Source organism: Tachypleus tridentatus, chromosome 13 (genome assembly GCF_004210375.1).
Source record: "Tachypleus tridentatus isolate NWPU-2018 chromosome 13, ASM421037v1, whole genome shotgun sequence".
NCBI lineage: Eukaryota > Metazoa > Arthropoda > Merostomata > Xiphosura > Limulidae > Tachypleus > Tachypleus tridentatus.
In genome coordinates, this window is record NC_134837.1 from 60,772,196 (window position 1) to 60,838,208 (window position 66,013).

At 34.9% G+C, this 66,013-nt stretch overlaps 1 protein-coding gene across 2 annotated transcripts; it reads left to right on the forward strand.

The window, feature by feature from the left end:
- Positions 1–14,552: 14,552 nt before the first annotated feature.
- On the forward strand, positions 14,553–58,160 carry LOC143238124 (uncharacterized). Of its 2 annotated transcripts, none has more exons than XM_076478083.1 (7): positions 14,553–14,834; positions 35,664–35,932; positions 37,351–37,476; positions 44,291–44,448; positions 50,252–50,431; positions 53,696–54,361; positions 56,389–58,160. In XM_076478083.1, exons 2-7 carry the CDS (start codon positions 35,677–35,679, stop codon positions 57,559–57,561), a joined length of 2,559 nt encoding a protein of 852 aa, XP_076334198.1. In that variant the 5' UTR covers positions 14,553–14,834; positions 35,664–35,676; the 3' UTR covers positions 57,562–58,160. The 2 variants fall into 2 exon arrangements, with proteins under 2 accessions (XP_076334198.1, XP_076334199.1); XM_076478084.1 differs by lacking the exon at positions 14,553–14,834 and adding an exon at positions 21,019–21,167.
- Positions 58,161–66,013: the final 7,853 nt, after the last annotated feature.

Sequence of the window (66,013 nt, forward strand, 5' to 3'; positions counted from 1 at the left end):
TTAAATCATATATTAATGTGGAATATTTGCAATGGAAAACTAAATGCTCGGAATGAAAGAGAGAGCTGGTAAACAATTCTGAAATACAGTTACTTAAGGTTCTTAGTGCACATTAAATAAAATAGGTAATTGTGGATGTGTAATTGTTTGTTTGTTTTGAATTTCGCACAAAACTACACGAGAACTATTTGCGCTAGCCGTCCCTAATTTACTAGAGGGAAGGCAGCTAGTCATCACCGACAACCGCTACCTCTTGGGCTACTCTTTTACTGTGATTTACCTTTTCTTATATACTCATAGGATTAGAGACATACACTGGATTGGTGAGAATTTACTAAGGTGTCATTTCGTTTCTCTCTTACACCAGTCTAACACTCTCAATACAGACATACTTGTCCTTTTGTTGTTAGTGTATTGTGTTTCTTATTAAGGATTGTAGTTTGCATTTTGAATCTTTCCGAAGCTCATAGAGTAACGGATCCATACTGTGTTATTTGATGTCTGTCAGAACTCCAGTTAGCTAATCTTTTCCGATAAATTCGTAACTCTTTCCCCAATCACAAAAGTATAACATTTTCCTTTCTATTTCCGCATCTTTGATTCATCACTGTAATCAAATCACAGAACATCAAATATATATCATATTTAAACAATAATGCTCCCCATAGGCACTGCAGTATGTCTGCGGATTCACACTGCTTCAAAACCGGTTTTGATACTTATGGTATGCAAAGCACAAATAGCCCATTGTGTAGCGTTGTGCATAATTCAAAAAATCAGTCAGTTAAACAATAATTTATACATGAAGTTTTAAATTATTTCAATAAAATTATGGTGTTACTCATAGTTGTAGAAAACAATACATTGTTAATAGGATTACAATCAAAAGTGTTTATAACGTACAGTGTTGAGACGGATGGGTTGTTAATGGTATTAGTAAACGCAAATACAAGTAGACATAAAAAAACAGATTTTAATTGGGCTAAATAAGTAAATTTCTACCCTTATGTACATACCAGTACTTAAAATAATGTTTGCTTCCTCTGAGTAATGCTAGGAGTAATTAAGATTGGGAGGTTAGGGTAAAATACTACAGTTAATTTATAGCATTGTGTAAACAATCCTTATCTTAAGTTGACCTTTTGACCACGTGAGGTGAATAAATTAATGATGCAACTAAATTACTCAATCTCTTTCGTATCCTTACGCTCAACGTTGAGCAAAGTTTCAACTCCTCACCCCAAAATCGGTTTGCGTCCACAACTCTACATTATTTTTTAAAAAAGTTTATTGTAAACACTTCTCGTCTGTTGCAACTGTCCCGGCATGGCCAGGTGATTAAGTCATTCGACCCGCAACCCCCGTCACACTAAACATGCTCACCCTTATTACATCGTAGGAACGTTATAATGTTATAGTCAATCCCACTATTTGTTGGTGAAAGAGTAGTCCAAGAGTTGGCGGTGGGCGGTGATGACTAGCTGCCTACAAGATCTTTTAGCCTGAAAAGAACTTCAAAGGAGGAAATAAAAGCTTCTTCTGTAAATACTGATGTACAACCAGATAAGTTGTCATTATTTTTTAATATTGCCCTATCTCAACAACCAGGTAAGTTGTCATTATTTTAAATGTTGCCTGATCGCAACAACCAGATAAGTTGTCATTGTTTTTCAATGTTGCCTGATCACAACAACCAGATAAGTTGTCATTGTTTTTCAGTTTCGCCTGATATAATTTCATCATTTTCTTTAGTCACATGATTCTTTCTATATAAAACATGTACAATTTTTAAACACCTCTTTGGATTCATGTACGTTTCACAGCGATATGTATCCGGACTCATACCGCTATGAACCGGGTTTCGATACCCGTATTGGACTGAGCACATGTAGCCAATTATGTAGCTTTGTGATTAATCCCAAATAAAGAAACCCTTACATTTAGACTTTCGAACACTAGCTCCACCTGTCCCTGCGTCTCGCTGGTAGTATCACGCTTATTACCGAATACAATGCACAATATTTTAATGCATTCTTTTTTTATTGCTAGCCCATTAATAGAAAGATAAACAAGACGTGTGGGATGATTGTAGGTGTCTTGTGGTTTATAAAAGCACCTAGTGACTATAATATAATTTGGTAAGTTATACTACAGAAAATATATTATTTTACGTCTTTACCGATAACTTAATTAATAAGATAAACTGTTGAAAATATTGCTTTGCATAATAACATACGAAGCATCTTAATACAATGTATAATTTATATATAATAACCGCCACATTCGATTTTTATGGTGTGTGGTTAAAGTGCGTCCGCTCATATCAGCTATGGGAAGGAGATTAGCCCCACCCTGAATCATAACAAAAATAATAATTAAATCATACGTTTACAAATATGTAAAAGTGAGGGAATATTTGTCATGGCGCTTAGTTCAAGAGTTACTGTGAGAATACACTGTATGTTTGCACTATGATCTTCTCCACCAACAATTTTTTAAAATTTAGAAAAGAAAACTGAGTAGTCTAGAAACAAACGTGTTCAGTTTAATTCTCCTCATATTCAGTGTGAACTCCTTGTCAGGCACATTATATGACAAGAGGCGAGAAATTTAAATGGGAAATACTTTATTTCCGGTATCTGAAAAGTTTGTTTCCGTAATCACCTAAAATGAATCGAAATAAGCAATCCAGGAAATTTTCTAATATTGTTTTAAGAATAAGAGAGAAACTTCAGTTTTTTTTTAAATTTTCTGTACAGTATTTTTTGCAAATAAACCGAGGAACTCTTAATAGCACTACGGAATTATCTCTCTTCTCTTCACATCACTTGAATTGAAACCAAATGCGAGACAAAAAACACTATTCTACAAGGCTGCTTTCCAAGAACATGAAAAGGCATTGTTGTTCCGACTCAGAGATTTCTACAGCGCCGCCTACAAGTAGCAAGGGTTGATAAAACTGTGGTTGGTATCCTTGAGCTTAGTTACACACTTAAACTTAGCTGTATTTCAAGTTTTATTTATTCTAAAAGAGATGCCAAAATTTCAAGTGAAGCCTGTCTGATATATCAAGCGTGGTACAATATTTTGCTCAAGTTTATTATATTAACACCGCCGTTTCGAAATATCACTCAGACGAAGATCGTCATAAAAATTCGTCATGCATTGTTTGTTTGTTTTTTAATTTCGCGTAAAGCTACGCGAGAGCTCTCTGTGCTAGTCTTCTCTAATTTAGCAGCGTAAAACTATAGGGAAGTAATCACCACTCACTGTCAACTCCTGGGCTACTATTTTACCAACGAATAGTGGGATTGATCGTACTTTATAACGTTCCCACGGCTCAGGAGGAGGTTTGGCGTGACGGGAATTCGATCCCGCGACCCTCAGACTGCGAGTCGAGGACCCTAACTACCTGGCCATGCCACGCCGATACTCATCGGCAGCGCAAAAATAGTTTATTGAGAGTTTGTCATAAATAATATCATTAGGAATCCATTCTACAAATGGTACTCATAATAAAATTCATCAATACAGAAATATAATTTCATTCTACTATTTAAGAAAATGAACATAAATGAAATTGTAAATGCTGGAAGTTCCGTTCATTGTGTTAACTTTAAAAAATACTACAGTAGACAAAAGAAAACAAAGTTAACAAAATATCCTAGACTACTACAAGAAGTACTCATCTTCCAAGTAAACAATGTTCGTGTGCATTTCAACTCCAATATATAAAAATTCAATTTGTAATTTAGATGACATGTGATTGTGCATGGGTTTAGATGTCTGTTTGTTGTCAGATTTCATAACTTCTTCTAGAAGGTTAAAACGGCAAACAAAACATCAGCTTTCATTATTTTTAATATATTAAAATCCTCGTTTTTTCTCACACTTAGTAGATCACCAATGTTTGCATATATATCATATATGTTGTAACTTTTGTTGTTTGTTTGTTTGTTTGGAAATTTCGCACAAAGCTACTCGAGGGCTATCTGTGCTAGCCGTCCCTAATTTAGCAGTGTAAGACTAGAGGGAAGGCAGCTAGTCATCACCACCCACCGCCAACTCTTGGGCTACTCTTTTACCAACGAATAGTGGGATTGACCGTAACATTATACACCCCCACGGCTGGGAGGGCGAGCATGTTTAGCGCGACGCGGGCGCGAACCCGCGACCCTCGGATTACGAGTCGCAAGCCTTACGCGCCAGGCCATATGTTGTAACAAAGGAAAAAAAAATATATTTGGGTTGTTTGTTTTTAAATGTGCTGATTAAATACTCCAAACATCTGGTAACTATAATCTAGTCTCTTTGTTTTGTTTTGAATTTCGCGCAAACTACACGAGGGCTATCTGCGCTAGCCGTCCCTAATTTAGCAGTGTAAGACAGCTAGTCATCACCACCCACCGCCAGCTCTTGGGCTACATTATAACGCCCCCACGGTTGAAAGGACGAGCATGTTTGGTGCGACCATGTGGAGCATGTTCGAACCAGCGACCCTCAGATTACGAGCCGGACGCCTTAACCCACCTGGCCATGCCGAGCCCTATAATCTAGTAATGTACGATATATAAGCATATATATATATATATATGCTAACTCCCAGTTTAATTTCTCAGCCAATCACAGCAAAGCACTTAAGATTTCAGCAAGGCTCACTCTGGGAGATTCAGGGTAGTCTGACAAGACGAAATTTCTATAATTATTTGACTGTTCTCAACATAAGAATGAAATCGTCTTGATTTTAGAGGAACAAACCACAACGTTGAACATAACAATTATTTTTCTACCATTACTGAAGGTGTTCAACTCGTTGAATCCCTAGAGCATGTTATAAAGCAATTTGCATGCATGCCGAGTTATTCATGGTTGAGAAGATATTACTTCTATGTGGGTAAGTGGTTCATGAACATGCTTTTGTATCTTCTCTCGACGTGATTTTACAGTGTCACAGTATCAAGACTGGAATATTTGACACACATCTTTCAGCCTTTCAGAGAACTTCATGTCACATTTTTTTAACTAAGCACACTCGAACAAACATTATTAGTATCTGAATAGCCATGAAATTTCTTTATAATTTTGAAAACAAAGTCCTACTAACACTTTTTCTTCTTACAAAATTAATTTATATTCCTACCCACACCCATTGCGAGTGGGTAAATCATGCATTTTTTTTATCTGTTAATTTCACTTCTTAATTAATATAAATAGTCACTTATCGTTTGGTTACGAGTCGAGTGCCTTAACCACCTGGCCATGCCGGGCCTGTCACTTGTCGTAAGAAATCTTGCGGCTCACAACCCTAAAGAAAGAATTATTATAACTAATCATATCAGTTATATGTCAGGAGCACTTTAAAGAATACTTTTACATTTTTAACAGTTCACTTTCAAAACTACACTGCAAATACAAGTGGGTTAATAATTATTTTTGATATCCATGAATATTAAAGATTTTCATTATTTTCTATCACAAAAAGAAATAAATTTCTAAAACAGACTACATGTGTTACGGCTACTAATGCTAACAGTTGCAAAAGATATAGGAGAGGAAGTCAATCCATCAAGGTTTTGGAAGTAAAGTCACAGGCCCAGCATGGCCAGATGGTTAGGATGCTCGACTCGCAATCTGAGGATTGTGGGCTCGATTCCTAGTCCAATTAAACATGCTCGCCTTTTCAGTCGTGTGAGCGTTATAATGTTACAGTCAATACCACTATTTGTTGGTAAAAAGTGTAGCCCAAGTGTTAGCAGTAAGTAATGATGACTAGCTGTCTTTTCTCTAGTCTTTCTCTGCTAAATTCGGAGCAGCTAGCGTAGATAACCCTCGTGTAGTTTTGCGCGAAATTCAAAAACAAAACTTTAATGTTGAAAGCCTCGCTCATAGCTCCGTGGTTAGAGCACTGGTTTTGTAAATCAGCAGTCGTGAGTTCGATCGTTAGTGGGGACTATGGTAAAAACATCCCAGAAGAATGGGGTAATTATGTATCTAACATTTTAGGAGGAAGAGGTCTTGTACACCTGACCCTCCTAGGTATTTTTAAATTAAACTTACCCAAATACCCACAAAGAAGAAGCGAAGCGTTGCTGATTATGGAGTGCCTACGGACACTGTACCAAAACAATGACAGACAACCATAAACACTGATAAAACAACGAATACAATTAAGAAGACGTTTCATGGCAACAAGAGATCAAGACATAAAACACAAGTAAATAGTATCAGAAAAAAAAATCACAATAGAAATTAAATTGTTAAAACAAGAAAAATTGGATAACTTATGTTCCCATCTAAACAAACAGAATGACCATAGAAAGTTTTGGTCGCACCTAAAATGATTCACCAATAAAGCCACTTCAATAAAATACCCAACACTAGAACGTAACAACACCTCAGCCAGCACCAACAAAGAAAAAGCAGAAACCTTTAGACATCAACTACAAAACACATAATGACCCAGACATGAAGAACTATTTCTACATCAAAGTAAACAACTATGTAACAAATAACATAGAATTATACAAACCATACTTTCCAATCAATATTATTAACAATAACACTGATAATACTTATGACTATAATACTCTACTGCTCACCAAAAAAAATCACATAAACTGAACTCAAACAAGCAATCAAGAATTCAAAAAACAAATCACCAGGAAATAATGGCAGACAAACAATTCTCCTCAAAAAAGGCATTCCAAAATTATTTGACCACCTATTAGCTATCTTTAATTTGTCTTTCTACTCTGGATACATTCCAGTTTCTTGGAAGCAAGTTAATATATTAATATTCCATAAAGTTTGTTTGTTTGTTTGTTTTTTTGCACAAAGCTACTCGAGGGCTATCTGTGCTAGCCGTCCCTAATTTAGCAGTGTAAAACTAGAGGGAAGGCAGCTAGTCATCACCACCCACCGCCAACTCTTGGGCTACTCTTTTACCAACGAATAGTGGGATTGACCGTCACATTATAACGCACCCACGGCTGGGAGGGCGAGCATGTTTGGCGCGACTCGGGCGCAAACCCTCAGATTACGAAGCGCACGCCTTACGCGCTAGGCCATGCCAGGCCCATTCAATAACGAAGGAAAACCAGCTAATAAGCCAAATAGTTATCGACCAATCAGCCTGACTAGCTGTGTAGGCAAAATCTTGAACGAATAATAAGTAATAGACTCTCCAAATTATTGGAGATTACTTTAAAATTACCAGAGGAACAAAACGGATTTAGAAAATATAGACAAACAAGAGATCACTTAATTAGGTTAACTGAAACGATAACAAATAGTTTTAATAAAAAATAATAATAATGCACTGTCGCTTGTTTCCTCGATATCTAGAAAGCATTCGACATTGTATGGCACAATGGTCTAAGGTTCCGAATGAATGAAATGGGACTACCGCGTGAAATTTTTCGTTGGTTATCTAACTTTTTGGAAAATAGAAAATGTAGAAGGAACATTCTCGGAGTTCTTCACTCCAGAAGCTGGTGTTCCTCAAGTAGGGGTGGTTAGTCCTATTCTCTTCATCACGTATTTGTATAATATGTCACTTAAAGATCCAAATTATGGATACTCGTCATAGTTCGCCGATGATGTAGCAATTTGGAAAAGTACCCCTACACCAGAAATTGCTGCCACTAACATACAACCACAACTAAACATAATAAGTGAATACTGACAAAAATATAGAATCAAAATAAACACAGCAAAGACGCAAGTAGTGATATTTTCAAAATCAACGAAACATCAAAAAGTACAACCCCAGATTTACATGAACTTCTCCAGACTGCTAACTCTGCAAAATTTTTAGGATTAACATATGATTCTAAACGTACCTGGACAAAACATGTAAATAACATTAAAACTAAAATTTGGCGAAGAATAAACTATGCTGAGAGTGTAACTGGTAAAAATTATGGAACAACACCTGAAAACATCCTTAAAATATACAAAACATATATAAGACCAGTAGTAGACGATGCAGCTCCTGCATGGATTAACGTAAGTAAAAAAACAATTGCAAACCAAACTACAATCATTACAAAATACATTAATTACAACAGCATATAGAGTACCCAAAACCACTTCCTCAAAGTTCACGCACAGATACTCTAATACACAAACAATACCAAATAGACTTCTACATAGTACAATAAAATATTTCCATAAAAATTGAAGAAAAAATGAGCTGTTATGCGAACTAGACAGGTATTGCATATATGATGAAGAGAGTCCTAAAACCTCTCCTCGATAAACTTATACATTAGATCATTAAGCTAAAATTAAGTATTAAAAAATAGCAATAAAAAAAATAATATCTACACTAGTTCTAAAATAAAACAGGCCACCTATGTTCTAGACTTAGATAATCTGAAAGTACAATATACATGGACATTGCCCTGAAAAGGGCCTGAGTTATGTTCATCACTCTGGCCCTCATGTATTAATATTAAATATACTAACAAGTCCACTATAACAATGAAAAGGAAAGATGAAGAGGTCTAGTGTACCTGACCCTCCCGGGTATACAAAATTTATGTACCCAAACACCTAGAGTGAGAGAACGTTGCCGATCATATGGGCTTTTACCATCAAGCAGTATTAGAGTCAACCTCATAAGACTTTAATGTTGCTTATGTTGTGGATCAAAAAGAAGCCCATATGATCCACAAAATATACAACATTAAAACCTTGGTGTGTTGGCTCCCTATTACTTGATAGTAGAATCCGTATTATCCAAAACATAAAGTTGTACAATATTCAAACTCCTAAGGTTTTCTTTTATCATATGTTGTGGACAATACGGGATTCTACTATCAAGTAGAACTCAACCCACCAAGATTTTAGTGTTATATTTATGGTGGATAATATGGGCTTCTACTATCATTTGTTCAGCCCTCTGTTGTTATTAGTCTACCCTTACTATAAGCCTGCAAGGTACAGAAGGTCTACTGTTAGCTCAGTTAAGCCTGTTATAAACCAGCAAGGTACAGAAAGTCCTCTGCTAGCTCACGTAAACCCTAGTTAGTATCGAAGGTAAGCCTTTTTTCTCACAACAACAATCACGTTTCTAGATGACTAATTTTACAAAAAAAGGAAGACAGGACAATTGTAGACATTATATGGACTCATCATCTCAAGAAGCTATTGTTTGATAAGTCTTTCAAGGCGTGTAGAGATTTAAATCAAGTGTTTTAAAAGACTAAATTTCTGTGTCACTTCTTCCTTCAAATAACAAAGGACGAGGATTTCTAACCTCGTAGCATTACTTGAACTAAATATTCAATTGCTAGTATACTGTCAACCAGCCACCAATATAATGCACTGTTACTAGCTATTGTATCATGGTAATTTTAGTCAACTAGATATACTGTTACTATTTTGTTTTTTCTATTCATGGTAACTCAATCGTATTGTCAACCAATCATCAACAACATACAATTCTATTGGTTATTTAACCACACTTTATTAATAAAATATTCATACATTTCGTTTTGCTATTTAAGTTCTTCTTGTTTGTTTGTTTTTTGAATTTCGTGCAAAGCTACACGAGGGCTATTTGCACTAGCCGTTCCTAATTTAGCTGTATAAGATTAGAGGGAAGGCAGCTAGTCATCACCACCCATCGCCAACTCTTAAGCTACTCTTTTACCAACGAATAGTGGGATTAACCATCACATTATAACGCCCCAACGGTTGAAAGGGCTAGCACGTTTGGTGTGACGGGGATTTGAACCCGCGACCCTCGGATTATGAGTCGAGTATCTTAACCGTTTGGCCATGCCGAGCAAGCTGTTCTTGTTTTCTACCATTTTAATCAAAATACATAAAACTAGCTACAAACAACAGCACTAATAATTCGAAAAAGATTAAATTTCAATTGTAAATTAATTGTAATAAGGGTGATTTTTAATGCTAAGAAATATTTTTGATTATACTTTAAGAAAAACAGATACCGAGGTCAAATATGGTTGTCTTATATTGATGATAATGTTTCTCATGAACATCTCTCCTTCTCAGTCCACCGTTTACTTATATAGTGACTTTTTTATATGGATATAAAAATACTCACTCTACAGTTTTCTACGTATTTTATATTTTTAACCAAATTCATATAAAAAGCCAACACAGTAAGAATGTTGAAGTTTTATACAAACCATAATATGATTTCTCGACACGTCCTGTTAGGGGTTATCAACTGACACGAATGGAGTTGTCTAAATTACAAAAAATATAACAAATCACCATTTAAAAAAATCATGTCGCAGCTGTGACTTCTGGGAAAGGAAAACTTGACAGTGTAACATTTCAGTGGTCATCCACTCGGGCTTTCGTGACACGGGAAATATCAGTGGAATTACGACCACGGATCTCCGTTTTTAAGAACTTTTATTTTCGTGTGAATCGTAGCGTATCTGATAACGCGTGTGAAAAAAGAAGACTGCAGGGCAAGTCTGGGAAGCAAGGGAAACTAGACAGTCTCTAAGGGGAGAGTCATTAGAGCTGTCTGGCAACAGGACAGTGTAACTTGCATTTATACTTCACAGGTGTTCATTGAATTATATTTGGAAGAAGTATGGGATGCGTGTTTCGACTTTCTCAACCTCGTGACTCTTTTGCAAAGTGGCCTAAAAGTACCTGGTTGCTTTTCATTTTCGATGTTGTGCAACAAATAGTATATGTGGACCTAAAGAAAAAGTTCGTTCACCTTCCTGTGCCATCTTCTTCCAAATCATTGTTTTTATATTTAAATGAGTAAGAAAAATCCACAAACGAAACTAAATAAAATTAAAATACACGATATTACGGTTTTCATCCAACAACTAATAGAGGTCGCAAGTGCAAAATCGTGACAATAAAACAATATGTCGAACCACAAAGGTCTTCGGTTGATTATTGCTTATTTTATATCTCAAAAGAACATTTTATTAAACAGTTGTTAACCATTACATTTATTAACAGGGTTTTCGCAGCACGAAACTAGGTTTAAACTTGAAGTTCACAGCAACGAACACAGGACATCGAAATCGAAAAAGCTCGATCACGAAAAAAATGTACTTCTCAAGAACCATAAAGTAAGCCTTTTTTTTAGGGGTAATGGGAGACCATAGGAGCTGTGGGTTGCATCTGGTTCACATAGGGTTTGGTTTGTTTTGAATTTTGCGTAAAAAAAATTCGAGGGCTATCTGCGCTAGCCGTTCCTACTTCAGCAGTTTAAGATTAGAGAGAAAGCAGCCAGTCATCATCACCCACCGCCAACTCTTGGGTTACTCTTTTACCAACGAATAGTGGAAATGACCGTCACATTATAACGCCCCCCACGGCTGAAAGGACGAGCATGTTTGGTGTGACGGAGATTCGAATCTGCGACCCTCAGATTACGAGTCGAGTGCCTTAACCACATGGCCATTTTGGGCCTTCACATAGGGTAAAAGGCCATAAGAAGCAAATATATCATTTTTTTGTAATATTCCTATTCAGTGGGCTTTCAAATACTTTAAAACTAAAAATAAACGATAAATTATTGCTTATTAACACTTAATATCACAAACATTTCTTTATTTTAAAGATAAAGACCCATAAGTCTGTTTATTTCCATTCATTATAAAGCTTAATCACTCACCCACCCACCCACCTCCAATATCTCGCAGAAAGCAGATGTAGTCTGATTATTAATATTATGAATTAGTTATAATTTGTGGAAAATAAAGTATATTTTGTTGTTTTAAAATAGTTACAAACACTCACACATATATATAATTAAACTAATTTAAACAAGTATCTTACGCTACTTTTAAATATGGGCCTGGCGTGGCTTAATGGTTTGCATGCCAAATTGTGGATCGAATAATCCACTAAAAGTCTCTACACTTTTAGCTATGAATACAATACAAAAATAAATATCAATTTTATTATTTGGGTCTAGAATAAAATTCTTGTGATGACTAGTTTTGTGCCCTACCCCCCCCCACCTCTCTCCAGTCAGTAATTCAAAATTAGAGATGGCTATTCTTAAACGCTAAGGATAACTGACCTGAACTTTTAGCCCGCATTCACATAAGCTGTCATTCATTGCAATTTAAAAATTCATTTTTGAATAATACAAAGAAGTGAGAACCTCCTTTATAATACTTTCAATATAACAAAACAGAACAAAAAGATTGAGTCAGCATGTCTTCTGCCGTTTACAGACACCATCATGTTTTTGTGTTTTTTCAGGGTATTCTGTTTCAAGGGTAAAGTTGTCTTCAATCCTTCCAAGATGCAACTCATTCTTTCACGACATATTATGCGGTCTGTAATTTCTCCCTATCTAAAATCAAAAAAGTAAAATTCCTGAAACATTTATTTGGTAACCATGAAAAATTAAAAATGCCTACTTTAGATAAAAATTGTGCAAAATGAAAAAAAAATGAAATCGCGCTCGTCTCCCAGTGAGTTTATACTTAGGATCACGTGAATAACAGTTGCGTATATTTTGCTCTGATGACTTCACGTTATAAATGATTGTAAACAATGGTGGCCGTCTTACCTCATTTTTCCTTATAAGTGTAGTCGGTGGATGTAGCAAACAAAGCCAGACTGGTACAATGTACAAAAAACAACAGTGATGTGATACAGAGAAGCAAAGCTAAATCCTTCTTTCCATGCAAAAATATTAAAGCCATTTTCTGCCACATCTTAAGACAAATTACTTTTTTGTAACTCTACATTCTTAAAAGTAAGGAAGTATCTAAATTTATAAACTGATAAGATGAATGCAGAGTAAGCCTTTTTTAAGTTTAGAATAGGATACACTTTTCTCCCATCCAGCAAAACTGACAGAAGCTATGTTATATGTGTATACAAAACTTCTCAATACCACATGATGGAATTTTGAAACAATTTATAAAATGTTATAATTTCGAAAATCGAAGAATATTTAGATTCTCGTAAAGCTAGACGCGAGTATCGAAACTCGATCTTAAGCATTTTAAGTCCACAGTCTTTATGCAGAATACCTTTCAAAATACATTTCAAGCATACCTTGACAACTTTTAGTAAACATAAAGTCGCATTAACTACAGTTTAGATATCATATCTTAGGATAAATTTACATTACAAAATCTACTACATGTTACCTGCAATAATATGTCATCTGTTACATATTTAATTAGTATACATTATCTGATTAGAAGTGAGCCACATCTGGCTATCTGCTGAGCCCACCGAGGGAAATTGAACCCCTGATTCTAGCTTTGTAAATCCGAAGACTTTCTGCTGAACTAGCGGAGGTCACCTGATTAGAAACCTTGAGATAGTTACATAAACAAATGTGTAAAAACTTAAGCATAAGAAGTTACATGTTAACCCTTAATAACTGCAAATGTTAATTTTTTTACAAGCACATTTTTGTGTCTTCTATTAACCTCAAAAACCTTTTACTTTTGTCAAATTATCGAAGCCAAGTAATTTCTACTTTCTTTGAATGTCATTAAGTTGGTAGATTTCTCGTGATATGAAGATTTAGAAAAAAAAGTACTAATAACAGCATTTAATTCTTGTTGGTTATTTTATCAATAAATGCTCAAATATGGGCGTTTAGAAGAAAAATTTTCTTAAACATTTAGTTTTGTCTTTTTGTTTCTAAAATGTTTATAATAATGTTATTTTTCTTTTAAATTGATGAATATCTTTAAATTCAGGGCTGAAAAACAGACACTGTATCTGTGTCCAGCAGTATACTAGCCAATAGTCCAAGTCATTAAAACTATCATATTACAAGAAGTACCATAAGAAAGATGAGTCGTCTTGAAGAAGGTAAACTCTCAGGGGTGCTTTACCTTTAAGGATGTTCCACCTAAATGATGTGTCATTTTCAAGGATGTTTCTTCTCAAGGCTATGTAATCTTTAAGGATGTTCCACCTAAATGATGTGTCATTTTCAAGTGTATTCCTCCTCAAGGCTATGTCATCTTTCAGGATGTTCCACCTAAATGGCGTGCCAGTTTCTAGAATGTGTCGCTCCAGTGTTACTTTATCTTTAAAAATATTATATCTTTTAGGATTTATTACTTTATAAGAACGAATCCTCTCAGTGATGCCTCATCTTAAAAAAAAAAAAAAAACGTGGCAGGTGAAGAATGTTTCATCTTCAAGAATGTGTTATAATTCATGGTTCATTCTTACGATTACGTATTCTTTCGTTCTCCTATTGAAATAATCTTTTAATGGTTTAAATACATTTAAGAAAAATTGATAATTTTTCGTAATTTCAAATATAAAGTTAATTCACTTTTTTGTTTTTAGATTATCCACAGAACAAATTCACTTTTCTACCGATACAGATTAATAAGGATGGTTATTACGTTAATAATTAACACTTTACACTGGTTTATATGTTATTTAATCTAGCCAATAATCAACTAGTTAGTTGCATCATATTACAGGCTTTGAATGCATATTTACACCCACCAGCTTGGCAAAAACTTTATAAACATATGAAATAATTATCATCCGGTTTTGCGTGACCGCTAGAGCGACTCTTTTTTAACGGTCATTACACATCTAACTTCCGTCACGCTTTCTCCAGAACGCTTACAGGTGGCCTAAGTGGTTTCGAGGCTCAGCTGCGGAGAGTGCACTCAAAGAGGCACAACTAGAGATAGATCTAAGTTAATAGTGCAGCAGGTGGTAGAGGTAAGGAAGAGACCGTCTTGTTCTCCAAACAGAGGCACCGCAATACCTGCCACAGCGGCGGAAGAAACACAAACTAAGACCGGCCTGCTAAGTTACTCGCTCCGAGCTCACTGTGTTCTATTTTTTACAGCGAATGAGTGGTATTCGAGGTAAGTGAGCTTACGATGGATAAAGTTTCAGCTACTAGTTATATTAACCTGTAAACGTGAGACAGTCGATGGGTCTTCTCATTCTTACACGCTATTAAACAAATATCTCATCAGCTAAAAGAATAAATGTACAACTGTTCCTTAAACAGTAAGGTGTTACTTGCTTGAAAGGTGTTTGCACGCTAATGTTACATAGCCTGATATTGTATACACACTAACGTTATGTAACCAGGTGTTGTATACACGCTAGCTTTACATAGTTTGATATTGTATACACCTTAAAGTTACATAATCTGATATGGTGTATGTACTATGTACATTGTATGTATTACAATGTTACATGGCGTGATATTGTATACATATTAAAGATTCATCAAAACCTAGAAACTTAACCTTTCATTTTGAAAACATTATGAGACATGAATCAGTACAGAAGAACTTATCAATTTAGACGTAAACTCAGTCGAATGTATTTTAAATTCTTAAAAAAGAAATAAGGCCTCCTATTCAAGTGATCGGGTTATGTATTTTGTAGCGTGTCAAACTTTCTATTTCAAGTGATCGGGTTATGTATTTTGTAGCGTGTCAAACTTTCTATTTCTTAGCCACAGTTAAAATATCCATATTCGTTAGTGTTGTGTGGGATCTACAATAAATGCTGACGCGAATAAACGTAAAAGCTAAAAAAAATGTCATTCCCACATGTATCAATTCCAACCTAAAATTAACTGAATAACAATGCAACATACCAGAAGTGTCAAATAAACAACCTACGACGCACGTCCACGCCAACAAAGTTTTATTCATTCCTATTTAAGATACTGGAAGTTGAAATACATTTTTCGACAGCAGCGTTCCAGGTTATTTATAGCTAACCTTGAAAACACTTCTTCCATTATTTCATGTTCATTCTGTTGGCCATCATTATGCACTATTGCCCGACACTTGATTGTCTACTATAATTAGTTTCTTAAAAAAAAAAAAAAACATAGAGCGAAATCAGACAAAGAACCACACACCTTGACAAATTGTTCATAGATATGTCGGCTTCCGAGACTAGGTTCAAGTGAAACAAATTCACTGAAATTTATGGGTGTTAATTCACGTAAAATCAGGGTATGTAGGAGGCGAGGATAAGGTAAACAGTAGTTTCATTGCTTATGATATAAATGTATATAAACACTGTTGTGAAATTGGATACAGCACTCCAAATATCATGATTTAGTCAGGCCGTACAATGTATGAAATCAATCACTGCTATTAATACGTTGTCCTCATATTAACTCCGGTTCTCATTTGCGTTTCTGTACGCCATACGAAGTCGACATTTCTCATTACATGAATAATTTGTAGCAACTATGAAGCAACAACAACCCTGCGTGTGACAGACATTGAGGACGTTAAATATGTTAAGCACGCATTAATAAAGCTTCCATTGTAATATTTCTTACACAGTCGTCCAATGTCTGTCTTCCTCTCACCAGTATAACTGAGGAGCAGCTTGAGTGAGTTATGTTGTATGTATGCTTACGATGATGAGATCTGAGTCAGATATCTTGTTTGTGGGAGAAAGTCTATTAACGTTGTCTATGGTAGCAACAGTTGTGCATGTGTTAGACTGCTGTTCGTGTGGCTTCAAATCCTCATACGGATGTGGTGATATGCCTTTGTTATGTGGTATGATGCTGTTTACGCTGTTTTACATCCTCTTGTCAGTGTTATGTGTTACAAACAAAACTCTTTGAAATTTTGTGAATTCGGTTTTAATCTGTTTTTTCCACTTTTCTATAAGAATATTTTTCGTAAAGGGGCTGTGACATAATCCTAGAACAGTAAGGTCAGTGGTGATATTGCACTGATGAAAGGCCGATAACGTATGTGCCAGTGGCAATATTGCACTGATGAAAGGCCGATAACGTATGTGCTAGTGGCAATATTGCGCTGTTGAAAGGCTGATAATGTATGTGTCAGTGGCGATATTGCGCTGTTGAAAGGCCGATAACGTATGTGTCAGTGGCGATATTGCGCTGTTGAAAGGCCGATAATGTATGTGTCAGTGGCGATATTGCGCTGTTGAAAGGCGGATAATGTATTTGTCAATGGCGATAATGCACTTCTAAAAAGCCTGACAATATAGGTGTTCGACATGTCACCCCAAGTACCATGGTTTACATTTGTGGCTCACACACGCCACTAAACCGGAATATGTAGATTATTCTTATGAAATACCATTAACTTTTTCCTTACACATACATACACACTGTCGTTACCACAATACTGGTACGTGAGACGTTTTGTAAGCTGCTAACCTGTATGGCCGGCCACCTGTTACACCTGTTGTTGTAAAATGCACAGTACGTGTTTTAAGATCCTTTTGGACTTATACAATAACAATGTCAGTGATTTATTGACTTGTTTGTAACTTTGGTGCTGTAATAAACACACGGTGCAGGACCATAATCAAACAATAGTGCTGTAACAAACACACGGTGCAGAAACATACTCAAACAGTAGAGCTGTAATAAACACACAGTGCAGGAGTACAATAGCAATAGTGCTATAATTTGCAGAGTTTTTTTAATTTTGTTTGGTTGTTGTTTGAAAAAGTATAAAAGGCTTAGAAAAAGTAAAATTTGAAAAAAAAAAAGGTTTTTGTTGAACTACAATGAAAATCGCATCTATAGGAACGAGGTCTTAACGTAGCGAACACTAGGAACAAGCTTATATAAATATATATATATTCACATGAAAATAACAAAAATATGAGGTACTTACTGATGGAAATAACTTTAATTAAAAGCTGTACCAAAAACCTGACAGACAGACCAACAGGTGCTTTAATTCTACCAACAGCAGATAAAACAGATAAGATATTCTATTAAACCGATGTTGAAAATGTTTTCGCCAGCATGCCTACAATATCTCACAATAAGTTTGTCCTTAGCGTGCAACAGGAACTGTGGGTAAAAACCTAGTTCGTGACCTGAGGTCACAGCAGGTAACTAGCAATGAACGTGACCTAGTACTTGACACAGCTTCATGACCTCCGAATGTTGCAATGTGGAGGTGTATGCACTGATCATATGGGGTGCTTGCAATGGTCGTGGAAGGAAACTTCTTCAAACTTAATACTATATTGAGCTTAGTTTTAAGATTGAAAACACAAAGAAAAACTGAAAAAACTGAAAGGTAAAATATATAGTTATGTTTATGTATTTCTTTAATAGTAATTTAATTAAGAAATAGTGCGTGCTTATTTTCTTTTTAAATGTATTTTTAACATACTATAAAGCTAAAGCCCACGAGAAAGATTTATTTCCAGTACGGAGTGTTCATTTAATAAACAGAAACGATATTGTGAAAGATTCTGGTAGCATACAGTCCATCTTCTAATAAAAAATTAAGCCTAAAAGAAATCGTATACAAAAACATTAATTTTCATCTAAATAGCAACGTAAATGTATTTTTTAAAATACAAGCAATACGTGATATTTTTTTAGGCATGGAAAAACTTATGATAAATTTCCTAATTTAGAATGCAAGTCAAGTTAATAAGGTTTTGTTTTTCGAGGCTCACGAATTTTCATGTTTGAGTTACTTTCACTATGTCGATAAGAAAGAATGTTTATTTTTATAAATACACTTTTTTTCAGTATGAATTGTTTTGATTTACACTGTAGCTTAGTTTCAAAAGATCATATCCTTTCGTCAAGAGAAACTGACATTAGTTTTAGAAATAACATTAAAACGAAAAATATGTTTGTCATTAATCCCGTTTTTATGACAGATAAAAGATGTTTTTCAATGTGTTACATCCATTATGTTATTGGAAATATGAGACAGTAAACCTCCAAGTATATTTCTTGGATGAAACCAAACCTTGAATGAGTCAATTTGAATCAAAATCAGGGGTTTGTATTCGTAGAAAGAGAAAAAAAATAAACTTTGAAGTATACTAAATGCATACAAATATACATCGTATTTATATTATACAACTGGTAATACGGAACGTCAAACTTTCTGATATCTTTCATAAGAAAGGAACAGAATTAATAGAGCTAGAAACAACAACAAGAATGATGGTGTGCTCAGCACATTGTTATAAGCACTTGCATGAAGTTTAATAAATCATTTAAAACATGATTGATTCTTACTTCTGGCGAGTGGTTAAAACGGAGGGCGAAAGTTAAAAGTTTAAAAATATTTAGAACCTGATGACTTTATTTACAAATAAATCACTATATTTTCTGTATTATGAAGCATTAATGAATTTTAACTTTAAAATAGTTTAACAGATTTATCTTGTGTTGTTTAGAATGTGTTTTATCACATTCACATGTCAGAAAACTGAGAAGTGTTCTGGGACCATGTTCCACCACAGAGAACTTTCACAGACGGATTCACTTAGCTATAACTGGGACTATGTTCCACCAGAGGAAATTTTCATAAACTTATGGCCTCAGAACTAAGTCAGTCATATGGAACTACCAGAAGATTGTTAGCTGAAATAATGGCGGGATCATAATTCATTATGAAGAACAACCACCGTATGACTGACTACAATTGAAGGTTGTAGCTTATTACACCATGTAGATCTGTCGATAAGAAAGTACGTGTCATCAGAAAAGTATTGTATCAAAATTACATGGACAAAGTAGCGTTACCATCGTGTTTGTTTTTTTTCAGAAATAATTGTTACAAAGAAAGTCAAACTACATGTTTTATCAGAAAGTAATTAAGCAATGAAATTAGAAGCACGTGTTTTATGGAAATAATAATAATAATTACTGAACATTAAATTGGAAATGTATGTTTTAATAAAAAAACTCTGAGGAACTAACAAAACGCAACAAGAAATTAGAAGTTTTTTTTTTCTTTAAGTAGGATTGTCAGAAACTGGGTGGCTTGACTATGGGTAAAGGTGCGTTTGTCTTCTGATATTTTTATCAATGAGTCTGTAGTGGAAATTAAGTTATAAGGGTGTATCTCTACAGGTAGAACTGTTAGAAAGTGAGTTGCTGCAAGAGATTGAAAATAGAAGTTTAAAACGATTGTTTTTTCGTGTAGAACTGTCAGAAAGTATGTGGATGAGATACAAGATAGAAACGAACGATCAGGAAGTGTGTAACATTTAATTTTTGAAATTATAGCGATATTTTCCCTGTGGTAGATATCGCAACCAAGTTTCTCCAAGAGACTTTTACACTTTACTCTGTATTTTCACACATGGTAATAGTGCAACTCAACTAATCAAATTTTTACACTTAATTTTATATTCTCCACTTCACACATTGTGATAGTACAACGCAACTGATCAAAGGCAAACAAATGAAGACAAAAATATGTTATTTTTGTATACAAAGTTTTTTATTATTTAAATGTTGTATGATATAATATGTGTAAAATTCTAAGGTAATAGTTTTTATATCGCGTTCAAAACTTTAAGTAAGAAATATATATATATATTTTATTGTGAAAGTGATTTCTGAATAAGTATTACCCTTACAATCAGGGGTTCGATTCCTCTCGGTAGACACAATAGATAGCCTGATGTGGCTTCATTATAAAAGAAACACACACGCACTTGAATAAGCAACACTTTTTAACAGCAGCTGTCTTCTATAATGTACTAAATATCATTATTCAAAATATACCTACCAAACATGCTTGTCCTTTCAACCGTGGAGGCGTTATAATGTGACGGTGAATCTCACTATTCGTTGGTGAAAGAGTAGCTCAAGTGTTGGCGGTGGTTTGTGATGACTAGCTGCCTTCCCTCTTGTCTTACACTGTTAAATTAGGGACCACTAGCGCAGATAGCCCTCGGGTAATTTTGTGCAAAATTAAAAAATTAAAACAAAACAATCAACATATATGTTTACAATCCTTCGCAAATAACGAAACAGTTTTTGTTTTTCCACCAGCGGTTGTATGTTATATACAATCTTAATCACTTATTGTGTTGGCTCAATATGTTTTTTCCTAACATTTTCAACATCAGCAACGTGTTAATGACATTGGAAAAGCAACTCAAGTTCAAAACAGTCAAATATGTTACATGTTTTTTTTTATCCCTTTTCTGAGATTCAAACCTATCGACCGATTTTTCCTCTTCGTTTTTCTTTGACTCACCAAGAGGTGTACACTTCCTATAGTCCGTGCTCGAGTTGAGGGTCACACATGAGCCACGCTGGGCTGCCTGGTGACCCTCGGGGAACATCTCTATAGATGTTGCTTTCAAATAGCTGAGAAGCAATAAATTCTACTGCATTCCGGAGCACACGATGATGTTGTCTACAGTGGTCTAGAGATTCCGTTTGCACCCGGAACAAGGTAGGCTGAAGTCTTTGTTTAAGTCTTCTTTGATGTTTTTATAATGAGCTCATTTCATTTCCCAAAATTTATACGATTTGGATCTCATGAAATTCATAAATATATACAGACATACAGGCGAAAGATGTTACAAGAGTAATTAGAGTGTTGTACTAATTTGAGAAGGTGTGAGTGTGAAAAATGTTTATCTAGTACTGACAAGATAAAAATAAAAATCTCACGTTATTAGTGATATTGCTATACATCTTGCCAACTTTTGGTTAATTCAGAACTTTCATAAGACACTAGGTTTGGAACTATAGTTTCCCAGCAGGTCAGCGACAAGTTTAAGGACGTACAATACTAAAATTCGATGCTCGATTCCCTACGGTGGATAGATTACAAATTGCACGTTGTGTGATTTCTCTCTCTGGTTGCTCAGCGGAAAGAATTAAATTTTGTATCACTAAAAACTGGGATTCAATACCCGCGGTTAGCTGAACACAAAAATTAAATATGTTTGCCTTTAACAACAAACAATTATTAGATTTATGAAGAACCGGTAAATAAATTTACTAAAAATATGGCAAGAATTGTTTGAGGTGTGATTTCAACATTTAATTCGTTGGTAAAGGAGTAAAGATTTACGTTTCTAAAGCTGTGTTTGTGTTTTTCTTATAGCAAAGCCACATAGGGCTATCTGCTCAGCCCACCGAGGGGAATCGAACCCCTGATTTTAGCATGTAAATCCGGAGACATACCGCTGTACTAGCGGGGGGCGTTTCTAAAGCTACAATTGGAGAAGCAGACACCTTTTAAAACCTAACAATTCTTCACATCCATACAAGTGATTTTATGTTTTCAAGAGTTTAGTTTTGCTGTACTGTTGTCTTGTTCGGTGTATGCCGAGATGAATTTATCATTCATCCAAGGATTAATGGTTAGCGCTCCGTTCTCACAAAAACACGCTTTGAACTTTAGCGTTATGGGTGCGCTATAATCAGCATCAGTTCTCTTACTTACAACAAACAGTGACAGCTCTCTTATTTACATCAAGTAGTATCAGTTCTTTCACTTACAGTAAGCAATATTACTTCTCTTACTTACATCAAGCAGTGCCAGTTCTCTTACTTGCATTAAGTGGTACCAGTTCTCTTATTTGACCCAGCGAGGTTGGAGAAAACTAGAATATAATCAAACGAAACTTCACAATTGAAAAACGTTACGTAACTGACAAACAACGTATTTTTGTATCATTGAACATGATAAACGTGAAATATATAAAATTTGGTTTACATTTAAAGAGTGTAAAACTACGAATAAGCAAAACAATTTCTTCTGTTTCGTATTGTTACTGAAAGTAACAAAATAAGAAATTTTACTTGTTTTTGTTTTACAAACAAACAAAAAAGAAATTTATTGCGCACATATGTGTTATAAGAAGTATATTTGGATTTTTTTCTTTTTCTTAAAAGATGTAGGTAATATACATGTATGTGTATTTATTTCACACCATTTAGCGCTCCCAGTGGCATAGCGGTATGTCTACGAACTCACATCGCCAGAAACAGTGTTTCGATACCCCTAGTTGGCAGTTAACACTTTGTATGGCTTTGTGCTTAATTCCAAACGGACACACGCCATTTAGCCGGCCCGGCATGGCCAAGCGCGTTAAGGCGTGCGACTCGTAATCTGAGGGTCGCGGGTTCGCATCCGCGTCGCGCCAAACATGCTCGCCCTCCCAGGCGTGGGGGCGTTATAATGTGACGGTCAATCCCACTATTCGTTGGTAAAAGAGTAGCCCAAGAGTTGGCGGTGGGTTGTGATGACTAGCTGCCTTCCCTCTAGTATTACACTGCTAAATTAGGGACGGCTAGCACAGATAGCTCTCGAGTAGCTTTGTGCGAAATTCCAAAACAAATACACGCCATTTAACTAAATATGTTAGTATTATCAGGTACTCGTATTTTATATGATTATCACGTGGTAATTTACGTAATACATCAAACGTAACTTGAATGTTTTCGGATATTCGATGTAAGCTACTAAAGGGCTATCATTTCTATTTTTACTTGATTTTGAACATTATGAAAAGACTGCTACTCGACATCACCTACTGACTGCCAAACTCATGGGCGACTGTTGTCTGAACGAGTAGTAGGATTTGACTGCCACATTTATAATGCACCCATGTCCCTAAAACTGCGGATTGCGAATTTTTTTCAGGGTAAGAGGACGTAACAGAAGCAAAAGATGGACTCGTAGATCCATAACCCGCCACTCTCATCGTTGATCCACGTTCGGAAATGTGGTGGTTCATTTTGTATCTGTTTTAAAAAAGAGTTGGAGCTGAACGAGTTTGTTCCAGTAACATTATTAACTTAGAGGACCATGTTGAGTAACTTAGTGGACCACATTGAGCAGCTTAGTGGACCACATCGAATAGCTTAGTTAGCCATGATGAATAACTTTGTGGACGATACTGAGTAATCCATGGACCATACTTAATAACTTCGTGGACCACATTGGGTAGCTTGGTCATAATGAGAAATTTAATGGATCATATTCTGCATTACTTTATAAGAATGGTTAATATACTCTGACGTGAAGGTAAAGTTCTGGTCCCACGGAAAATTGCCCTCCACTTGTCAGAGCAATACCGCCACGGCTAGACTCGGGATATTTACTTGTTATAGAACCTTATAGAGTAGAACATGTGTACAGTTAAACTGTTTATGTTGTAGAACCAAAGAACACAACATTTAGAAGAAATAATCCTTCGTTATCCTCCGTGGTAGCAGTAAATTTTACTCAGCAAAATGTTTAGAACAACAATGAACCCCGAAATAGCACTCTGTAACTGAATCCCCCAGACTCTTAAAAAAAAGAAAGAGACATATTATAATGAAGCTGGGCATCTCTCCTGGTACTACTAAGAAAATAATGAACAATAATTTGAAGTTCACGAAGGCTCGTGAACTGAAACTTAACAATAAATCATCTTGAAATCAATAGCGGCTTTCGTAAGAAAAATGGACAAAGAAACTGTTATTCTCTCTGACCACATACCCATCAAGTTCTCGATATCATTGTAGACAAGAGATGAGCGTCTGAAATGTCATAACATTGTTAGTCTTGAAAGCCAGAGTTAGATATCAGGTTTTCTGATGCACTTAGCAAGATGTAAACAAGATTTTATGGGATCTTTAAGCCTTAGACTCATTAAAACATTTGAAAAATCTTACATGGTTTACTTTGAAATGATCTGAAGTATTAATTGAAAGCTTGATATACAACAGTTATGTTAAATCTTAGGGTATTGGATATTAAGCCCTGTAATTTTCATTGCGAAGATAATATAGACTCGAGAAATGTTCCAAACACAAAGAAGTTTTTAAGAAACGTGGCTTGCTACAAATATCAAGTATCACACGCTGTTACCATAAGATTTTGGCATCACGTAAAAATGATCAAAAATAAGACATTACTATAGGGTTTTAACCTTAGTTGTTTAACGTCAGACATAATTATAGTGTTTTGGCATCCCTTAGTTATCGTACAACATTAGTGTAAAGGCTTTAGTATCACTTAGTTATCAAACTATATTAGTAAAGTGCTTTAATATCGAATAGGTTTTAACATAACGTATTTATAAAGTGATATCAATAAAGTATTCTAACATCAACTTGTAATCACAAACTGTTATTTCAGAGTTTCAACATTATGTAGTTATTATTAGATGATGTTCGTATCAGGTTTTAACATCACGTATTTATCACTTCACTATAGAATTTACTATCATGTAGTTATCGCTCGAGATTACGACGAATCTTAATATGTATAAGATGTATTAATGGTGTCAGCATTTAGTTTTTCCAGCTGGCTGCTTACAATTACACGTCCGCATTCTCTTAAGACATTTTTCCAGGGATTTGTATCCAACTCCTTCCGTTGTGAGAAAAACAACTCACGTATTAGATATTTATGAAGTCAAGCGACATTTTTAGCGTACAAAATCGATGACTGATGCAATGGAAAGAGAGATTCGTACGATGAATAGTGACGTTCTTCCGGGTGTAAATATACCTCAGGATCTAAGCACATAAACTGACCTTGAAGATATTTCTACAGAAAGCCGGTAGAACAGGTTTCCAGACAGGATCGGTATTATGACCTAGGACGGTTTAGCCTTGGACGATCAAGTTCATTTTAGTGTGATTTTACTTTTGTTGTCTACCAGAGGACACGGGGTAGTTGTAAGCAGTGAATTATTCAATGTAAATGACGTGTTACGAAGGCCTAGAGAGTTAGGTTCTGTGTTGGCCTAATACGGTATACATTCATTCTCGATCGTACCTTCCTGCTTGATTCGAATAATAACACGAACATTTTCTTATTCCCAGATATGGAAAAAAAATCGTTTGAAATACCACAGGCAGTTTGTTGTTATTTAGCTCTGGACTTTTGTTATTTTGTACAAATCCGATGTTTACGAAAGTCAAAATTCTATTCATTTTTTTCCTTTTATAAAGGGCCCGGCATGGCCAAGCGTGTTAAGGCGTGCGACTCGTAATCTGAGGGTCGCGGGTTCGCATCCCGTCGCGCTAAACATGCTCGCCCTTTCAGCCGTGGGGGCGTTATAATGTGACGGTCAATCCCACTATTCGTTGGTAAAAGAGTAGCCCAAGAGTTGGCGGTGGGTGGTGATGACTAGCTGCCTTCCCTCTAGTCTTACACTGCTAAATTAGGGACGGCTAGCACAGATAGCCCTCGAGTAGCCTTGTGCGAAATTCAAAACAAACAAACAAACCTTTTATAAAACAGCGATGACGATTTTCAAAATCATTCTCGTCTCCTGATTAAAAAAAAATATCACGTGTCCATAAATATCCACTAGCTCATGGCACTTAGCGCTGGCTTGGAAGTGGCAAAGTAATTATCGTATTTCAAGGATTCGTGGTTCGGGTCTCGTTGCCGCAAAAACCACTTTACACACTTTGGGACAGTGGTTACACTACAAGAGTGAAGTTAAAGTTTCTCATCCTCCTGTGAAACAACTATGAGTCTACGAAATTCGAACTCAAAAATCCGAAGCTAGATTAAAAGTGGGCCCGGAAAACAGTTAACCGTACAGTAGGTAATTGATACTGGTGGCTAGCTGCTTTCCTTCTGGTTTTTCAGTTCAAAATTAGGGACGGTCATGCCCAAATTGTGTACCTCGTTTGTTTTGAAATTTCGCGAGGATGTTTGGTGCGACGGACATTTGAACCCACGACCCTCAGATTACAAGTCGAGCGCCTTAACCACCTGGCCATGCCGGGCCTAATTGTGTAGCATTTCGCAAATGTTTTAAACAACAAAACAAATTCAGTACCAAAGTAAAGATTCATTAAAAAAACTAATTAGAATTATCAGAATTTCTTTTTTTTCTGTTTTGAAAGAAGATGAAATACATTTCTTTCCATTATTTTTTTCCCGATTCAGAGCTTTGTCTGTTTAAGTTGTGCTTCATTTGTTTGTATTTGAAGATCTCTTACAAAACGTCATTTCCTGGTAAAATGTTTTTGTTGTTTTCTTTAAAACATGCCAAAAGTAGCTTAAGAAACTCACGAAAAGAAATTATAATTCTGGTTTATGGTACAAACTGTTTGATAAGTATTTAACATGTAAAGAAACATGGAAAATATGACACGTTTCTACGCATCGAAATGAATCCGTTCAACCGACAATTACAATGTGCTATTCTGTGCATGAACCAGATCTCACGTATGTAATGTTTCTCTTGGAAAGTACACATTGCGTGATTAGTGTTTCATCTCTGAAGACCTGTTATTATGCCGAGAAAAAGTTCACAAGAGAAGCTATATGCTATAAATTGGTAGAACAAAACCGGGTTGAAAACAAAAGAAATTCTACACGAAGTAAAATACGTCTGAAGAAGAATTAACTATTTTGTCTGTTTTTCTAAGTATTAAATATCATAATTCAAATTACAAATCTTTACATTAGGCCAGCCTTGTAGGGTGGTCTAGAAACACATTCGTTTGTTTGTAATCCACCAGGGAATTTAAGACATTGTTAAAAAGTTAAATGGCTAAAAACTTGTCTTATTTTTCCATTTGTTCTAAAACAAATATTTGAACGTTAACCGAGGCTGGGAAACTAGTAACTTGAAGTTTTACTTATTGCTATAAAAAGAAAGTTGTTGTTTTTTTCATATGTTTCAAAATATTTACTATCTGTGCACAACTTTTGTTTGTTTGCTTAGAATTAAGCACAAAGCTACACAATGGGCTATCTGTGCTCTGCCCATCACGGGTATCGAAACCCGGTTTATATCAGTGTGAGTCCGCAGACATACCACTGTATCTCTAGAGAGCCTGTGCATAACTGTCACTTATAAACTGGTGGACTGTCCAAACGTCAGTAGCATCAACCGCCAATTGTTGAGCTGCTCTTTTGTGAGTAGATAGTGGAATTTGACTGTCACTTTTATAGTGCACCCATAGAGTTGAAATGCAGAAACCTTTTTTTTTTTTTCTGGGGGAAAGGCGCAACGGAATGCGATCTATGAACCTGTGGATTCACATTACGAACTCGAAAGTGAAACAAAACAAATATTTGAATATTAACTTATGGCTGAAAACAGGTTAACTTCAAGTTTTATCTACTACTGTAAAAGGGAAGACTCGCAATCTGCGGGTCGCGGGTTTGAGTTCCCCTTCACCAAACATGCTTTTCCTTTCAGCCGTGAAGGGGTTATTTTGTGAGGTTAATCCCATTAATCGTTAGTGAAACAGCATCCCAAGGATTGGCGGTAGGTAGTGTCGATTGGTTGCTTTCCCTCTAGTCTATCTACATTAGGAGCAATTAGCACAGATAGCCCTCGAGTAACTTTGTGCTTAATTTTAAGCGAACCAAACCAGTCTACCACTATATAAACTCTTCTTTATTCGTTTGATTCACTTCAAAGCAGAACTAATGAGCCGTGAATTCGGCGAAACTAGTCTGTTGCAGCAGTAGTAGCTAATTAAAAAGATTGATGATATTTTCTTCAATAAAATTCAAGTGTTGATGAAGAAAAGAAATTAACCAACAAACAACTTCTCTTAACACCAGGAAATGGTGAAATGCATAATAGAATTATTAATTCACAATTATTTGAATTAAATATGCAGTAATTAGTTACTGTATTTTTGTTTTTTGATTGACAGATCACTTCTGCCATCTCTTCTGAACTGTTTGTATTTTGGGCGTGTCTTACTTTAGTAACTCCTCCACCTATTTTTTTTTTCACATATATACTTATTTATGATTAGTCTTTTAAAAACCCTTTATCTATCTCAAAAATAATTAGTTCGTACCATTCTGTTGTCTTGTTGCCACGCGCTGTGTATGATACTGTTTGTGTTATATACATATTTTACCTGTATGTACCACTTTTTATGAATTCGTTATGCTCGACATCAAACAATGGGAATGCGCAGGATATTTAACCTAAACTGTATCAAAAAATACACTGAAAGCTCTCGGAGATATGAATAGTTTCTAATTCCGGGATAATATAACCACGGCTCCACCCCCAGTTAGTATACAAGACCCATTTCAGGATGTATTAACGATTCCAACTGATAATTCTTAAAATATAAATATTAATGTGCTATTAAAGACAAACCTTACGGGTTTTGTATTACCTTTTTTGTACAGTAAAAACAAACCTTATGGGCCTGGAATGGCCAGGTGGTTAAGGTACTCGACTCATAATCCGAGGGTCGCAGGTTCGAATGCCCGTCACACCAAATATGCTCGCCCTTTCAGCCGTGGGAGCGTTATAACAAACGGTCAATCCCACTATTCGTTGGTAAAAGAGTAGCCCAAGAGTTGGCGGTGAGTGGTGATGACCAGCTGCCTTCCTTCTAATCTTACGCTACTAAATTAGAGACGGCTACCGCAGATAGCCCTCGTTTTGCTTTGCGCGTAATTCACAAACAAACAAAACAATACACGTAAGGTTTGTTTGTTTGTTTTGAATTTTTTGAACTGAAAAGAGAAATTTTGTGATTCTGCTTTTTCTGCCTTTTTGTGAATTAAATACAAACCTATCGGTGATTCAGCCTTTAGCTTCACAGTTTATAAGAATAAACAAGGATCAGTCTCTGAAGTTTAACAACTCTAACTTGAAAACTTATTTCTCATTGTTTATTTACCACAATTAAATAATATAAATTCAGTTGTTTAACATTTTTAAATCGATACACCGATAACAAAACAATGTTCTATCAAATTTTATAAAAGTCTATAAAACCTAATAACGAAAAGATTGCAAAATGAAATCGATGATTTTCTCTGGTTTCAGATATAAATGTTGCGATTAAATAAAGCTTTTTATTAACATATTTAACACTGTATTTTTGTTAAATATCAAAAAGTATATTGATTTACACTAACAGACATCAAATTCATTTAACTCCACAAGGACACCTCTAATATTAGGTTTAAAGAATATGAAAAATGATTTAGCTTAGCATTTTGTTTTATTGTCAGTGATGGTAGCTTTTCTGTAAAATATTCGTTTGGCTTTTAAGACCCGAATGTCAGAGCCAAGACTTAATTACACAAAATTTCATTAGGTAGTTCATTGTTTGCCATAATGCATTCTTTTATACAAGTTCAACGAACGTCAATTACATATTATTTAGTACTTCTTAACACAGCCAATTGTTCTTACCTGTTTGTAAAGTCCACGTGCGTGCGTTAGGTTGTTGTCCTAGGGTGTTGATAATGCTTAAATCCATTTCCAAATACACTCTAGTTTCATGGCAAGTCATGTCTTTGTAAGATATTTTGATAGCTTCACTTGATAGTTTTGAGAATAATTGCCATCAAATTTTATATCTCTAGCACATCCCAAGATCGTGACGTTAGTTGCTTATCTGATTTTCATCACGTCTGCGGTACAGTTCTTTATTTTACAATTCATTCACAATTTTCTTTTTACTTTGTTGCTTAACCCTCAGTTACGTCAGTTAAATGAGCATATTTATACGACAACAATATCTTAAATTTTGTAAAAATTCACACAGATTAAAAAACAACAAAACAACAGAAATATTTAGTCTAAGAAATTTCGGTGTGAAAGATTGGTTTGGTTTGTTTTGAATTTCGCGCAAAGCTACTCGAGGGCTATCTGCGCTAGCCATCCCTAATTTAGCAGTGTAAGACTAGAGGGAAGGCAGCTAGTCATCACCACCCACCGCCAATTCTTGGGCTATTCTTTTACTAACGAATAGTGGGATTGACAGACGTTATAACGCCCCCACGGCTGAAAAGGCAGTGGTGAAAAGATAAATTACACACGTTTTTAACTCCTTTTACTATTTTCCTATAAAAACAAACTGAAAGGAGGTTTTATAATGAGTTTATTACTAAGTGATTATTAAAAAATAAAGAAATGGTATAAATAGTCGACCTTCATTGGAAAAATAAAAACTTATTTTAATATTTCAGTTTCTTGAAATAAAACGAAATGCAATTATAAATGGATGAAGCAGCTTGAATACGAAATGGTATACAGGTTCACATCTCTAAAACCTATTCTGTTTTCTATAGGAATATACTTGTAGTGATTTTTAAGTCGAGTGATCTAATGATAAGTTAAGAAAATAATAAGCATAGAACTATTGAAGAACATTATGTGTATTTTGATGCACTCATGTTTTAATACTTAACAACATCAGTTCTCACATACTCATGTTGTAATTTTATTTCGTTTTGTTCAGCTTCCAAAATACTTAACAACATCAGTTCTCACATACTCATGTTGTAATTTTATTTCGTTTTGTTCAGCTTCCAAAATACTTAACAACATCAGTTCTCACATACTCATGTTGTAATTTTATTTCGTTTTGTTCAGCTTCCAAAATACTTAACAACATCAGTTCTCACATACTTATATTGTAATTTTATTTCGTTTTACCCTGTTTCCAAGATTGTTCAGATATATATATTCTAGTGTTCTCCTTTTTACTATATTTCGTTTTGCTCTGTTTCCAAAACTACTGGAGAACATCACTATTCACTCTCATCTGTTCTTGTTTGAGCTTGTCTTAAACAAGTTTCCGACTACTTCTTTTGTTTATTGTGTTTTATTCTCAAAAAGAAAATAACAAGTATTTATTAACATACCTTATCATCATCAGCTTCCTGCAGCTTCTCCGCACGTAACAAAATAAAATTAACCACCGAACCAGGCTAAGATTGTATTCACTTTCACTACGAACTTATTTAGTTTGTGGCAAACTAAAAGGGGTTTCGAAACAAATTTGAGTTCTGATGACGTTTTTTCAGACATCATTATTATGAAAATTTTGTGAAAGATTTGCATTTTAACGTGGAACTTAATAAGCAGTGACTGCGCATATTATAAATACGTTCTTCAATGGTTTTCTAATCATATGTAAGTGTAGGTAACAAAGCCATATCATTCTGGTCTGTATTTATTTTCAACTTTCTTGGTTCACCAGTAAATTTCTAAGATTATAATTGTAAAAAAATGGGAACTGATTCTCGCGGTAGACAGAGTACAGATAGCCCAGTACGTAGCTTTATATTTAAATACAAAAAAAACAGTTCGATTTCCCATGATGCTTTCGTTTAAGTCATGTAATTAAGAAAACATACTTCACATTCAGGTTGCTACTGGTTTCTAGTGTCGCAACTGAAGGATCTGACTTATACATTGTACGTCAGCTCTTATCGTCGCTTCGCCAGCCGTTAATTACCCACAGCTGTAAGTTGACACGTAAGGTATGTCAGCAATACATTCAAACGAGCCATTTATCTTATGTAAATTATATGTTAAATCAGGAAGCCGAAGTAAACAGAAAAACAACATAAAACATCAGCTATAGGAAAACCATCCAAGTTGGCAATATTCACCATAAACTGTTACGTTAATATGAATGTATGAAAATTGCGTCATTTTTGGTCGAAAAGCTGAACTTATACATTTTCAGACTTTGTGTGAAACAGTTCTAACTAAAAGCCATAAATATTTTTTTTTTTTTTTTTTTGTATAACAGAATGTCATTCCTCATAACTGGGGGTATCATTCAATCAGAAATATTTAATGAAGATAGTTCGAATATACAATTCACAGATTTCAAGTTTAAAACTATTCCTTATAGAAGTGAATACAAACTCTATAACAATTTGTTCATATCTCTCGACACTTCTTGAATCTACTTATTTTTCTAACACCATGAACTATTCTTTACGATATAGAATGACAATAATTCATTCTTTTTTACTAAAATTATGATAAGCTTTATCTGTTGTACAACCAACTCTTTTGTTCTGTACATTCTGACTTCTACATCTCTTAGATAGTTCCTTGTATGAATATTATTCTATATGCCATAACTACTATGTATTAGACTTAAGAAGACTTCTCAGAAAGATATGGGCGTTTTCCACCTGTTTCACGTGTTGTAATTCTGTTTTAACCTGATATGTTATAGAAAATATACCTATAACATAATATATATAAGAATTATCCAACATAGCCCATTGCCTACTATATATGTTACAATTTTATGTTTACCTAATCTGTCTTAATTAATTTATGTACCTGTTCCACATTCTGTATAATCCGTATTCGTCATAATTGACGTACAATATTCTATATTGTTCATCATTGTTTATATAACTGTTAGATATTGTTTGTTATATATGAGCCCTTTTCGTCATAGCTGAGAAATTGTTACATATTATATATTCTATAGTAGCCGTATCCATCACAAATAATGTACAATATTCTATATGATCTGTGTTCATCATAGTTGATGTATCCGTTACTTATAACACATTCTATATGAGTCTTCCATCACAGTTTTTGTACCTGTTACATGATCTATATTACATATAAAACTTGTCCGTCATAGTTGAAGCGACTGTTGAAACAAACTGTTTACCTCTGAAGAAGAAAAATCCACCTTTTGAAAGCTCTCGAGTCGTAGTTTGTATCAGATTCATCAGAACTCGAAAAAACATCATGTATTTCTGAAAAAAAAATAACTGAAAACAAAGGTGTATATATATATATTGAACGATATTCAAGATCATATGGAAACATATATATATATGTATTTTCCATGAAATAAGGGATCACACGAAGTTATAATAAACAACACGAACAAACAGAGGGTAAACGGTCTTAGAAATAAGGGATCACACGAAGTTATAATAAACAACACGAACAAACAGAGGGTAAACGGTCTTAGAAACAAGGGATCACACGAAGTTATAATAAACAACACGAACAAACAGAAGGTAAACGGTCTTAGAAATAAGGGATCGTATGAAGTTATAATAAATAACACAAACAAGCAGAGGGTAAACGGTTTCAGAAATAAAGGATCATATGACCTTGTAATAAACAACACGAACAAGCAGAGGGTAAATGGTCTTATAAATAAGAGATCATATGAAGTTATAATAAACAATACGAACAAGCAGAGGGTAAACGGCCTTAGAAATAATGCATGAACACCCTGGCCGTCTTATCACACTCATACATGACTTAATAAGAAGGTATTTGACTGATTGTATCTTATTAATGAGGAATATAGCATCATTACATGATTCAGTACCGACTATGTGCTGTTTCCATAGTTTATGAATAGATAAGATAATATTTTAATCCACGTAGAGCCTGAAAAACGAGTTTTTATTTCACATACAGTTCAAATTTCTAACGTAATGCTACCAATATCTCTTTACGAAACTTTGGAATTCATTTCGTGATTTTTATCTAAGGATTTTTCTTTCTTCTCTAAGCACACTTGTGAAGGCTACGAGTTTGTTAGAAACTTTCCAGGTAATAGGAAAACGTGATAACATTTCTACAGTTCTCAAGATGTTTCCACTTAAGCACACGAAACAAAGAGCAGTATTCACATTCCTTGTTTAATTTGATTGCACTGGAGTAACAATAAGTCCTCAACGTTCTGATGGCTAGATTAATGACAGAAATGAAAGAGAAAAATTTCTTTGGAGGCCATTTAAATGATGGATCACTAAGAAATAATTATTCCTGCTTTTTGTATCAAACGTGTTACGCAAGTGGTGTTTTCTCGGTCCTAAAGATTTTAGGAGCAAGACGATGACACATCCCGTCATTAGTTTCAGCACATCCGCAGTCTCTCAGATAGTACATGTACTTTCCAACGTTATATTAACCTACAAACCCCATTTAAGTCTTTTTACTTCAGAGTTCATTAACTGGCACTGAAAACAAGGCGTGTATGGTGTGACTTTATCTACATTTGAAGAGCTTCTTGTATAAGAAGGAAACATAATTTTTATATTCCAAAATCTCACCGTCCTAGCATTGGTGTACAAGAATACTCGGTAAATGATAATACTAGAAGAGATTTACAGGATTATTAACAGAAAAAATTGTCCTCAGACCGGATATGCATTGTAGCGTCGAAAATACTTTGATAGTTAGTAGCCGGTTTGTAAGTGAAGCGTAATAGAAAATGTTTATTCTAAAATTATTCGAAAAAAATAATTCAGATCAATAATGTTAAAACTGAGACTGAAAAACAAAACATGTTAACGTCGTGTTGGCTATTATCATTTGAACTTCAAAAATACTTATTTATTATTCCTTAATAAACGACTCGGTCCACGAACTGATTGGTAAGTTTGTAAGTACTGCCATCATGGCTACCTTTTCACAACTTAGACCCAGAACTGTTGGTAGTTTTGTAAGTACTACCATCATGGCTACCATTTTCCAGAACTGCTGGTAGTTTTGTGAGTACTACCATCATTGCTATTAGGTTCCAGAACTGTTGATACTTTTGTAGGTACTACCATCATGACTACCATTCCACATCTTAGATTCAGAACTGTTGGTAGGTTTGTAAGTACTACCATCATGACTACCATTGTACAGAGTTGTTGGTAGTTTTTAAGTAATGTCATCATGGTTTTCATTTCACAACTAAGTCCACGAACTGTTCGTAGTTTGTAAATACTTCCACCATTACTATCGTTCCATGACATGGTCCAAGGACTGTTGGTAGGTTTGTGCATACTCCCGTTATAGCTATCAATTCTTAAAGAATTCCAATACCAGACTACATCTTTAAGCAAGGTTATTGTTTTTTCAAACTTCTTAACACCATTATGCTACTTTCTTTATCGTTTGTGTAACTTTCCGACACTATAAACATATTAGCCTACTAAACCTCCATACAAGAATAATTTCGGACATGCTATTACATCAGGTTTTATCTTGAAATATTTGGAAAAACCCACTACTCAGTTTTCATGTAACGAACAATTAATCTTAACATAATGCGAACCAATACAAACAGTTTAAAGTGATGTGATCAAATAAGTAACATTTTTCGGAGTTGATAAAGTTATAGCACATCAGAGAGTGTAAGTAAATAGTTGGTATGGTGTATAAATTAAGTTTTCTTTTCTCTTGCCATTCTTCTCTAGACAAACGACAGATATGAAGCATACCTTACTTATATTACTGTGCTCACTTGTAGCAGAAATTCATTGCTTTTCGTCATACTTTGATGACCCTAGACCTGTTATTTATTCCGGTCAAGCCAACATCGCTCTTTTTACAAGTATCCATTCCTCGGGAGGAAACAAGTCTCTCTGTGGACCAATAAGACAGGAAGCTGTCCAAGAAGCAATGGCAGCAGTGTGGGCGGCTCAACAATTTAACAAACAGAAAGACCCTGGTGACATAAGCATTGGTAGGTTACAAAAGTAAATTATTCTGGTGAAATTATCAATGGTAGGTTACATACAATAAACTATCCTGGTGAAATTTGCAATAGTAAGTTACGTACAACAAATGATCCAAGTGATACTAGAAATGGTAGGTTACATACAGTAAAACTCCGATTACAGTTAGTTACTTATTTGTTATTTAGTTTTGTAATTTTATTTCATTAGTTATCCGTTAAAGAACTGGTTATATTAAGTATTGAAATACATCAATATAGCTGAGGTAACTAATTTTACTTATCAAACTAGCCTGCAACTAATACAAAAATACACCAGTGATAAATGACATCACTAGACAGACTGGTTGGTTAACACTTTGATGCAGTTGTAATGAGTGATATCATTGAACACTCTGAACGGGTTAGCCTGTACAGCTTTGGTAAATGGTGTCACATAACATTTTGGCTTACAAATAATACACAAATGGTAAATAACGGAACTTAACAAACGAGTCCTCGAATAATGCACGAATACAGTTTTGACAAATGGTATTTCTGAAGAGGCTAATCTACAACAATATACGGATATACAGCTGTGACGAGTAACATCACCGAGCAAGTTATCCTACAAACAGAACAAGGATATTCAGCTGGGGAAATTAGCGTCACTGAGTAGCTACCTGCAAGTAAACGTTGATATATAACGTTGATAAATGTCATCACTAAACAGGCTAGCCTGCAAATAATACACAGATATACAGGTGTGATAAATGATGTCACTGATGGTCTGTTCTACAAACAATACATGAATATAAACATGTGATAAATGACGTCACTGATGGTATGTTCTATAAACAATACATGAATATAAACATGTGATAAATGACGTCACTGATGGTCTGTTCTACAAACAATACATGAATATAAACCTGTGATAAATGACGTCACTGATGGTCTGTTCTACAAACAATACATGAATATAATCCTGTGATAATTAGCGGGCAAATTTTTAATTCTAACCCTTTCTCTTTCATCGAGGGTTTAAAACTTTTTTCATTCGTTTCATTTTTCTGGGGAGGGGTAGACTATTTATTAGTCTCTTTATTTAACCTATGATGGGAAAATTGTACTTTTACACACTTTTTACTGTGCGTTAATAAACTGTTTTACTTCATAAATACAGCAAGGTTTGCACGGTAGGCATCGTACATGTTATTTTAAGAACTGCCAACTTTCAAAAGTCACATTGGAGTTTACCGTAAATCCGATGTATTTCGTTCACTATGATATGAAAGTGCCTTGAGGTCATCGGGTAACAATCCATAACCGCGAAAATACATATCCGTAAAGTATAATGGTATCTAGATGATAAGGAAAATGGAGTAATAATCTATAGTACGTTGTGTGATGTCAACATTAATCAGTGTTTATTTCTCATCTTTCAGGTGTTTATATATACGATACATGTGAGAGACAACAAGTAACAGAAAGGCAAGCATTCGGGCTGCTACCACTGCTAGATGGTTTTAAATACGCTTCTTGTCAACCACAGGCTTTACCACCAGTGTTTGGTATGTTTATAACCTTTCATTTTAACTTTTCTATTACGGACCTAAACTTATTTATTTTTCAAATCCTAAGAATCAGGATTTGGTAACCGAGGTGAGCAGAACACACATTAGCTTTTTTTTTTTTTAATAACTGTTGCTTACGAAGCATTCTAGCGCCCTCTATATTAATAAAGCCAGCTTCTAAAGCACTCAAACAAATTATTGTTACAACAACCCAAATGTTTCTGAATTAGGTTTAGAGAACTGCTCAAAATATCTGATGGCTGAAATAACTTATCTAAAAATTAAAGTTTGGGGAATATCTTACTGAAAATGATGTTTTAAAGTGTAAAGGAAATGTCTTAATGAACACAAGCCTTACTTCAAATTACCCTTTGAAGAATGACTTACCATAATAAATTTATTTAACAATTTGCGTTCGCCAAATCATATTTTCATGAATTATCGGTACGCCATTTTTTTTTCATATTTCGTTAATAAACTGAATTATTATTATTATTACTACAACTTGTTAAGTCGATATTTGTTGACTCGTTTTATGTTCGAGAGTATTACATCTATATTACAATGCCCGTTTGTTTGATACAAATAACTAGATACCAATGTATCAAAATAATAAAAGTTTGTTTCGAATTTCGCTCAAAGCTACACGAGAGATATCTGCGCTAGCCGTCTTTAATTTAGCAGTGTAATACTATGGGAAAGGCAGCTAGTCATAACCACCGACCGCCAACTCTTGGACTACTCTTTTACCAACGAATAGCAGGATTAATCGTCGCAACATAGCGCTTCCACGGCTGAGAAGGCGAGTATGTTTGGTGTGACGGGGATTCGAACCTGCGATCCTCAGATTACGAGTCGAGTACCTTAACTACCTAGCTAATAATAAAAGTAACTAATATCTTTCTCGAAGATGGAAAAAATCCTTCCAATGATCGATCCTTCAGGATATCAGGATATAGTTTCAGGCTTCCATTTACAAAAGTGTATGAAGTCGTGTAACAATGTTAAATACTCAAATTCTGTTTCGTTTAACAAGAATAGGCCAGGTGGTTAAGACACTCGACTCGTAATGTGAGGGCCACGGGTTCGAATCTTCGTTCTTATTAAACGTTCTTGTCGTTTAAGCAGTGGGGCATTATAATGTTACAGTCACTCCCACTATTCATTTGTAAAAGGTTGGCAATGGGTGGTGATGGCTAAGAAAAGCTAAGAAAATTCAATAATAACGAAGTGAATGACACATGTACTTAAGGAACACAAGCTTCTTTGAGAATGCAAGACAACTACATGGTGTATAAATAAAAGCAATGAAACCAGGCGCAGATAGGAGAGTAATTCGATCTTATCTTTACAACCGTCACGAATGTGTTGATAAAGTATGTTACTCGTTAAATATTCTGATTTTACATCCGAAGTATAGAGTTATAACTAATAAAACTTAGAAATGTTAGTATGACAAAAACTAAAATGAAAATTTCATACATTGTGCTTAACAAAAGAAATAATTTGATTCGATGTTTATTTCTTAGTGTACGAATAAAATTTATTACGTTATTTACATATAGGTGTAGTTGGACACGTCTCTCAGTGGTTTCAACGATAAACATGGAAGCTAATAATTCCAAAAATTCAGGGTTCGTTACCCGCGGTAGACACAAAACTGATAGCCCATTATGTAGCTATGCGTTTAAAATAAACAAGATTGTAAACAGCTAGACTAATATTAAAATAAACAAGATTGTAAACAGCTAGACTAATATTAAAATAAACAAGATTGTAAACAGCTAGACTAATATTAAAATAAACAAGATTGTAAACAGCTAGACTAATATTAAAATAAACAAGATTGTAAACAGCTAGACTAATATTAAAATAAACAAGATTGTAAACAGCTAGACTAATATTAATTTTTCACGCAAACCTACTATCATTTTCTTACCGTTTTTTTATGCATTGAAAGATTATGTAGTATTAGAGAGAGTTCGCAGAATTCTTGATTTTGTCTATATAACCTTATTATAAGTGATATTTCGCAGCATCCTTGTTCTTGTCACTATAACCTTATTACAACTGACATTTCACAGAATCCTTGTTTTGTCTATATAACCTTATTATAAGTGACATTTCGCAGAATCCTTGTTCTTGTCACTATAACCTTATTACAACTGACATTTCGCAGAATCCTTGTTTTTGTCTCTCTAACCTTATTACAACTGACATTTTGTAGAATCCTTGTTTTTGTCTCTGTAACTTTATTATAAGTGACATTTCGCAAAATACTTGTTTTTCTTTTCCCTTATCTCCTGAATAGCAAGCGAAACAGTTAAAAGCCAATAAGAGTCCTCCCTATTTTAGCTACGTTAATGAGTAGCGTGAACGACAGTCCTTATCGAAAACAAGACTAAGGTATTAAAAGGTTAAACTTCAAGGGTTTGTTTTGGAATTTCGCACAAAGCTACTCGAGGGCTATCTGTGCTAGCCGTCCCTAATTTAGCAGGGTAAGACTAGAGGGAAGGCAGCTAGTCATCACCACCCACCGCCAACTCTTGGGCTGCTCTTTTACCAACGAATAGTGGGATTGAGCGTCACATTATACGCCCCCACGGCTGGGAGGGTGAGCATGTTTAGCGCGACGCGGGTGCGAACCCGCGACCCTCGGATTACGAGTCGCACGCCTTACGCGCTTGGCCATGCCAGGCCAAACTTCAAGGGGCCTGCGTATGTATTTGATATATAAAAAACTACAAACCAGCAACGTTTATAATGCACAATTATAATATTTATTTAAGCCAATCAACAGTTATAAAATTCACTACATGTTTCAATGTGAGTTCGCATCATCTTCAGAAATGTAAAAAAATAATCACTGTTTGCTGTATAAGTGTAAAAGCCTTGGTCATGTGACTGCTAGTTCACGATCCAAAAAAGAATATCACGCCATCTACATACTTTATATACTTCATATCAAGTTGTTTTCGTTGTGTTTCATTATTTCAATGGTTTATCGAATATTTCTAGCAATCATATTATTCAGTTGAGCCAAAATAACAGTATTTACCCACTAAAATTATACGTCAGTATAATTTACATGTTCAGCTAAGGCAGAGATTTTCACTTTTACTTTTAACGTTCCTCTTATGTCCATTTATTTATAATTTTCACAGAGTTTGACCAAAGTATGTACGAACACACTTTCACATAACATTTTATACACATATCTGTTGTTGTTTCTTTCCATTAGATTTATTTCATCTTAGCTTTATTTAATACTTGACTAATTTTATCCAATAGGCTGATAAAGGCAATACGATTTTAGTTTCTTTTCAATTTCTGAAAAATTCGATATGATAAGTCTGGGATATATGGAAAAACAGCATTACTTTTTTTTCCATTTTATCAAATATTGATTTTGGTTTATTCCTTTCTTCAACATTTAAGATGAAACAAATCTTTATATATAAAGTTTGATGCAGCATGTACTTGTTCAAAATACTTAAGAACAAAAAATATTTCCTTCAATTTCGTAAAACAAAATGTGCACATCAGGCCATAACACGTGTCACCTGACTCTTGTTTTGCATAAAATGAACTCAGGAGAGGTTATATGTTACTATTTCATAACACTGGATGTGTCATGTCACAGATAAAATAGAAAAGCTCCAATTGAGTCTTAATTGTAGTATAGCGGACAAGTTACAGTTTCTTTGTTCTAAAGCACAGAGCTACACATTTAACTACCTGTGATCTGCCCACCACAGGTATTGGAACCTGATTTGTTATAAGCCATCAGACTTATAAGCCATCTGCAGAAGAGTGAATAAAACGCTGACTAATACAAGTGAATACTGTACTGTCTGGTACAAAACAAGTGAATATTATACTGTCTAGAACAAAACAAGTGAATATCATACTGTCTGGTATAAAACAAGTGAATATTATACTGTCTAGAACAAAACAAGTGAATATCATACTGTCTGGTACAAAACAAATAAATACTGTACTGTCTGGTACAAAACAAGTGAATATTATACTGTCTAGAACAAAACAAGTGAATATCATACTGTCTGGTACAAAACAAATAAATACTGTACTGTTTGGTACAAAACAAATAAATATTGTACTGTCTAGTACAAAACAAATGAATAATTAACTGCCTAGTACAAAACAAGTGGATATTATACTGTCTAGTACAAAACACGTCAATATTGTACTATCAAGTATAAAATAGATGTGAATATTGAACTGTCTAGTACAAAATACGTCAATATTGTACTGTTTACTATAAAGCATGTGAATATTGTTATATCTAGTAGTAAACACGTCAATATTGTACTGTCTGCTATAAAACAAGTGAATATTGTCATATCTAGTAGTAAACACGTCAATATTATACTGTCTGGTACAAAACATGAATAACGTACTGATAAGCAATAATTACAAGGATAATTACAGACGGCAGAATCTGTTTGAAGTGGGGAAACTGATGGTTGGAAGCACCTTATTTGCTACGTTAATCCTACAGTTGAATAGAAAACTGAAGTAGCAAATGTCCTAAATAGTTATGCACAAATCCCTATTCCTCATTCTAAGGGACCCTTTTCCACCACATGAAAATTGAGAGCACGTGCCTCCACTGTCCTTTCGATTCCAGCACGTATGAGAATAACAGACAGACTATAAGAAGAAGGCGTAAATTACTGGTTATCTATTAAAATGTACCAGATATAAAACAGCAATTGAGCACTATTAAAACCTTGAAAACTACTAACTAACTCCTAGTTATCTTATTAAAATGTATCAAATATAAAACAACAATTGGGCACTATTAAAACCTTGAAAACGACTAACTCCTGTGTAACCCATGAAGAACGTACGATCTAAAATATTCTAAACAGTGTGACAAACAAAGATAAATTCACTCATTTAAATGTCATCCCCCCACCTGTGCCACCCCAGTGACACCGCGTTACGTCCGAAGATTTATAACTCCAAAAACCGGATTTCGACACCTGTGGTGGGCACTGCACAGATAGCCCATTGTGTAGCTTTATGCTTAACTTCAAACAACGTGCAATCTGAGGGTTCGAATCTCTCTCACACTAAATATGTTCGGCCTTTCAGCCGTGGAGGTGTTATTATGTGACGATCAATCCCACTATTCGTTGGTAAAATAGCAGCTCAAGAGTTGGCGGTGGGTGGTGATGTCTAGCTGCTTATCCTCTAGTCTTACACTGCTAAATTAAGAACGGCTAGCGCTGATAGTCGTCGTCTATCTTTGCGTAAAATTCAAAAACAAACAAAACAAATACCAGTGTTATTGAAATCAAAAATATATCGTCAGAATAACTTCTGTAGTTCTAAGATGAGCTAAACGACTGACTACATCCTCTAGTGCATAACGCAGATTTCGAACTTTGTACAGTTACTAAACGATCATAATTGTTTTTGTTTGTTTGTTTATAATTTCGCGCAAAGTTATACGAGCACTATCTGCGCTAGTCGTCCCTAATGTAGCAGTGAAAGACCAGAGAGAAGGCAACTAGTCATTATCACCCACCGCCAACTCTTGGGCTACTCTTTCACCAACGAATAGTGGGACTGACTGTAACATTATAATGCCCCCACGGCTTAAAGAGGGAGCACGTTTGGTGGGAACGAAGATTCGAACCCACGACCCTTAGACTGCTTTAGCTCAAGTAAATATGTTTCTAATATAAAAAAGACTTATTTTTTGTATCTTATTAGGAAAAAGAAACAGGTTCAGGAAAAAAATATGTTTTCAATGGATTCGCTAAACATCCATCATCGGTCCAATTGTTTATTTATTTCTTCAGTACAAAGTCATTATGAAGAGTTTTTTTTGTTATCAGTTTATCAGATTATATTTTAACGCCGTCTCTTATGGGAAAGGAAAGATGCCATAAACATTGTCTAAATGTTTTTACACTAAAGCAGCTTCGTTCATCCGAAAATATGTTCTCTGTAGTACACATTTACCACTACTTCTTACATCTGGTGAAGAACATTATGACAAGTGAAAAGCAAAAAAAGAAATTGCTACGTTTGAAACTTACAACATCTGAAAAAACATTAAATGACAAGGAAGCAGAAAAGAACATTCTACGATTTTACCCATCATTACTTGTTTTCTCCACTAGGAAGTTTTGATGTAATTATACTCACAGTTTTTTGTTGTTGTTATTTACTCTGTCAGGAACGTGCTCACGTCCTAAGTGTCTAGGAAATACGTTCTAAGACCATGTAACATAATACTGCACATGAAAGTACAAAAAATAAAATGAAACATAAACTGACTTTATTTAAAATCAACAGGCCAGGTGCGCCATCATGGTTACGTACCTTGGATATTTGTTTGTAGTTAACTGCAAAGCTACACAGTTGGCTTTCTGTGCTCTCCCCACTATGAGTATCAAAACCTGGTTTCTAGCGTTGTAAAGCTGCAGACTCACACACTGTAGGGATACATGAGGTACGAATCTAGGATTTATGGTTCGTTTCTCGTTATCGCAAAGACGCATTCCACTACAAAAGTTACGATGTAGCCCCCCTATACGACCAGATTAGCCCAAGAGTTGTTGCAAAATTTCCTTTTCTAACAACCTTCCTTTCTTTCCTTTTCTTTCAGTTCAAAATTCTGGACAGCTAACACGGATATGTGTGTGTGTGTAGCTTTGCGCGAAACGTTTAAAACAAACTAATGTTCACACACACGCATGTTTAAATAATGAAGAAACGTGCATCATTACTTTATTTTGTATAATTTATATAAATACGTTTTTGTCTTAATGAGGTATTGTTGCCGGTGAAAATTCTCGAACGATGGGAACCACGGTTGGACTGTTTCAAGCTTTGGATACCCCTATGGTAGTTACCGAACCGATACCAGAAACCTTATTACCACAGAGTAATGTGTTCACAACAACTCTTCGTGTGAAGTATCAAGCCAAAGTAAGTTGAAGGATTTATTAAAATCCGTGCAAGAGTCATCAGTCTTAAAGTCCTTGCTTCAGTCACCAGAGGGTGTTGAAGTATTTCGTAAATTACTTTTTGTGTGTATTTGTAAAAAAAAATTAAATATATCTATTTACATATTACATTACTGAAAGTATTAACTAATCTCAAGAAAGGCTTACTCCCTCTAGTTGTTGTTTCTAATAATAATAGCCTTTTGCTTGATTATCATTGATAAGATTGCAACTTTAATATAGTCATGAATGGTTTTGGTTTTTTTTACTGGTATGCCTCGTTTTTACTTTTCATTTTAACCAATCACTACATGTTTCTGAAAAACACCCTATACTATAAAGAGATTTCTCGTTGTCTGTCTCGAAAATTATATTTTCACCACTAAGCTTCATCACTCACTTGGTGGTTAGAGTACTTGACTCTCAGTCTGTAGGAAGGGGGGTGTATATATTACGTCTCTGAACATGCTCGTTCTTCTGTCTTGAAAACATTATAAGGTGATTGTTAGTCGCACTATTCGTTGGTAAAGTGAAGCCCAAAGGCTGGTATTAACTGTTGTCTTCCCTCTAGCTTATCTCTTCAGAATTATGGATGGCTATCATCTATAGCCCTTGAGTAATTCTGTGCGATATTCTGAAAAGGAAAAAACAGAAGCCTTTTCTCAAGTCTCCCTTTGCACCATAGGGTACGTTTCTGAACTTAAAAAAGTACTAACATCCGGACTCGATTCCCCCAGAGGATATAAATCGCAGATAGTTCATTGTGCAGTTTTGTGATAAATAAAACAACAAAATATAAAATAAAGACAGCACGAGCAGCGTAAAAAGTTGTTTATTGGTTAAAGTTTAGTATTTTGAAAATGGTAAGTCGGGTTCGAATTTTTGCGATACCACAAAATATACCCTGCATTATAAGCTGTAGGTGCGTTAAAAGAGTGACAGACAAACTCTCAGCGTGAATGGTGGATCGTTTGTGGTGACGTGTTACTCTCTCGCTACATTTCCTCAAAACAGTTATTCACAAATAATTTTAGCGTAAGTAATTTTTCAATAAACGCAAATAGCATACAGAAGAGAAACTCGAAGTTCCGTTATAATAAAAACCGTTTAACGAATGACTTGAGTGAGTGTGTGTATGTATGTTTTATGTGTGAAAGAAGAGTGAAGGAGGGATCTCATGGAGTAAATTTATGCAAAATTTTTAATGAATTTATATCATATTTCTAGAACTTTTCTCGAACAAAAATTATGAAGCGCTCTTACTCTTTAATATATTTTGAATTTTGCTTGAAACGAATATACATTAAACATGCATTAGTTGGATTTATTTTAAGAAAAGAATAACATATTTAAATGTTTCTATTAGAATACCAGTGTATAAGACCTTCGAGTTTTTGAACAAATAGTGTATTTTGTTATTTTTAATTAGGTGAATAGGGCGACCTCTATTGTCAGGCAAGTGTGGGATGCTACTTCTGTGAAGAAATTCGTAAAAGATATTTTTAAACTGTGTCTAACCTGCGCTCTGGGGTAATCAAAACAACTACAACTGTGTTTTTTATGCTCTTCAAACTTTATAGACAGGTCAATGTGGCACAAAGACATAGCAAACAGCTTTACAAAGTTTTCATCAGTGTTGAGCTCTTTTCTATTACAGAAAAACAACTAAACCTTAAGATTCAGTGATGTACTATGAAAATATGTTTACACAATTACTGCACGTTATAGAAACGTTATAGAAGACCCATTACTTCTCCTTGTGTATTACATGATCCTATATAAATGCCTATGTTGTGGCTAAACTTTACGTCAACTACACCTGCGAATTTATGATAGTATCAAGCAGAACTAGTAAAAACCAACAACAACTATCAAACACCAAACTCTACAATTCACACACATAGTGAAGACCACTATCACCCCGTCTTGATTATGAATTTCAAATTCATCTCATCCAGTAACAAACCTTTAAGTAAAGAAGGTTTATCCATTATAAACGAAGTCCCAACTTTCAATAATAAGAAAATTTCACTACAGTTATGTTTATTCTGAATACAATATAATATTATTGCATTATCCTATTGTTTGTTTTTAAAATTTATTTCATCCTTTTATTTTTATAAACTGTTTGAACTTTATTAATATTAACACCTTATAATCTACCTTGTTCAGTATAACTTGCTGAAGGTGGAATACATGTCCAGAAACATCCAGAAGTCAAGTGTTTGTTACTTTACACATAAATATCCACTGTTAATAGTGTAACGAATGAGTTCACAACATTTCAAATAAATATCTTGATTAATTGTAACTAGCGTGTGAAATACATAACTTTCTAGTTAAGAAGAATTTCACTACAGTTATGTTTATTCTGAATACAATATAATATTATTGCATTATCCTATTGTTTGTTTTTAAAATTTATTTCATCCTTTTATTTTTATAAACTGTTTGAACTTTATTAATATTAACACCTTATAATCTACCTTGTTCAGTATAACTTGCTGAAGGTGGAATACATGTCCGAAACATCCAGAAGTCAAGTGTTTGTTACTTTACACATAAATATCCACTGTTAATAGTGTAACGAATGAGTTCACAACATTTCAAATAAATATCTTGATTAATTGTAACTAGCGTGTGAAATACATAACTTTCTAGTTAAGAAGAATCGAGACATTTGATGCAATTACAAATATGTCATTGTAACCCAAAAGGTGGCATGGTGACAACGCACTTACTCAAACATTAAACAAAAGTAAAATGAAAAACGTAGTTTTAGTTAAATATGCTATTACTTGAAGAGTACTAACTGAAACTCTCTGTGAACCTATGTATAAAACGTGGGGTAAAATCAGGCATTAGGAGTAACACGTATTGTCTTATACACACCGGCAATGTTTGTTTGTTTGAATTTTGCACAAAGCTACTCGAAAGCTATCTGTGATAGCCGTCCCTAATTTAGCAGTGTAATACTAGAGGGAAGGCAGCTAGTCATCACCGCCCACCGCCAACTTTTGGACTTCTCTTTTACCATCGAATAGTGGGATTTATCGTAACATTATAACGCCCCCACGGCTGAAAGGGCGAGCACGTTTGGCGTGATGGGGATGTGAACCCGCGACCCTCAGATTACGAATCGCACGCCTTAATACGTTTGGCCATGCCGAGCCTAACCGGCAATGAGATATATCCTGGTTGAAGGATGGTTTACATTGAGTTAACTCTTTATACACAATACCTTATCTTATACATAACCTAATGCTGGGAAATAAAACAAATTTAATGTGATGTTGTCAAAGAATTAAGAATCTGAATAGGGGGTATGAGTTTAAAAGGATTTGGAATTGTTTTTTCTCCGACAATTTTCACAATTATAGTGGAAGTTGAATCCTATTTTAATGCAGCAAGATCTAATATATTACAGAGTTTAAGAAGGTAAAAACACCACAAAATTTAACATAAGCTCTTTAATCAATTCACGTGACGTTATAGTTTTTGCCTTAATATATTTACTTAATTCTTCAACTCTTGTCACCTTCAATAACCAAATTCATTTTAAAATACTCATCTGTTTATGATGAGTTATTACTTTGGTCCACATAATCAAAAAAATAATTTAAATTTGTCATATTATAAATCAATATAAATTTGAATTATACTGGTCTCCCACTTTTCCGCCGTCCCAAAGGTAAATAAAAATACCTCTGTACTTCAAACTTCACGTCAGTGGTAGGTACAGGATGACGGAACATAACGTCAGCTGGATTGTTTGTTTGTTTGTTTTGGAATTCCGCACAAAGCTACTCGAGGGCTATCTGTGTTAGCCGTCCCTAATTTAGCAGTGTAAGACTAGAAGGAAGGCAGCTAGTCATCACCACCCACCGCCAACTGTTGGGCTACTCTTTTACCAACGAATAGTGGGATTGACCGTCACATTATAACGCCCCCACGGCTGAAAGGGCGAGCATGTTTGGCGCGACTGGGATGCGTACCCGTGACTCTCGGATTACGAGTCGCACGCCTTAACACGCTTGGTAATGCCGGGCCACGTCAGCTGGAAGCAATTCTGTTTTTATTATTTGTTTTTTTAACTTTTCTTAAGGTTAAATAAAATTCCTTTATAACTACAATGTTTGTTAGCACGCATGATACCCAAGTGTCGAATCAGCAACTGGTATTTTCCAAATTCAAGTCCTGGGCACACTGTAACCGAGCACGCACTTCGTGTTGTCATCTCCTCGTATTTCATAATTTTGACTAAATTATAACTAACTAAAATATACAGGTAGAAAACAGTAAATAATCAGCCAATCAACAACAGCCCAGTGCAAGATACCGCTGTATTTCACAGTATTTACTGAACGACCAACCACAGAAGCTTAACATAAAGAAACAAGTCACGAGAGGAACGTGGACAAACCAAATTAAAAACTTGTGCAGTGACTGTAAATCATTGTCATTGTTCACCCTAACATAATGTGGATAGTCCTGCTTAAATAAAGCAAGTATAACGATTTTACACAACATATGTCCTGAAACTTCAAATTTTATTTATACCTAGAAAAAAGAAAATTCTGGTTTGTCGTTGTTTAAAAATCTAGTTTGAGTTGTTTGCCACGAGGGGTAGCTGCAGGAGTCATATACAGTTATTAACTTCATTTATTTCGGTACCTGCTTAAACATCAATAAAATACTTTGAAATACGAAATTGCGGTGTTTAACCCAACAGCACGTATCAAACAGAAACTGTAGAAAACCATAGTTTAGTTTCTTTCATAATTAATATCAAGTTTACTTAGCGGAAATATGAGGCCCTAACTTAATTTGGTGAGCGACTTTGTCAAACCAGTCATTCTAGAAATAAAATTTTTAAAAAATTATGTGTTTATAATTCCAAATAATGTTCTATTTATCTTGCGAACTAACTACATACTGTTTTACTTCAGGGATGAAACACGTACACACACACACACTGGACTTTAGTTTAACCCAAATTTGTTCAGCTAGGTGCATTTAAAAAATATAGTTTTAAAGTATAGTTTAAGTTTCGTACGCCATGTATTTATTGCACTGTAAGTTCGTTATCGTCCCAGTTCATCTTCTCCCATTGGTAATAAACTGAATGGGAATAAACCTTTAGAAAATACAATCATCAAGTTGTTAAATGCAGAATAAAGTTTAAATAGAAACATCACTTGTTCACAGTTTTAGAAACAAAGAATCTTTATAAACTTTATAACATAATGCAATAGACTTTTAAAACGTCCAGTGATCGATATTTGTTATGTACATGCACATATACACCACAAATATATCACATAAAACCTAACTTGTTTTGAAAGAATTGTAATACTGCTTTAGAGTTCTTTATTTAGGATAAAGTGGCAAACCAAGTTTACAGAAAAAATATAAAACATTTATTTTAGTATATAATTACATTAGAGTAGACGAAATACAAATAAACCGTAAGTTTAATCCAGCGTGACAATATTTTGCTGTTGTTTTCATATACTATAAATTTTCATATTTATATTAAATGTATTGAATATTAATGACCTGTATTACTTACCTAAATGCAATTATATTTAGAAGCCAATTTTTTGTAATCCTCTGGTTAATTTTTTGTGCATTTATATTATTGAAATTTTTGAGAGAGAGAAATGCTTTCCTAATCGTAATATTGCTCCAAATATAGCTTAATGTTCTTTTTTTTTTAATTTGTTGATAAAAACCACAAATATTAAGGGCTAGAAACTGTATTGTCTGATATTATTCTGTTTCAGATCGTTGCAGACGTATTGAAGATTTCTGGCTTTGATACAGTAGGACTCGCTGCAACACGGGAATCAGATTTGAATATTGCACAGCAAACACTAGAGGACGCTGGAGTTACCGTTGTGAAAATACGAACAATTGGAAAATCGCATACTTGTGGTCATAGAAACCTGCCTAGTTTTGAAGAGGTTTGTAATATTATTTCATTTAAAGAATTAAAATCATTAACGTTTCTTCGAATTAGGTGTTTTCATCACTACTAACATACCATAAGTGTTATCATTTGAAAAATAACTTTAGAACTGTTAATTCGCAATATGTTAAGATCTCAAAAGCCTTTGAGTTTCATGCATGGCCAAGTGGTTAAGGCACTCGACTCCTAATCTAAGAGTCGCGGGTTTAAATCCCCGTCACACCAAACAAGTTCACCCTTTTAAGCGTGGGGCATTATAATGTGACAGTCAATCTTATTATTCGTTGTTAACAAGAGTAGACCAAGAGTTAGCAGTGGGTGGTGATGACTAGCTGCCTTCACTCTAGTCTTACACTGCAAAATAAGGACAGATAGCTCTCGTATAGGTTTGCGCGAAATTCAAAACAAACCAACTTCCAACTTTAAATATGAAATATGTTGTTACTTCTTCAAACTCGTATGAGTAATAGTTTTTAATTCTAGATTGAGAAAAAAAGATGATTCCGTGCTTTTTGTGGCTTATTATGTAATTATTATTATTTCTTTCGTGTTTAAATAAATAAATACCATGGTTTCAAAACGTTCCTACGAGATGTATTCATATGGCAGTAAGAAACATTAGCGCCATCTTTCAAAGCCATGAATAGTTATAATGCAAGACAAGTAAAATTTCCACTCATACACGACTCAACACTTTTTCACGCTCTTTTGTGAGGGCGGAAAGTGCTAAACGCTTTTTCTGAAAACCAATTTACGTGTATTTTCGACAGATAGAGAAATGCTTGGCTATTGGTGCTCAATTCCAGGTTCAAATGATGAACTACAAGCGACTCTTATAATTCTTAAAGTTATTGCAAGACCACCTGAACTTATTTTTCGTGTCGGCTTATTCTTTGTCTCACACAAGAAAGAAGCAACATCCTACAGATGCTAACGCTACGTAATGGATATTGATTAATTAATTGATGGCAATAATACTAATGGATTACTGAATTCACGCAGCACAATACGTTACGTCACATTCTTAATAATCAAGAAAAATACCTTCCATTCACTATCACTAGTAAAGAACACCCAAATGCAGTGTTATGCACCTGAGTCATAATTACATTAGGAGATCTTAAAGATTTCGAATGAATGCGTCAATATTTTCTAAATGTTGGGTTTGTAAGCATGTTAAACGTAAGGATTAAAATATGTGCAATGCATCAAGCTGGAAACATTCATTATCCGAATTTTACCATTCCCACAATATTCACACGAAACCTTCAAGTTCTTTTACCTAATTTCTCTCAAGAGGGTACTGACCCGGAAACACCTCATATGATTTGATGTTATTAATTCTCTGCCTCATATGCAGTATTAAAAGCAACAATGAACTTAACTGAATAAGTTTCTCGTCACGTGTGGTGAGACAGCAGCTTCCTCGATACTTTACATCCAGTATAAAGTATGTAGGTTAGTTTGCTTGAAAAGATCTAGTAGGAATGTTGACGTTTTGTTACAGAGGCGATGCGTAAAAAGTGCAATAATTAAAAAAATAAAATAAATTTCTCACTCACGAAAGATTATTCGTGAATCCCATGGGTTGAAGACTTTTAAAGGCAAGGCGGTAACCTCAAGGTGCGCTGATAAATGAAAACAGTTCCAAACTATGCCAATGCAAGTCAACATAATTAATGTAGGCTTCAAAATTTAACACATAACAACTTTCACTTTGAGATAGTTCTTTCAAGACGGTTTATTAGGCTCCACGTAAGTTTAACTGGCATCCCAAGCAGAAACTAACACTTCACTTCTATTCACACTACATTGCCTGTCCTTACAGTGCTGCCTGTTTAATATTATTATATGATTTATACGTACATTAACTTTTTCTTTGCTATCATTGTATATTTACACATTAGACAAGATAGTGTAAAACGCTATCTATACTGATAGCTGGTAAGGTACTTATTGTGGATTTTACGACCCCAGTCTTTTTTTCATAATTTTATTTGTCGTGGAAGGAACGTCTACAAATAAAACAGTTCCAATATTTTATTTTGATCTTCAATGTAATATGAATTACTTGAATATTTTGGCGTTAATTGTAATGAAAACACCGAGGTTAGTTTAAAGGCCCAGTCATTACCTTTTGAAGATATTTCAGTCTTTACTCTGTATCTTATACAGCTTAACCTTTATGGAAACAAGGAAAGTAACCTGCTTTACTTGAACTTTGAATAATGAACTGTTCAACATAAATGTCAGACTAGGTTGATTAAGATAATTTTCGCTGAATATTATGCTGTTTAAAACACTTAACATCGAAATCGAATTCAGGACACGTTATTCAACATCAAACATGTTGAGCCTGCTAAAGGATAATTAACCCTATATTCATTGTTGTATCAGTTTTAAAAATCATGTTAACTGAAGATATTGCTTTTTCAACATCCATCTTAATTTATCTGCTGTGGCTCAAAAGCGTTCCAAATCTATCTTTTGACAGTATTTATTATTTACTAATAGTTTGAAAAATAAAGGTATTGGGTTGAGGAATAATTCGTGAGCGTTTTTTCAAGTTAAACAAATATATTCATAAATGAAACGCTTTCGCAAAATATTTCATGTCATTTGGTAGATAATTTTTTGCTCTAATAGATGGTGTATTTGATTTTCATATGTCTTTAATTTTTGTTTTCATTTTCAGCTCATTAAATGGACTGTCAAGTGGACAAAATCGAGCATTTTCGACACCATCTGCTTTTCGCATTTAATTTCTTGCAATTTCGTTTAAAACAATGCATACTATATACCTAGGTATTACATGAAATAAAGTATCATAATAAATGTTTTGGGTGTAATGTGTTCATGCATTGAAGTATTGTATAGTCTTGCATGTAATGCTTGAATGAAATTATTTAAAAACGCTCACGAATTATTCCTCAACCTAATACTTACATAATGATATATTCGAATTTTGCCTTTGTTTGATTACAACGCCTTCGTGCAGACATTTCATAACTCACGTATTAAGAGTAGCGTTAGAATGTAGTTTTATAATACGTGGCTTTACCTGATCTTTAGCCATAGTTTGTTAATGGAACGAAAGAGATTTCTACTATTTTAATTCCAAATGTGGTATTTAAAATTTCCTTAACAAACATGGAAGCTATATTACGCTGGGTTTTGTATTCATTTTCATTGTATGAATATGTGTGTGTGTGTGTGTAGTATATATTAAAAAATTCAGTTCTTCGTTTATGGTTTCCAGGCTGACGTAGAAGCAGTGGCTTTGTTTTTAACGGATGATCATATTTTCCAAGTAATTAAAGACACTGACTGGAAAAACAGCAATAAATCTGTTCTCATATCAACCGACCGTGACCTGACCTCCAGACTTCGTAAAACTCTGTCAACAAGACTTATTTCAGTACTGTATAGTGTATTGTTTCTTTGGCCATCTAGTGGCGACGTTCCAGAGTTTCAGACATACTTCAGAAACATCATGCAAGAAAATTCCGTGTCCCCACATCCTCTGGTGCAAGAGTTATGGCATTCGATGATGAAAAACTCTGGTCAAGAATTTGTGCATAAAGGTTTCGTATTTCCTAAGGAGATGAAAGCATTCACCCTGCCATCTATCGGCAAGATATCAGAAGGCAATCCAGTCTTCAACACTATTAAGGCGGTATGGACGCTTGCTTTAGGACTGAAGACGGCTCAACAGCGGCAGTGCAGACCTGCTAGTAACTGTTTCGTAACGCAAACGAACGTTCTCGGTCCCGCAGTGTTAAAAGCGCTGCAGAATGATAGAAATGTGCTATTAGAAACCCCGGTAACATTCAAGAAAGGCAAGCAGCTGATGTTTAACGATGTTTTTCCAAATGACGGACAGGTGATTCTGACGTCTGTTTCTGGTGATGGCGTTTTCAGAGAGGTTAGTGTCTGTTTCTCTCTTATTAAATTAAAAAAAAAAACTTTTATAAATAGCTGTGGTTTTTCACTCTAGACAACAACCATACTGTTTGTAAATTATACATTATACAACTAAGAGATTAGCGTAGTGAGTTGCAGGAGGAAAGGTCAAGGGTCGAATCGTGATGTTCCTTCCACACTTTCAAACGTGAGCTTCCACTACAGATAATAACCGCACTGTTATACACCTCAGAAATTACACTGCTAGTAATTAGCGTGCTGTTGCTTTACATAGGTTCGAGTCGTGGAGCGTGTTCAGCGACATGTCATGACTCGAATCTTGGACCTTTCTATGTGAAGCAACAGCACGCTAATTATTAGCGGTGTAATTTCTGAGGTGCATAACAGTGCGCTTATTATATGTAGTGGAAGTTCATAACTGAAAGTGTGAAAGGTGTTCAACTACGCGCGCGGTAGTTTTGCAAGTCGTACACCGTATACGGCAAACTTGCATTCAACTGCCGGAGGTGGCCAGTACTCTATACGGCAAATCAGTAGTCATTGGGTTAATGTGCTATTCGGCTAGAGCCATGTAGGTGAGGGTGCTGCTGACTAGTTGCCTTTCTAATCCGTAGTTTCAAACTAGAGATCACTGTGTTAATGTTATGGGTCTCTGACCTGGCCTTTTAGCCCGTGTTTGACAGAAAGTGTCATTTCGATTAAAAGTACCAGAATCTGCAATTACAACCGTAACACAACAGTTTAATGCACACTAACTAACACAATTTAAACTAAACAGTTTATATACGCCTTCATGTGACGTAAATCCGGGCAATACATGTACGTTAGTTTGGTAACCGTATAATACATGTATTTATTTGTGTTTTATTTTGCGCAAAGTTACATGAGCGCTACCTACGCTACCCGTCCCTAATTTAGCAGTGTAAGACAAGAGGGAAGGCAGCCAGTCATCACCACCCACCGCCAACTCTTGGGCTACTCTTTTACCAACGAATAATGGGATGGACCCTCATGGCTAAAATGGTGAACATATTTGTTATGACAGGCATTTGAACCTGCGCTCCTCAGATTGGGAGTCGAGCGCCCTTAACCACCTGGCCATGTCAGGCCTGCGTGTGTGTGTGTGTGTAACTGGTTTAATGAAATATATAGTTTTTAATTATTTTTCAATAATGTGATAAGTTTAATACATGTATTTTTAGATAGAAGGTTATGTAACTGAATCTCAAAGTTTAGCGTTATGAATTCTCGAGCTTACCGATTGGCCACAAAAGTAGACGGGACAGAAAATTAAATTCAATATGGCGTCACTTATTGTCTTCGAACTGTATTCTTTCTCCCTGCTTTAAAAACACATTTTACAACTAAAACCCCTGGTTTATTGTTTATGAAATATCATCAAACTTTGTACATTATTTTGTTTTAACTCTATTCATTTTTACATTTTATTAAGTTTTACTCTTTAAAATGTCTTTACATGTTGTTTGGCGCGGGTAGCCATGTTGCTTTGCACTAGAAAAAGCCAAACAACCAAACCAAAAATCATCAAGCGTTTTAAAGTTAAGAACATTTCTCCTGTAACTATGTTAAAAACAATAATAGTAATAATTCATTATAACTCGTGTGTTTACCATCACGTTTCTTGTTACGTAACGGAAGTTTTGTGCTACAACCGGTTTAAACAACTATAGAACTTGTATCAAGTCCGAGCTCGAAATAATTTGACATATATTACAATGGTTCAAACGATTAAAGCTAATTTGTTGAATTTTCCGTGCATTTGTGTTACCGAAAACGTATATAATAATGATTTACCAATAGAATTTGACAAAGTAACATAACTGTTAAGTTTCCACTTTACTGTTTTATATTTCAATTGTTTTTAGTGTTAGTTATTTCTTTAAAATGTTCCTCATGCCTCATTTATTCTATTGTTTGTTTGCTTTTCTATTAGGACACGGGTGAAGTTGTGGGTGAGGACTACTATGATATTTCGATACTGTATTTTATAAATTTTATATTTCCTAGGTTGGAAGATACAGCGACAAAACAGGGCTGATTACCCACAAAATGGCGGTAATGCAACACCGAAAAGCGACCACTCCCAGCTACTACAGCCAGCAGATACCATCCGCCAGCTTTAAGTCTAGCTTTCTCACCATGAATCCCAAGCACGAGCTAAGTAGTCTTCCCAGCATCAGTAAAAAACAATTATCAAGCGTGCTTGTCACTAATATACAGAACATCAGCTTTGGCGCGTGGATAAATAGAACTTGGTGCCTCGTCACCATCGCGTTTTCTGGAGCGGGCGTTCTAGTGACTCTCTATGTCTTAGTTTTTATGTTAATGAAATTTTGTGACAAAACAGTGAAGAGAAATACCATTATAATCTCCATGTTTCAGCTTTTAGCTCTAATAACAATGTACGTAGGAGCCCTACTGTTCACCTTCCAACCCTCGTTTACTATGTGTGGAGCACGCAAGGTGGTTCACAACGTTGCCTATGCTTTTAATTATGGATGTCTTCTCCTTCGAGCCATGAGTCTTCGATCCCAGAAGACCCTAGGACTCGGGGGCAGCATCAGTCAGGTCAATCAAATGTTGACGTTGCTATTTGTAGTGGGAGCACAGGTGGCGCTAGAAGTCCAGTGGTGGATTCTTCGTCCACCAGGGGCCGTGTTTGAGCCTGGCGAGCTCTTGAAATGTTCTGTTTCAAGAGGTGATTTTCTAGTTTGTGAGTCCTATATAATTTTCCTTCTGGTGGTGGCGGTGCTAATGGCCTTCTTCTCACGAAACACTCCGTACTGTTACCGCGAAGGTTACTGTGTTACAGTTACAAGTTTACTCTGTTTAACAGTGTTCTTTGTCTGGGTCGTGGCTTTTGGCCTCTTACCTAAAGATGAAGCTCGAGGTTTCTCGGCGAGTGTGGCCCAAATCTCAACGGCCACGATTATCTTGGGCGGTATATTTGGCCCCCAACTGTACAGCGTACATAAATATGGCAAAAATATTCACAAACCACTGTCTTACGCCGACTCTCTATCAACCGTGTTTACCATGTTCAAAGACATAGACAGTGTGTCTGGGGGAAGCACGTCGTCCTTGAGAGGGAAGAAGTCAGCAAAAACTTTGGAATCACCTTATTCTGGTGAAGTCATCCAAAACCCTCTCTACGACGAACTGAACTCGGCTTATCCGTGATAGAACACTTTTGTTCAGTGTTTGTATTTATTGAATAATCAGGTCATTATGGTAAATATAGAGGCGGTGCTTGTTGGTGACGTTTTCTATTAGTGTGTATTCGGGAATGTTATCTGTCGATGAATTAGGATATCACTTTGGAGTTTCTAGTATAGGATAAACTACTAAGATGTAAGTACACTCGTACTTTCTACAGATGCACGAGGGTAAAGCAGTGGACTGAAATGTGACTATATTCTTTCATGACTGCCTTACACGAACTGTATATCTATATGATTAATCACATCTGTTATGTAATATAAAGTGAAATTCGCACCAATATAAAGAAAGCATTAAGCAATAGTGATTACCTAATACTGTTTAATACTGTTATTTTATTGCCTTTACCAAGAAAGACGAGTTTGTTTGTTTTTTCCTGGAACCTGGAAATTAAACCCTGCAAACTCAATTGCTGGACAGGAAAATGTTTATTAATGTTAATGTTTTGTGTTTACGAATCCTAAAGTTGTCTCGGAATTTTTTTATTACGTTTATTATACAATTGCGTTATGATAGATGAGTTGGAAATAAAATTATACAAAATAAATCTCATTTTTATTTGTTTGTTTCGTTTTTCGCATTTTCAACAACACTCTCATACCAATCTGTCCCATATGTAATTGTAAAAACATTACGTTTCGTCTTATTTTTCTACTAAACCAAGCGCACTCAACGTCAGTACATTCATGTGAAACTTCGAATATTTGTAGCAAGTATCATTGGATTAATATCAGTTATTAAGTCACTTTTCTCAGCTGTCTATTTGTTTCTAAGTTCATATTAATACATTTTATTGGTTACTGTAAATAACCTTTTTACTGTAAGCAAAATTCATATCTGAGTCTATTGAATGCAAGGTAAGGCAAACAAGAGCGTTCTACTACCTAAGAGTTGTTGTCACATAAATGAGCTGGAGTTAATGGTTCTTTTTAGTTTGTATTTTCTAACTCAACAAGACTTCGACCAAATCCCTCTGCCGTCGTCAAGTCAACTAAAAACTCTGAGAAACACGTTACTGCAAAAAGCGAATCCAGAGATCGCGTGCCATGCATATGACAGTTAAAAAAATTATAAAAAATACGTTTAGCATTTGCTGAAGGAATGGACAAGCTTTACAGAGACCTAGTATGTTTCTTTTTTAAAAATAGTTGAATAAATAAATTAATAAATAGAATATCCATGAATTATATATATTTTACGTAAGGCCGTGAGTAAATATTTAGTCTTGTTTCACAGTATTAAAATGAATTAGTTCCAAACAGAAATAATATATCATTTTACCATTTCTATTCAGGCCAGAATAAAGTCTTCTTTTAAAAATGAAATGGAGTTGAATAAAGATTTTCCTTCAGATCTTCTGTCCAAAGACAAATGATAAATAATAAAACTGTTTATATTGTATACACCTTCTATTATTCAATACATTAACGTCACAAATTTATTTGACTTCCACAGTTTTTTTCATTCTTTATTTTTTCTTTAAGATTTTATCGAGAACGCCCCCAGTGGCACGGCGGCATGTCTGAGCACTAGAAACCTAGTTTCGATACCCTTGGTGAGAAAAGTACAGATAGTCCATTGTGTGTAGTTTTGTGCTTACCAACAAACAAAAAAACCCAAACTTTCTGGCCTGGCATGGCCAAACGCGTAAGGCGTGCGACTCGTAATCCGAGGGTCGCGGGTTCGCGCCCGCTTCACGCTAAACATGCTCGCCCTCCCATCCGTGGGGGCGTTATAATGTGACGGTCAATCCCACTATTCGTTGGTAAAAGAGTAGCCTAAGAGTTGGCGGTGGGTGGTGATGACTAGTTGCTTTCCCTCTAGTCTTACACTGCTAAATTAGGGACGGCTAGCACAGATAGCCCTCGAGTAGCTTTGTGCGAAATTCAAAAAACAAACAAACTCAAACTTTCTAAGCTGTAGTAATTCAATTAGCCTGTGGCACTAACCGAAAGACCTCGTCAGTAGTGGCATACAACAAAAAAGATATAGTCAAAATAATATTATACATTTTTCTTGAAAGAAATCTTTAAATGTTTCAGATTATCAGTCGTTTTTCTCCAATTTTTTTTTAAAAAACATCGTTGTTATCAGACCAGATGTAAGTGGTGGTGCAGTTATAATAAGCAATTGCTAATGTATTCATAAGATGAGTTACATTATTGGTGACCAGAAGAAAATTACATCTCTAAATCCAAAGTTGTCACAAAACGCGAAGAACAGTTAGAACGGAGGATAACCTTGTAAAATTACACGTCTACAAGTAAGATCTAGACTAGATGCTAATTGCACCCGTGTTCTTTGGGCTTGTAAGTTGACAGTTGTTTGAAAACAACCAAATGTTTTTGTCATCTATTCTGTATAATTTGTTTTTCTACTCACACGGTTTGTTTCCTTGCATCATAATTGGCTAAATTCGTGTATTTTTTATTTCTCTACTAGTTTCTAAGTGCACTGAAACTTTCTTTTATACAGTTTCGTCTAATACTAAACATTAATTTCGCCAGTAAATAATTATACGTGTTTTACATTAAATATTTAATGTAACAAATAAAACAGGTTCATAGATACGTACAACCATTAAACTCAGCTTGAAGATTCACGCATGCACCAAACCTTACATTAATAGCAGTAGTTTGTGGTATTGTATTAAATTATCATATATCTAATTCTACATGTATATCTGTCTCATGGACTGACATTGTCAGGATACAGGTATATCGTGAAATCTCGTTTCGCAAACATACGGGCTGTTTGTCCTCCATAGAAAAATATGTAGGGCACAGAATCGAAAACAGAGCAGAACCTCCTCTGCTTAAAAAGATATTCAAACAATAATAAAACGCTGACAGCACAGACTTTAAAAGGTAATATCGGGAATGACCGATATAAATTGATATAAATTTTCACCAGAACTTCAAACCAGTCAAATTTTTGTGGCATGCACGTGATTATTAATTTACAACCGAATATCTTGGTCCACTTTATATTAATTAGTACAACGTAAATTTGTTCAAATTTTGTGTATCTAAGGCTACTGCATAATTCATTTCTACCAAAACGAAAGGGAATCATATCTGGGATAGACCATAATTGTTCTCTTTTTTAAAATATATAGGTTGAATAGAGACAAACGAAAACCGTCTAAAGGCATCAGGTATCGTGATGACGAGAAACCCACTTGAAGTAAAAATGTATTCTCAAAATGGCTGGTATGGGTATCAAAACTTTAATTATAATAAAGTACTGAACAACGTTTCGACCTTGTTAGGTCATCTTCAGGTTAACAAGTAAGATGACCTAAGAAGGTCAAAACGTTGTTCTGTACTTTAGTTTAATTAAAGTTTCAATACCCATACTAGCCATCTTAAGAATACATCATGTATCGATTTTCATCTTAGAAATGGGCAGGCTATAAGTAAAATAAGGCATAATCACCGTGATGTTTGAAACAGGAGGCTTCGGTATAGAAGAACTGTGCAATGTAATCCCCGAGACAAGAAACCTGAGTGAAGATAAAGCAATGTGAAGAGTAAGCCTGCAAAAATAATTTGAGCAATTTTCCAAACAGGAACTCGGTAGAAACAAGGCGCGCGAAAGGTATGTTTGAGAACAGAAACGCTGAGTAAAAGTATTCCTGGAATGTTAGCCTTAATACGTTGGTATAAAAATGATGACTGATGCACAATGAAACTGGTTGATCTTCACGTTCAAAATGTTTATTTGGTAAACAAGACTTCAACCAAATAAATCCCAGTGCCGTCGTCATGTCAACTGAACAACTTCGAAAAACACGTTACTGCAGAACGCGAGTCCTTAGATCATGTGACATTCATAAGACGATTCGAAAAAAAAAGTTTTAAAAATATGCTTAATATTCGTTAAAGGAATGGACAAGCTTTAAATATAAAATGGAGCCGAATAAATAAATTAATAAATATATTGTCCATGAACACTATATATTAAAACGTAAAGTCCTGGGTAGATATATAGTCCTGTGATTATAATTACTTTTAAAGTATCTTAGTTAATTCGTTTCAAACATTTCATTCTTTGTTTCTATTCAGACCAGAGCTGAGTCTAGAACGATATTTCTTAATATTAATATATTATCTTTCTACGAATTAAATTACAACCTGAACAAAAGGCTGGAGAATGTCGAATACAAGATGATATTCAAAGCTTTTAGTCCCCCAGTGGCACAGGAGAATATATGAGGACTTACAAAACTAGAAACCGGGTTTAGATACCCGTAGTGGGCCGAGCACAGCTAACCCACTGTACAGGTTGATGCTTGATTACAAATATACAAAACACAGATTCTAATGAGTTTATTATGAATTAAAGCTAGTGTAGGATTTGGTTTGTTTTGAATTTCGCGCAAAGCTACACGAGGGCTATCTATTCTAGCCGTCTCTAAGTTTGCAGTGTAAGACCAGAGGGAAAGCAGCTAGTCTTCACCACCCACCGCCAACTCTTGGGCTACTCTTTTACCAACGAATAGTGAAATTGACCGTAACATTATAACACCCCACGGCCGAAAGGGCGGGCATGTTTGGCGTGACGGGGATTCATAAAGCCAGTGTAAGGTGTTATTTAAAGCAGAGTTCAAGTGGACTTCCTTTAAAAGTATTATAAACAACTGTGTGATCTCTGAAAAAATAAATTTAGCTAAAAATGTTATACATGTGAGTAATAAATAATATAAACAATATTCTATAAAATGGGAAATATGGATAGAATAAGGCAAATGGATAGTAAATTTGAAAACATATATGCGAACACATTGTAGTATAAACAATGTAATATTCAAAATGGGAATTTGAATAAAATTAATATGTATTAGGTGTGGAAACTAAAGAAAAATAATATTGGTGGGTTGCAACGGAAATTCGCGTAAGCCTAAACAACGCTTACATGTTCAGATTATTCTAATTTGAGGTAAGACAGCTAGTTAACAGAATTCTGCCTCAAATCTTGGGCTATCCTTCTCGAATAGTAGGATTTAACTGTCACTTTTGTAACACACCCGTACCATTAAAAGTTTGAACAACATGACACGAACTAAGAAACTTCAAATTCACTGTCCGATACGCTAACCACTGGGTCGTACGGACGATATTTCTGGAAGTGGGAGTCCGAAATTAAAATAGCGAAACCAAAGTATTTTTCGAATTTGTAAAATAGAACTATAAGCTATACGGATAATATGTTTTGTACGAGAAATCCTAAATGAAAGAAATATAAGTAAGTAATATTAGAAACTTGGTTATAGTACATGAATAGTAAGCGTAAAAGTAAGTCCTAAGTAGAAGCAGGCCCAGCATGGCCAGGTAGTCAGAGCACTCGATTTGTAATCTCAGGGTATCGGATCCGAATCTCCGTCACAACAAACGTGCTCGCCATTTCAGCTGTGGGAGTGTTATTATGTGACGTTTAATCCACTTATTCACTGGTAAAAGAGTAGCCCAAGAATTGACGGTGGGTGGTAATGACTAGCTGCCTTCCCTCTAGTCTTACGCTCTTAAATTAGGGGCAGCTAGCGCAGATAGCCCTCGTGTAGCTTTGCACGAAATTCATAATAAACAAACCAAAGTAAAAGTGATATAGATAAGTGATATTCTAAATTAGAAACTTGTTTAGCGTTACACGAATAACAAACCTGAAAACAAGGCGTAAATAAAAACAAAATTAACAATGTAATCTTGGGAAGGGGAAGAATCACATGATTTATGAATTTAACGTCCTTTAATCATGTACGTGTAAATTTAGCAGTGTAAGACTAGAGGGAAAGCAACTAGTCATCACCACCCACCGCCAATTCTTGGACTACTTTTTTTACCAACGAATAGTGGGATTGACCGTCACATTATAACGCCCCCACAGCTGAAATGGCGAACATGTTTGTTGCGACGTGGATTTGAACCCGCGAACCTCAGATTACGAGTCGAACGCCTTAACACACTTGGCCATGCCAGGCCACATGTAAATATGATAAAACATTTAAATTACTTGCCCTATAACAATAATGTTTAGTTCTTTTTAATTTGTGGTCGAATCATTTGAGAATCTCGATTTTGAAATCAAATAAACGTAAAATGGCCTCTAGGGTAGAATATAAACATAGACGTCACAGAGAAGAAAATACCAACGAGTTACAATTCAAAATTCAGTGTCTGAATATTTATATTTGTTTTTAAAGAAAGTTCAGTAGAAATGAATCGTTAGTTACGAAAACAGATATTTTTCTGTTGTTTTTTACCTTGCGCAAACCTTGAATTTATTAACAGAGTAGAATGACCTGCAGCACGTGATAAATGTGTATTCGGCACACTTGACTGAATCAACTATATAGTAAACACAGGAGGTTGAATATTCACAGTAGTCCTAACTGCAGACCAGCCTTTGCTGACCCAGAAAGTCGTCACAACCATTTTAATCCAATAAACACAGAATAATATAATAGATGATTGTCGTTTCAGTAAAGTGAGTTCTTTTCAATACGTAAAATAAACCCTAGAGAATAGTTTTGAAAGTGTTGTTTTTATTAATATCACACATGTTATTTTACTTTCTTTGTTTCAAACCAGTTCTGTTGCGGTTCTTTATTGTTTTGTTTACCTGCACTAAACGTCCATATTAACCTTTACTCTGTATTTTCTCTACCTGAAAATGCCGTCTGATATTCTTGTTACGATCTTATTTTAGTTATATTATGATAATTTACTGATATGTTTACAATTTAAACATGTTTGTTTTCCATCATAGTTAACATATTTCCTTTTAAAAGAAACACTCGCAAAAAACACAATTAATCACTTTACGCCCGCCATTAGTATTGAAAGAGGACAAAAAAAAGGGCGACACCTGTTGTAAAACATTGGTATTATGAACCACTTAAGCTTTTATACTGTTTTTTTAATAACGTAGTGACTCTCGTTAACCTTAGCAGTTTTGAACTTCTTGCTTTGATCATAGTTTGTAAATATAAAGAGATGTTTACCACCTCTCCATTCACGCTTTATAAGTTTACTTATCTACTTTCAAGCGCCCACTCATTCTCCTGTCTTTGAGTTCACCTTTATCCTTTTACTGGTTCTTCTTAAGGACTTCTAAAGGAGTCTTGATTGTACATCTGTTTACCTCTAGTCACAAGGGATACACATACCAGTTCGATCACTTCTCACAGTCAAAAAATGGATCTACTTTCCAATACTGTGTGAAAAAATTGGGTTGCAAATAACCATCGATAATTTGTTTATATTATCATATATAGGTGACAAATTTGCTAACAGATTTTCTGAAACAATACGCCTAGTATCAAGTACTCAGACTCAAAAGGTATAATATCGAATGTGTTACGTTTAAAGAATATAAACTCATTAGTTTTATATTACGGTTAAAACAGATACTTTACAGTGAAATTTACAACAGTTAAGAAAACGAACACAGATTTGAGTATACAAATGGAAAATAATATGTTAGTACCACTAAAACTAGGTTTATAAACTTAAGACTTGATATGGAAAAAAGATAAGTATAAGCGAGGACCGGACTTCATGAATATACTTAATTAAACTCTTTGTTCGTTTGTTGTTAATTATAAAGCTACTTAAAGGGCTGTCTATGCTGTACCCGAGCATGGATATCGAAACCAAGTTTCCAGCGTTATAAACCTCCAGATTTATCCTTAAGCCTTTGAGAGGTTTAATTCGAACAAAAACTGTCTCCTGTTGTCGTTTTTTTGTTGTTCTGAATTAAGCACAAAGCTACACAATTGGCTATCTGTACTCTGCCCACCACGGGTATAGAAACCCGGATTTTAGCGTTGTAAGTCCGCAGACATACTGCTGAGCCACTGGAGGGCGTCTTCTGTTGTCATAGTTGGTAATCTATATGATCACCTAAGCCTAAACAACTGCAAGTTATATTTTTGTGTCTATCCTTTTTTATGGTTTATTCTACTTTATCGTATGTTAATTAGCTACCGTCTTCAGAAAAGTCCAGATAACGCGTATGTCTTTGATGACAAAGGCTTTTGTACTAACCAGTCGTGAGGGGTCACGTGATGTTCCTTTTTTTTTGTTGGCTTAGCTATTTCGTCGTCTAATTTAATTAAATCTTAAGTAATTTTAAAATCAGTGAGCTATGCACAGCCTTTGTTGTCAGAGGTCAAACTAGATTATTTTTCAGGGCAAAGGGATTAACAGTGCAGCAACAATAACGTTGAAGATATCTGCTAATAGTTCTTTAACATTAAAATGTCATTCTTCTAAGCAAACGTATTTTTAAATTAAGATTAATCTAGATGCAAGGCTAACTTAACCACAGGCCAGTAGCCACACGAAATCATTAACTACAGAGTTTTGCAGTTTCTTTTTTTTTCGAGAATTTTTCGTGGATACATTAGTAT

Excerpts from the sequence above, each read along its gene's own strand:
- LOC143238124 (XM_076478083.1), top strand. The coding sequence starts at position 35,677 with ATGAAGCATACCTTACTTATATTACTGTGCTCACTTGTAGCAGAAATT. Across the intron at positions 44,449-50,251 it reads GTGTGAAGTATCAAGCCAAA|ATCGTTGCAGACGTATTGAA; the intron begins GTAAGTTGAAGG and ends ATTCTGTTTCAG. Across the intron at positions 54,362-56,388 it reads GTGATGGCGTTTTCAGAGAG|GTTGGAAGATACAGCGACAA; the intron begins GTTAGTGTCTGT and ends TATATTTCCTAG.